The 57,500-nt window shown below is 43.2% G+C and overlaps 2 protein-coding genes across 3 annotated transcripts in view; both read left to right on the forward strand.

The window, feature by feature from the left end:
- cacng3b (calcium channel, voltage-dependent, gamma subunit 3b) overlaps positions 1-16,515 on the forward strand; it is a 26,990-nt gene extending 10,475 nt beyond the window's left edge. Inside the window, exons 2-4 of the mRNA XM_030790368.1 lie at positions 7,556-7,639; positions 11,932-12,072; positions 16,022-16,515. Of these exons, the coding sequence (XP_030646228.1) occupies positions 7,556-7,639; positions 11,932-12,072; positions 16,022-16,515 (719 nt within the window). The remainder of the gene's footprint in view (positions 1-7,555; positions 7,640-11,931; positions 12,073-16,021) is intronic.
- A 25,283-nt stretch (positions 16,516-41,798) lies between these two features.
- On the forward strand, positions 41,799-55,744 carry rbbp6 (retinoblastoma binding protein 6). Of its 2 annotated transcripts, none has more exons than XM_030789869.1 (17): positions 41,799-42,797; positions 43,395-43,494; positions 43,961-43,997; positions 46,645-46,689; positions 48,651-48,739; positions 48,828-48,921; positions 49,088-49,227; positions 49,574-49,746; positions 49,840-49,943; positions 50,067-50,461; positions 50,575-50,650; positions 50,738-50,798; positions 51,015-51,069; positions 51,156-51,527; positions 51,678-51,797; positions 51,888-53,753; positions 54,017-55,744. In XM_030789869.1, exons 1-17 carry the CDS (start codon positions 42,632-42,634, stop codon positions 55,608-55,610), a joined length of 5,487 nt encoding a protein of 1,828 aa, XP_030645729.1. In that variant the 5' UTR covers positions 41,799-42,631; the 3' UTR covers positions 55,611-55,744. The 2 variants fall into 2 exon arrangements, with proteins under 2 accessions (XP_030645729.1, XP_030645730.1); XM_030789870.1 differs by having other exon boundaries at positions 51,702-51,797.
- Positions 55,745-57,500: the final 1,756 nt, after the last annotated feature.

Consider the following 57,500-nt stretch of genomic DNA (forward strand, 5'->3'; position numbering starts at 1 on the left):
ATGGAGCTTAAGCATGCCGGGCAAGAATACTTAACAGCTATTTTGAATGGCAGAGTGGGTTCTGTATTTTAATGCATCCCCAAGAAGTCATTTTCCTTCTGAAGCCTCGGTGGCTTTGAAGCTGTGAAGATGGGTAAAATAAGGATTGATGTGTGGGGGGTGGGTGTGTGTGTGTGTGTGTGTGGGGGGGGGGGGGGCGGGGGGGGCGGGAAGTGGTGGGGGTCTTCTTAGTCATGACATCGGTTTCTTATCGCGTTCCTGTTTTATGGAAACAGAAGAGGAAGTCATTCCTGACAGGAGCGTTTTATGGAAATGCTGTCTTTTTTTGCTCAGCCGCTCCGTTCAGCATAAATTTAGTCTTTACACTTGGACAGTAAGTTTCCTTAAAGCTTAGGATGAATGTGTGTCTAAATTAAAGCTGAGCATGTATTTCTGTGAAGTGTGACTAACAGTGTTTCACTCAGAGGGAGAGAGAGAGAGAGAGAGAGAGAGATAGAGAGTGTGTGTGTGTGTGTGTGTGTGTGTGTGTGTGTGTATCAGAGTGGGCAGCAGAAGTCCTCTCCCAGGAGCCCAGCTTTGCTGCAGTCTTTCAACTGCCTCTGAGGGTCTGCCACAGAGAAGAAGAGATTCTGATGAGGAGAGAAACACAAAAGAGAAAAAGAAAGAGCGAGAGAGAAAGAGAGAGAGTGAGAGAGAGATAGAACGTCTTTTCTTTCTCCTTTCCCTGCCCCCCCCCCCGCCCCCGCCCCCCCCTCGCCCTCTCTCTCATATCCTTTTGTTGGCGATGGCCTTTTCTCTTTGGTGCCTCGTGAATAGACGTGCGTTAAGTCTGCTGACTCCCCTTGCCCGGCCCAGTGGACAGCCAGAGCATGAAGGGGGATCTTCATCTCCTCTTAATCTCCCAGCTCTCCTTCTGACACAGCTGTCACCTTTAAAGACATCTCGCCTGAATGACTCTGCCATCGACTGGAGACAGGCACTGCGTGCTTGGCAGCTCCCTCCTGCCTGGAGGCCAAATCACCTCCTCTTGGCTCAGCTCTCCTCTGGAGGTCAGCTCACCTCCTCTTGGTTCAGCTCTCCTGTGGAGGTCAGCTCACCTCTGCTTGGCTTGGCCCTCCTCTGGAGGAGACTTGAATAAAAGCAGTTCACATGTCCGACACTTCAAGAATGGAAAGTGCTAATGAGTGAAACAGCATCATATGAGGTTATGTTGGCTAGGATGGGGGGGAAGGTTGCCAGGCATTGGAAATTTGGGATTATCTTATGGTTCATTTGACCTCTAAATAGAAGCTTGAATGTAAGATTTTTTTTCCCTCCCTTCCTCTTCTCCTGAAATATTTAAATACCAAAATTCCTGTGTGGTTAGTATGTACAACTTTATCTTCCTTTAACCAGGAGCACTTGTTTTTTCACTGTTCTGCCATCCCATTGTCTGACTTGTTTTTCTGTATGTTGTGCCACATGAGCGGTTCTGTACCATGTTTAAAATAAAAACTTAAATTACAAAAAAAAGCAGTTCACATAATCAGTTTCCTAAACTTTCTTAACCCAACCTTGACTGAAAACGAGTCTGAGATGAGTGTGTGAGGGGCGGTGTGTTCTCTGTGCTCAGGCAGTTTGGCTGGAATCTTAAGCACAGTGGTTTTCTGTCAGTCTGATCCCTCAGGCAGGACCTCAGCCCCAAGGCTACCCCACAGCCATCTGACCTCTGACACAGAAAATCATTCTTAGCCACTCTGGAAAAGAGTGTGGACTAAATGAATACATTTTGCTGGTGATGAATATATTTCACTGGTGAATTCTGCTGTTTTTTTTTTTTTCTTTTCCTTTCTTTTCCTGTCTTTTCTTTTCTTTTCTTTGTCCAAAATTGAGTATAGATGTTTCATTTACCCGTGGTCTCAAACACAGACACAAACGTGGCCAGGAGAGGTCTTGGGTATTGACGACCAATCACATGACTCAGGCTTTGATGAACGCTAAATCCCCTGACCTGCAGGCTACAAAACAAAGCCAAAAAAAACCCAAACCAAAACACAACAAAACACACCAAACAGAAAAATACATCTTAATTGAATTTATATCTAGAAAGACAAGCATCGCATGCAAATTGTAGGAAGCTGTGATCCGATTGCCTAATCAAATCATTGTGAGCCACTGGCCAGCAGAGACAGCGAATGAAGAGCTCTGCAGTGCAGCTTGCCTTCCGGGCTCCTTTTCTCCAGGAGAACTATTGAGATAACAGCATTACTGTTCCTTTTATTTATTCAGGGGCCGTTTGTACGGATAGCAAGCGCAGAGTGGACAGATAAAAGCTAATGAAATACTCTCTCTCCCTCCTAATGCATTCCTGTCCTTCTTGGATGAAGTCCTCTGATATCACTGGTGCTGTAGCTCTGACAAACAGGATCCTGTATGGATGGCGTATGTAAATTGTGGACCTCACTCTAAATCGGAGTGAGTGTCAGCAAATGCACCAGCCGAGGTTTTTCTGATGATGCTTTTAAGCCTGGTGCCATTCATCTAAACTCCACAGACTGCCACTGACCTTGCTCTTACAGACGAGATGCGGTATTGGGGCAGGTGTGCATGGTGTTAGGGGTTAGAGAACCAGAGAGGGAAGGGGAGGGAAATTGACAAGACGTCACAGTTTGTGAGTGGCTGTGCTTTCCAGGCTTGAGATATCATTGTCGTCTGGGTTGTTTCTGCACAGCTTACAGCTTACATTTGATAGTGAGAAGATTATTTGTAAACTGTTGTTTGAAAAATTGAATTAATATCGTGTAAAGCTGATGGTTTTCCCTGGCCTCCTGTCTCACCACACTGAGGGACCTAGGACCTCAGATTCAGTGAAAGATCTAGCACCCCAGATTCACTGAAGGACCTAGAACCCCAGACTCACTGAAGGACCTAGAACCCCAGATTCACTGAAGGACCTAGAACCTCAGATTCACTGAAGGACCTAGAACCCCAGATTCACTGAAGGACCTAGAACCTCAGATTCACTGAAGGACCTAGAACCTCAGATTCAGCCGTGTGACTTGGGCACTTGGTTTGTCCTCTGTTTACCCTCCTCTTTAATGACAGCTATCGCATGTCCCCCCACTGAAATCCAGTGGCTGGCATCCTGTCAATAAACACTCCTCTTGGGTACGCCCTTGTGTTCCAAGACTTTTTTCTTTTTATGCCCAGCTCTTTTGTCCTAATCCTTACTGTGAAAAAACCCCTTAAAGATCAAATCCCCAATTAGATTTTGACTGTGTGTTTAAGATGAACATGAACAGAATCATTTATCTTTGTCAGCAATAAAATCCCTGCAACCCTTTTCTTTTATCTCTTCCTTTCTTCTATATAGGCCTATTTTTTGTGTCTGTGTGTGTGTGTGTGTGTGTGTGTGTGTGTGTCGGGGAGTATGAATGGAGCGGAATGAATGAATGAAAGAATGACTGACTGTGAGGTGTTGAGAACTCACCTGCAGCCATGCTGAGCGTGGCAGAGGGCTGGAGCTGTAGGCAGTCAGGAGGGATTACAGCCCTACCACAGGCAACATGTCTCACTGCCTGCCTCGCGCACACGCACACACACACACACCCACACCCACAGACACTCATATACACACACACACACACACACAGACAGACACTCATATACACACACACACACACGCACACACACACACAGACACACACACACTCATATATACACACACAGACACCCACAGACACTCATACACACACACTCACACACACACACACACACACAAAGCTTGCCTTCCACGTTATGACCTGCACTCCGTAAAGACATACACCCCCATCCATACACTCACACATGTGTACATTCACACATACTCCCAGACACATACAGTAAGTTCACATGCAACACCCACGCACACACACGAACACACACACATGCACTCATGCATTCTCACCTACCCAAACACACACACACACACACACACACAAGCACAAACACACACACATGCACTCATGCTTTTTCACCTACCCAAACACACACACACACACACACACACACAAGCACAAACACACACACATGCACTCATGCTTTCTCACCTACCCAAACACACACACACACACACACACACACACAAGCACAAACACACACACATGCACTCATGCATTCTCACCTATCCAAACACACACACACACACACACACACACACACACACACACACACACTCTAGCATTCTCACCTATTCAAGACACATTACAGTTGTGTATTTTTAGACAGTTCATGAAAGAGAACAGACAGTGAGGTGAATTATACAACAGCCGTGGAGAAGGGGCAGGACCCTGTGCATCGTGTCTTGGCCCAAAGGACGGCGTGATGTCCTGGCTGCTTAGGCTGTAAACTCAGATAAAACTAGACTGTAGTTATTTATCTCATTTTTTTTGCATGAGACTGTGACAACTGCACACATTTTTTTGGTCAGTCATCCAAATGACTCTGATACAGTAGAGAAAAACCCTGTGTGTGAGGATGTGATTGGTTCTCTGCTCTCTGCAGCAGTGTGTTTGAGTGCATGTTTAAACACTGCTGGAGGGGTCCGGTGTGTGGTCATCCTGTTACCTGCCATGGTGATGTACCTACTGACAATTTATCTTTCACTGACAAACACACACCAGACAATAAAGGAGTGCAGAGGGACATGAAACACAGAGGGAAGAAAAATTATAGAGAAAATCAGGGTTACATTTTACAAAAAAAAATGCACATAATAAAAAATTCAAATGAAAAACTAATTAAATATTAAATCAGGTATTCAGACATTTCATACATAAATGTGAATGTCATTCGGGTTTATAAAGGTTTATAATCTTGACATTCTTAAGGTTTTAGGAGACTGCATAGTGGATTTATTGAAATGTAATACACTGTCTAATAAATCTAAACATTCATGTTTAAACATGACCTGTGACATCCTATAAATTCATCAGTCTAATGTCTGAGCTCTGCCAAGCAGATTGAGGGAAGGCACAGAAAACACACCCTACATAATTCTGACAAATCCCCTCAGTTTTACACACCGGGAGTCTTGGTCCAGGATAGAGGTTTCAGCGATGTGAGTTTCTCTGTGTGGTTGTTTAGCCAGGCAGTGCGGCGTGTGCTCGGGGTGTTGTAGCTCAGGGAGAAGATTACTTCCATTTGCCACATATGGGCTCTCGTAATGAGCTCTGGCCATTCCGTCCAAAGACACACAGCGTCGGTGTCAACAGCAGGGTGTTTGGAGCCTGTCGGAGTGCTTATTGAACACAGACATTGGATTAGCTCCTAAAGGTGACCTGCCTTGAGTTTTAAAACACTCTCCTATTAAATCAGCAGCTTCCAGGCCTTCACCACCACTCAGAGCACGTCATGACTGGGTTAGGAAATACCAGTTTGAGTTTTTGTAGCGATTTGTTTTACCCTCTTTGTCTTACGATGCAACACACTTGTGAGAAAATACCTCTATGTCACAGGCTCTTTAAGAACAAATATCAGGCTCACAGTCCACTTTATTAGGAACACTTACCTTGGATATACACTCACTGACCACTCTATGAGGTTTATCTGCCTTATAGCCAAAATAGATCTACACTTACAGACTGCACCCATCTGATGCACAACTTTTCAGCCACCCTCTCCCCCCTTCATCACAGGTCATAGCATGTCATAACCCTGACATGGTTATGACATGGATGTGACATGGTTGTGACATGGTTATGACATGGTTATGACATGGTTGTGACATGGTTATGACATGGTTGTGACATGGTTATGACATGGTTATGACATGGTTATGACATGGTATTGACGTGGTAGTGACATGGTGGTGACATGGTTGTGACATGGTTATGACATGGTTATGACATGGTTATGACATGGTATTGACGTGGTAGTGACATGGTAGTGACATGGTTATGACATGGTATTGACGTGGTAGTGACATGGTGGTGACATGGTTGTGACATGGTTATGACATGGTTATGACATGGTATTGACGTGGTAGTGACATGGTAGTGACATGGTTGTGACATGGTTATGACATGGTTATGACATTGTTATGATGCGGTTGTGACATGGTGGTGACATGGTAGTGACATGGTTATCACATGGTGGTGACATGGTTGTGACATGGTTATGACATGGTAGTGACATGGTTGTGACATGGTTGTGACATGGTTGTGACATGGTTATGACATTGTTATGATGCGGTTGTGACATGGTGGTGACATGGTTATCACATGGTGGTGACATGGTTGTGACATGGTTATGACATGGTAGTGACATGGTTGTGACATGGTAGTGACATGGTTGTGACATGGTAGTCACATGGTTGTGACATGGTTGTGGTTGTCACAGTGGTATGAGTGTGTCAGGCACAGCACAGTGATGGGTTTTTACACAAGACAGAATCACGGTCTGGTTGAGAGTGGTCTGCCACCCAAAAATATCCGGCCAGTGGTCCTGTGATCAGAAACTGACCACTGATGAAAGGCTAGAGGGTGGTTCACACAAACAGTACATGGTCACACCGTATTGTAACTGTACATCAGCACGGTGTGCCTACAAGACCGGTGTTTCTGATGAAGAGGCCGGTGAGTGTTAATTTACTCTTATGTATAATTTTGTTGGTAGTAGGAGTGTAAGGTACTCGATTTCTGTGGCTCTGAGGCACTTAGCTACATTTGTACATGCTGCTAAGCTTTTGACTGATTGTGTTTTCGTTAGCCTGCCAAGTCAAGTGACTGTATCGGTAAGGGAGCCATACATTGGTTATTTTATAGGTTTGGTACCAGAAATTTTAATGTGTGTATGGAGTTACTAAAAATATGTTTATGCCTTGTTTGGTTTTATAGTTTTGTTTGTGCCACTGTTTTGGGTGTGAGTGAGATACTGTGCTCTGTGTTTTGGATTATAAAAGAGTGGGGTTTTTTGTTTTGTTTTGTTTTGTTTTGTTTTTTTCTGACCAATGTGTGGCGACCACAGACATGAATGCTCATGTGGGACAGAGATGTTGTCACGTTTGACTTTTGTTGGCCGCCTGTGTAAACAAGTGAGGCTGTTTCACAAATTCACTGCGTTTAAAGATTGTGCTGTGTGTTGTGTGTATGTATGTGGTGCGAAAAGCTCTTTGGTTAGCCTGTGCTGTGCTGCGCTGTGCCCCGGGGCAAACGCAGTTATTTTCGCTCATTCGTCATCTTGAGAGCACAGCACAGTGAATGCACAGTGCCCAGCAATGCATGAACACATCCACAACATAGAGATCGCGTGTTCTCTGACCTTACAGGCAAACACAGAAAAATAAACATGTGTACTGTATGCTTTTATACAAATGCGAGACAGATACATGTAAAAATGAATGCATGTATAATCGTACATACTCATTATCTCTGCCATTTAAGTACGAGCATTACCAGAGGCATGCATATACAAAAGACCACAAATGGGAAGTTAATACTCTCCATTTTTTCCCTCTTTCTTTCTCTCTCTTTCTATCTCTTTCTCTCTCTCTCTCTTTCTCTCTGTCTGTGTCTTCCTTGGTGTGTGGATGCTGCAGGGACATTTCGAGGTGTCTGTAAGAAGATTGATCACTTTCCAGAAGACGCCGATTATGAACAGGATGCTGCAGAGTACCTTCTGCGTAAGTCTGTGACCCACACACACACTCATACACACACACACACACACACACACATACTCATACACACCATACATACGCACACACCATACATACGCACACTCCATACACACACACACACACACACACACACACACACACACATACTCATACACACCATACATACGCACACACCATACATACGCACACTCCACACACACACACACATACTCATACACACATTACCATACACACCATACATACGCACACACCATACATACGCACACTCCATACACACACACACACACACACACACGCACTCATACACACACACCCTCACACACACACCCTCACACACACATACTCATACACACATTACCATACACACCATACACCCCCCAACCCCCCCCCCCACACACACACACATACTCATACATACCATACATACGCACACACACTTATACACACCATACACACGCACACACACACACACAAACACACACGCACACGCGCACACACACACACTCACATACACCATACACACGCACGCACACACACATACACACACATACACACACTCGTACACACCATACACACACACACACATACTCATACACACCATACATATGCACACACCATACACCCCCAACCCCCCCCCAACCACACACACACACACACACACACATGCACACAAACACACACACTCATACACACCATACATACACACACACACACACACACACACACACACACACACACACACACCCCTCTGTCAGATTTACACACATTGGGCCTTTTGAATACTTATGACGTGCTCAGGGAAAGGAGAAAATTATGATACACTTAGAGAAGGGTCACGCTGGCAGAAAAGATTTGTCTTTTTCGGGTCCAGTAAGCTCTCCTCATTTTAACAATGACCTCCACAGTTTTTAGCATCTCATACATTAGGTCCAGGGTGTGTCGAAGTTGCCGGGTGACTGAAGGCGAACAGGCGAGATGCGTCCAGCGAAGCATATCCCAGAACACCCTCAGTCGTAAATCTCGCTCGGCCTGGAGTGGACGCGCAGTGACGACGATTTAACTGCCCCTCCGTTTCCATGACATCTTCCTCTCCCCACTCAGCTGTGTGTTCACGCTCACACACTTAACTGGTGCTATTTACAATCTCTGTCTCACTCACCGTACCAGGGATATATGTAAGCTGAGGAAAACAATGCAATCTTTTCTGGAACGTTCTCAAGATCTGATCTCGGACACTGCTGTTCAAAAGCAATAACATCGTAATATTAAGCAATTTTTATGTAAAGTTTAATATTTTGGATACGATTGGATGTTATCTAATCAACTGGATATTACTGCATTACCCTGCATCTGAAAGTTGTGTTTCATTGTTTTCATATGAGGCTGGGACACAGCATTAGCCATGTGCTGTCAGCGTTATCTTGCTCCGCTGGCAATCTGCATGCAGGGCGACACACGGCCCTGATTAAAGGAGAGACAGATAAATCACCCGCAGCAATGTCATGTAGACACAGCCACCCAAAACCAAATAAATAAATAAATACAAATTAATAAATAAACCTCCGCCACTAGCCTGCCACAGTGGGAATTAATGGAGATCACCAGCCGTTTTGGGATTCAGCATCGTGTAAACAACACAAACTGCAGTGTGAGGATGCTGCCAGAAAACATTAACAAACCATGCAGTGAGATGACATGTCTGTGCATATGAGTCTGGACCCTGTTCTCTTAAACTGGACAAGCCCAGAGAAATCTTGAAGGTACCCAGTGTGAATGAGAAGAAAGAGACAACAGATTGGCCAAGGTAGTGTATGTATATATATGTATATATATATGTGTGTGTATATATATGTGTGTGTGTGTATGTGTATATATATATATGCACACACACACACACACGCAGATAAACACACACACATATATATACACACACATATATACACACACACACACCTACATATATATATATAAAAATTATAAACATATATATAAACATATGGAGGTATTTATATGTAGTGTATTTATATATACATTTATATATATACACACGCAATATTGACCTGTCAATCATTGTCTAGGCTTCAATAGAACACAAATAATGTGGCAGTGATACACATAAACACTGTCATTTACCACAAATGCCTGGCTTAAGGTGAACTCTCATTTTGACTGAAAATTGTGATGAAATGCTTGAATGCCCTCTTAGACCACAATTTATGTTCAGTCACTGTACAGTCTCCCTCTCTCTCTCTCTCTCTCTCACTCTGTCTCTGTGAGGCTGTTAGCATTCTCTCATATTCTGTTTTCTCTGTCTGAAACTGAAGGCGGTCCCCTCTGTGCTTACTGTGCTCAGTATTTGGGTTTAATCAGGCATTCCTTTCACACACACACACACACACACACACACACACACTCCTCCACCGGCTCAAGCCTTTGTGTGTAAGTGCACAGTGACTGAACCAGATGAAGACTGGGAACCAATCACATCATCAGCTTACATCACGCACGCACTCACTCACGCCCCGCCTCCATCTCCCTGTATGGCTTATTCAAACCACAGCTCCCATCCCTTCCACTACAGCCTTCAACCCCCCCCCCCCCCCCAACCCCCCCCCCCCTACACACACACACACACACACACACACACACTCCATGACTCTCAAACTACAGCCTCAATCTTTATTTCTTTTTTTTATGGACTATTCAATCTCAAACTACAACTTCCTTCTAAACACTGCAGCCTCCACCTGTCTTCACAGACTACTCAAACTGCAACCCCCACCCCTCCACCCCAGCTACAGTTTCCATCCCGTGTACGGGCGACACAATCTACGACACACGCACCCATTTGGCTATGCATCACTATCCCCCTGCCCCTCAAGGCAGGACACTCTAGATATAAATGACCATTGAAATTAGACCTGTCATGAGCCGTAGCTTCATTGCTTGGGTAGCATGCTGATACAACACACACTTTCCTGCCTCTTTAGTAAAAACACTCCGTCTCCTGGTGTAATTAACCGCCGCTCGGCCAGTGAGACATTTCTCAGGGATGGCAGGAAAATTGGATGATGGAAGAGTTTTTCGTCAACCCCCGAGCACCGATACATTAACAGGGTGTGTCAGTGGAGACTGCTGATCTTCCCTGATGAGAGTGATGCACGGAGGAAGGGCAGGAGAGAGAGAGAGAGAGAGAGAGAAACATGAGATAAATGAGAACAAGACAGAGGAAGACTCGGCAAAACAATATGAAAATTACTGCCTTTTTCCGTCACAGGTTTTCGTATGTATACTCTTCAAAAAGCAACGGTAAACGTCAGTCATCATAACTTAAATAACAAATTGGAAGTTTTGTTTAGCAGTTTTAATGAGGAGTAAATGCTACCCTGTAATCTTAATAGTATCCTAACCTGTTAGCCGAGATGATGTCTTTCTTCACTTTGTTGATTAGAACCAAACTGTAAAGGAATCCTATGCGCACAGCACAGCTGCCTCACAGCCAACAGGTTCACTGTGCACAGGGCAACCCTGTGCGTTGAGCATTATTAGGGTGTCAGATAAGACCGTCCGGTACTTCAAGCCCGTAATGTCTCCACAGAGATCATTTTGGCTGTTGAAAGTGAACTGACGACCTGCTCTGGGAACAAAACAGAAAAAACATTATGTCAAACATTACGTTCTTGAAAAACAAACGGGGCCTTGGCAGATGAGAGGGATGGGGCAGTAAACGACAATCCCAACATGACTGGCCACCGTTCGCTTAACGTTCCCTCGTCTTTCAGCTTAGCCATTCCAACCAACCTCCAAGCCTCAGCGTATAGGTCTCTAGAGTGAAGAGGGTCAATGAATCCAGATCGACTCACGCGCAGGGGGAGCAGAGTGTTCCGGCTGAGAACTGGTCTGAGACTAATTGGTAGGACAGTGTGAGGCATTTTGGACAGATGCAGTGTCCTGCAGTGCTCAGACTTGACTTTTACGTGCCAAAACTTAGTGCTCTAAGGAGTGGGCTCTTTCCACACGCAGGGCGGAAGATCTTAACGTTGAGTTGTTAGTGTCAGAGACTGAGTGTATTTCTCTGAAACATTAAGAACAGGGCTCAGTTTGACTACCAGCTGGTCCCACTGCTTCAGATCTAAGGACCAGAATAACTTAAGACGGGGATCGGAGTCAGTCACTGACACAGCAAAGAGACTGCTCAGTTTAAAATGTGGCAAAACATTTTGGTGTACTCAGTATGAACAAGGATTCATGCAAGTCTCTGTGTGTGTGTGTGTGTGTGTGTGTGTGTCCCTCAGGTGCCGTGCGGGCATCCAGTATCTTCCCCATCATGAGTGTGGGACTTCTCTTCATGGGTGGGCTTTGTGTGGCCGCCAGCGAGTTCTACAGGAGTCGTCACAATGTCATTCTCAGCGCTGGAATCTTCTTTGTCTCTGCTGGTGAGACATTTCATCTTTATACATCAAATAGGACTGGGGCTTTTGAACTGTTTTGGGGACTGTTGGTTTTATGTTTTTGTTTGATCGAACATGCTACTCACACATATGAGCTTCAGATTCAGATTACTGAATAATGATGCCTTACTGCAGGACAACAATATAATTAAAAAGCTTTGCTTTTCTCTTAAAATACTACTTCTACTTTGAATTTGACAAGCATAAAAATGAAAGTTACAAAAGCTGGGCCATGGTGCTACACGGCAAATTTGTCAGTGTGAAATCAACTGTGTATATTTTAACATTTCAAAATTAAACATACTGAAATTGATGTTTGTTCCTAAAATTCTACATTCTGAATGCCAGAGTAATCCAGCAACAGTAATCCAGCATTAAGAGACACTCATGGTTCTGGCCCAGTTGGTCTATGTGCTTGCCTTGCCAGAACCTCCAATGCCTATTATTGAATGGTACAGATGCTTCTAACAATGCAATAACAGTTCATGGGCTTTGTTATGAATTTAAGTGGTTGTGAGTTTGCATGTGTGTGTGTGTGTGTGTGTGTGTGTGTGTGTGTGTGTGTGCATGAGAGAGAGAGAGAGAGAGAGAGAGAGAGAAAGAGAATCTGAATTTCAGTAAGTTCTAAGGTTTAATCAAGAGTGTAGCTGAAGGTCTCTGTGCCAGGAGCTAAACAGATGAGAGGGAAGCAGAAGGTCCCTTCAGCCAGAAGCCTCCAGCTCAGGGATCAGGGCAGCTGAGGCACCAGATCAGATAAGCCTGCACGCCAGCTCATCTACACTCACACAGAGAGGGTTCTCTTCTGTTTTAAAGGGAAAGACTTTTAAAAAAGACCCTTGAAAGTGGTTTGGTTTTAGTAAGACTGCTAATTGTTTCCGATTTGACTGAGGTAGTGTAAGGATGGTCCTGATGTGGGTAAAACTGAGTTAAAACTGAGTTCATCTCGGGTGGGAGGACATTTTTCCCGCCGGACCGTGAACACGAGACGCAGACTCTGTTTTAGCTGGTCGAGGAATCAAAGTTGGAATCTCCAGGCAACATGATGGTGTCACTTCACACTAACACCTCATCAACTCTGGCAGCAGCTAACCAAGTTTACATAATCAGAAACGGTTACACCCTGTCAGCAAGCGCTTTGGACAGCCAAGCAATAACTTATCTAATTAGACCCTGCTAACTACAACAGTGTGTCAGATGAGCTAGCCTTAGTGTATCAAGGCTTTAGACAGTTAGTTAGGCAGGTGGATACTGTAGATTTTTGTATTGACAATACAGGAATTTCTAAACCCCCCCCCCCAGGTTCTCATGCTATCAGATCAAAACAATCTCCCAGCTGTCCACACAACTGTGGTATACCAAGTTATATTCACCTTACTAGCGAATTATGTTACGTGGCTTGATTTAAGTGAACTGACTTGTAGAACACATTCCGTTTTTTTTGTTTCTTTGGTTTTTTAAGTTTTTGAACTGAACAAGCATTCGGTAGCGTTTTGTCAGTGGAGTAGTACTAAGGACTTCCCAACTAGTCTGAAAGACCCAACCTTGGAGAGAGGCGCACACTTTGTCAGTGTTACACAATATAATTACCATTAAAATAAAACTATTCCAACGTTACTATTATTACCTGTATTACTACCACAGCTAATTAAACCTTTACGAGCAGCCCAGTCTTCACTGGGTACATTTTAAGACATAAAAACACTTCATCATTCTTCTTTTATGTGACTGCAGAACTCTATGTCTTCCTCCACTGTTTGATACTTCAGTCTCCAGTACATGTGGAACAAAATAGATTTAGAGGTAAAATATCCAAATCTATGTTTTTTACCATCTGACTGGACTATTATTTGTGCTGTATGATGATCAACTGAAAAGAAAAAAAAATTGCCTGAACTTGCAGTTTATTCCTCTTTTGCGAGAGAGTTTCTGTTCTCACTCATTAGCTCACTTAATATGGCCTGTCCTTATCTCGCAGTCGTGGTGGATCATTTGCAAACGAATTGCTCTTCTGAGCGGAGTCTTTGATGTGAAGGTCTGGGTTTCAGTCACCTCTCTGAAAGAGCTGGTACAGTCTGCTTGTAATTTACACTGGCTAGACTGAAGGGATATCAATGTCAAAATGAAAACGTGAAATTTCTTACTGCATTTCTGATCAGTGGACAAAAAAAAAAAAACAACGGGAATAATATTTTGTAAGTTTTAGTGGTCATGCCTGGTCACTTGAGGATGTTACCAAGCCTTGTTTGTATTCAGTGCAAAAAAGTTTTCCATGAGGGTGAGTAAGGACACTGCAAAGGGAACAAGTTAGAATAAGTCAAAATCAAAGAACAAAGGTTGGGGGGGTTTTGGGTTGGTTTTTTTTTTTGGTGTTGTTGTTTTTTTTTTTTACCGTGAGCTGATGACGAGTGAATAGACCCAAATGATCCAACTCCTGAAAAAGACGTGAGACAACCTATGCTAACTCTCTCCTGTCTTTTCACATTATCCATCTGGATGCGTTTTTTTCACATCCTTTGGCCATAGTACATTCTGCCCTCTTGTCTCTTTATTCAGTCTTTTGGCTTTATCTGTCTGCTTTTGTACTGTCTCAACTCACTTACATCACTGGCTACAGTGCTCCTGTTGTGGATGTATGAATTAGCTATCTAGTGATGCATACTCTGATATATCTCTAACAGTCACCCAGCTCTCCATACGTTTGTATTACAAAAAGAATGTAGTGCAAGGCAGCCCAGTGTCCGGTTAGCTTTAAATTGATTTTTTTTTTTTTTTGAGTTATCAGAAGAGAACCTCAGTCTGCTGTATATTAAATCTACTTTCCCTTAAGGGTGAATATTTACAATCCCACTAAACAATTTTCAAGGAGGGGACAAAGGGGGGGGGGTGGTGGTGTAAGTGTAACTCTAGGACAATAACACACATTGCAAATCTGAAAACCTAACACAAGTTAAGTTCATTTCATTTAAATTTCAACAATACTGACCCTGCTTTGCCTTTTTGTTGTTGTTGTTGTTGTTGTTGTTGTTGTTGTTGTTGCTGTTGCTGTTGTTGTTCTTTAAAGCAGTGTGCTACGGTGGTGTTATTCTGCTGTGATCTCACGGCTCAAAACCGTTTTGTGACTCCCTTGAGTCAAGTTGTCTGTAGGATGGCAGGACTCCCCAGACTGGAAAGAGTGCAATCATGGTTACTGTAGCTTTTGTGTTTTGGCTCCTCTGATTGGCTCTACCTTTCGGTCAATCAATACCTGTCACAAACCTTCCCCAGCTGCCATGAGACGTGACCTAGCTTTGTTGTTCTGGCTGTAGTATGAGGTGAATGAATTAGTTGACAGAAGGTTATGAAGCTGTGTCACAGTAATGTTGTCCACGGAGATTAAGTCTGACGGCCTATGTTGAAACAATGCAAACAAACAGCTGCTCTGTTTACTGACCCATTTGTGTAGCGTTCTCATGTAAGTGGCTGACAGAAGGAAAACATCAAACAAACTCTGTGTGTTGGTCAAATGTTTAAATAAGGTCCCATTAGGAAGTGAGAGCACTCAAACTGTGCGTGTATGAAAGCGTCATGCGCTGCAGTTGAATGTGGTTTGCGATGAATTAATTGCCACCGAAGCCCCTGACGACTTTGCAGCCTGGGGCCTGTTCATTGCTCTATACTCACTGCACAAGAACACATCAGGGCTAATGCTCTAAAGGAGAGATTTCATATAGTTTGTTATTTATTCTCAATAGAAAGATGAGTCAGACTGAAGACACTTCTTTAGCTGTGCTTCACTGAGAAGCGGGGAATTCTTGTGTAATGATATGGAATGACATGTCCACAGCTGGATGTTGTGTTGTAACTCCTTCTCTTCTCTCCCTGGCTCTCCTCCCCAACCGCCCCCCCCCCCCACCTCCCCTTCTGTATCCCACCCCCTCCTTCTTGTCCCCCACAGGCCTCAGTAACATCATTGGGATCATCGTGTATATATCGGCTAATTCGGGTGACCCTGGCCAGAGTGACTCTAAGAAGAGCTATTCTTACGGCTGGAGCTTCTACTTCGGCGCCTTGTCGTTCATCATGGCCGAGATGGTCGGCGTGTTGGCCGTGCACATGTTCATCGAGAAGCACCGTAAGCAGCGCGCCAAGTCCCGCACCGAGCTGATCAAGAAGTCGGCCTTCAGCCGCATCCCCAGCTACCGTTACCGCTTCCGCCGACGCTCCAGCTGCCGCTCCAGCGAGCCGGCCTCCCGCGACGCGTCGCCAATGGGCAAAGCCGGCTACACCGGCCCCGCGGCCGCCGACATCTCTATGTACACGCTGTCCCGGGACCCCAGCAAGGCGGCCATGGGAGCGCTCCTCAACTCAGAGAGAGAGTTCCTACAGGCCCACAACTCCAACACTAAGGACTTCAAAGACGCTGCCAACAGGAGGACCACGCCGGTGTGAAGTGTTACAGAAAGAGAGAAAGAGAAAAGAGAGATGTGGATGAATAGACTAAGCAGTTGTAGCCATGTGTGTGTGTGAATTTGATCATAGAAGAAGCACCCAGGCTGGGATTTCATACCAGGGACTTGGGCTTGGTCCTGACCACAGCAGGTCAAGTACTCGTGGGGCGGCCCTGCTGGGCTGCCGGCCTCTTTCTATAACAGTATATTTAAATCTAGTTGGTAATTGTTAGATCATTGGTGCTTCCTTTTACCTTTCATTTTTTTTCAGTCACTGTTGCTGTTTCTTTTCACATAGAGTCTGACCTTACACACAACCCCTCCCCCCAAAGGGCTGGTGGGAGAGGACAAAACGGAAGCTGAAATTAAGCCGACATACGCTGTAGCCCAGTAAAAACGAATGGACTTTTCACCAGGCCCAGTGAAGGGGGGGGGCGAAAGGGTTTGGGGGGGCGGGGGGGGGGGGGGGGATAGTTGAGTACTTTTCCACTGACAGACTCTTTGGCTGTCCCACGCCTATGCCTTATAGACAGCAGAGTTAGCCCGAGGCTGCTGAGTGCCTGATCACTCTCATTGAGATTGTACATAGCAGTGCCGGCTTCTCTTTGGCTGGAAGGCTTCGACTCCCATCCAACGTCAGTGTCATCTGCCTCCTGTCTCACCCCTGGGCCACTCATTTCCACCTGCTGTGCCCAGAGCGGCAGACTCCACCACCAGCCCCCGCCTTCTTATCACCACCTGTACCACTGACACGCACACACATTACACACAACACACACACACACACACACACACCACACACACTACCCATCATTGGGCTGTGCATGCCATTTTTGCCACCTATTGTTTTTCTGTTGTTTGCTTTGTTTTGTTTTTACCCCCCCCCCCCCTCCACATTTCCCACTTGACAATTGTTTAAGTTATTGTTTTTTTTTTTCCATTTTCAACAAATTTGGAAATGCTTGTGATTAAATGCAGTCTTTAAATGCATTCGTATCAAGAGAGGACAGAGATTCACAGTTTTCCTGTCATTTATATCTCAGTGTCTTATGTGTAGTTTGTTTGGGATCCCTTAGTTGAAACCGATAAAAAATTATTATACTGATTATTACGGATATTATTCTTATTATTCTTAAAATACTATTCTTAGGAAGTAGCAACAAAGGTAAGCTTCTTACATGGGCAAATTTGTTCAAGACTTTGCCTCACAAGACAGATGGTCTGTCACCCAGAGCAAAGAGGATCTTTGAGTGAAAGTTCTATACACTGTGACTAGCACTAAACCAAGCTCGACATTAACAATATATTCCAATCATATTAATCGTAATCAATTAGTTATGTGTCCTTTATGAGAGACACATTTAAAAGCTAGAAAAGGGAGAAAATGACAAGAGAAAAGGAGAAAGAGCAATATATTGCTTCTGTTTGTTCACAAATGTTGTATGGAATAGGCTTTTTTAAAAAGACTTTTTTTCTTGTTTGTTTTTTCCTCAGTGAGAACAACAATACACAATATAATATTTTATGAAAATACACAGCTTTGAAAAAAAAAAAAAAAAAGAAAAACAGAAAATACACTTGTAAAAAAATAAAGATATTTTAAAATTCCTGCTGTTTAATTCATGTTAATCAGTGCTGTAGTGATAAGCGTTATTGGCTTTCGCTCTTTCGACATAACGGAGAACTGTAGTGACATTCATCGCTTTTAGTTCCCAGATTAATATCTTATCTTCAAGGGCTTTTGATTTTTAAACTCCACAAGCATAAAAGGGCTTTGAACTACCTGTAGTACAACTGATGGAGAAGAAAAGAGTGAGAGAAAGAGAGAGAGAGAAAGAGAGAGAGAGAGAGAGAGAGAGAGAGAGAGAGAGAGAGCATAAAAAATATTGCCCAAGGAAACATTTCAATTGCAAAATTATTCTAGACCTGTTCATTTTCATAAATGCAAAAGACCATTCAAAGCCAGATGGGACTCCCTCGAGACCATACTAAAGGTACTTTCTTTTGCCTTCGCGCAGCACACTGATCCCTAAGCCTGATCCCTATTAAAGGGAAGGGTAACTGAATCAAAAGCCTGATCCCTATTAAAGGGAAGGGTAACTGAAATATGAAATTGTCTCATTTCACACACACACTTCCCCTGAGCCACCGCCTTCCTACCCAGGACTCAGTGTTTACATGTCATACATCATCTCCTTATATTACCATGCATGTTGTTAATCTTTATTTGTTTACCTTAGCTGTCAAATTCATACGAATCAATCTCTCACATGCTGCTGCGGTTGTGTACTCAACGCGCTGTTGAGTCTCTCCATTCATTATTACCAGAAAGAATCGCCATTCACATCACTGTTCATCACTGACATATTCTCTCCGAAAAGGTTGTTCTAAATGTCCAGTGGATGAGGTGTTTTCATTTATTTGTGTTGTGGAGTTGTATTGTTCTGGGTCTCTTTTTTTTGTTGTTGTTGTTGTTGTTGTTGGGGTTTTTTTTTTTGGTTTTTTTTTTTTGAAGGAATTACATTTTTAAAAAGAGCCTCCCAGAAGGGTGAGGGCTACATTGGAGCGTAGAGCCAGGGGAACCAAACCAAACCCGCAGAGGATCGTAGTGATATCATAAAGCAAATACTGGGAGCCAGAAAAACGAAATGAAAGAAAAAAAAGACAAACAATTCTTTTCATTAAACGCAGTGGAAGCCTGGGCTCCAGGCACAGTGATTATTTCTGTCAGACATACAGAACGTCCTCTCTTGCCGCTGTCTGGTTCCTCGTGTTCCTAAAGCAGTGTTCTCTCTCCTCATTCTCACTCAGAGCACCCCGTGCCTGTCTCTCCTGCCTCTCCAGTGCCCATAGCAGAGGAGGGCCACTCAGCCACCCCCTCTTCTCCCAACACACTCACGCCTCTGCTCCTGCTTTACTTGGACTGTTACTATTTACAAATGAGACAAAAAAAAAAAAAAAAAAGGAAAAAAAAGAAAAGAAAATATCATCCACCCATTCACAGGCCTTAGCTTTAGGGTCAGGCCCGTCAGCAACATAGTGTATGTGACCTCTTTCCAAAAACTAAACTAAACAAAAAACAAAAAGAGCAGCAAGACTCAAGGCTTGATTCATGCTGTAGAGAAAAAGCACACCTTTTCAAATAGTTGAAAACAGTTACGGTTATAGCCAGACAAAAGTATTTAAAAACCTTAGAAATAAAAAACAAGTTTCAAAAGTGCCAACAGTGTGTGATTGAGTCTGTGTTTTTTTATGAAAGGGTACGTGTTGAATTGTTTATGGGTTCGGGGAAATGTGTCGTTGCTGCGTTAATATCTCACCGAAATCACGACTTCTTCTTTTTTTTTTTAAAGAGAATAAACTGCTAAGAGGTAACTGCCCGTTTCAGTTAGGAGACTAATTGTACAGTCAAGTGAAAAATGCACTATTTGAAAGTCGAGGCAGGCTCGTGGCAGAGAAACGCCAACACAGTCCGTGCTGCTGTCTCTGTAGAACTTCATCACAGATAGAGTCAGAGTTCATGGCCCGTTTGGTTTTGTAAAATACAGCAGAGACAAATGACTACAGTGGCTTGTGGCCTTTGTTCAACGAGACAAAGTCCATTCACATTCTGCTGATGGTCTCTGGAAGGGCCGCAGAAAACCTACCCAACAGTCTTTGAATTCTTGGCAGCATTCATTGGAAACAAAGCATGAGTTATCATCTCAATCTAAAGCCATAAACTGAATTCCCATAATCTGACCTGCTCTTATTTTTTAAAACCAGTTAAAGATACCTTAACTTGACACTGGCCCACAGCACTCTGTCCAGCACAAACTCACAAACAGCACAATGACTGCAGTCCGTACTAAATCAACTTTACACCACCACAAGGCACTAAAGTGTCCGCCATCCATCTTATTCTACATATTGCAGGTTAGGACTCCTAAGTGTTTGACCATTAAACACGCGAGGTGCTGACATATCTCACGCTATCAGGTAGCCAAAACAATTGGTCTTGTCAGGACATGGGACATTCCATTCTAGAATACAAATCCATTCTAGAACACAGCACTAACAACTCTAAATCAACCAATCCCATCATCATTTCTCTGGCTACAGTAATCATTAAACATGGTTTTGTGAAAAAGCTATTCACCACAGGTGAGTTAAGCACACAGCCTTCTTCCCTCTAAAAGTGCCCTCAGAACTGCTGGAGGGACAGAAACTCAAGCAGCCTAAACACTTTATCTTCACAAGTAGAAGGCTTTGCACAGGTAAGACATCCGTCTAATTTACTGTGTGTAATAAGATCTGACAAGAGGAATGAGTGAGACCTATCTGAGCAGTTCACCCCTCCTCCTACCCCCCAACCCACCACCCCACCTCCCGCCCAAAACCTTCTGCAAAGGCCAGGAATTTAGTATGCCAGAGAGAGCACCGCTTACCAGCAGCTTGAGCTATAAAATCAATATAAACTCTGTCTCTAATGCCAGAGCCCCCGTCTCTGCCTCTTCATCTTCAATAGGGCACCGGCGCTTGACTTGGAGACATGAAAGCGGCCAGTCTGGAGGCTCAGTACACGGAGAGTGAGAAGACAGAGCATACGTGGTGCCTCCAGACCGGCCGGGCCTCTGGACGTCAAGCCACCTGCCCGAATAATGAGATGGAAGAGCCTCTCTCTGTGCTGTGAGAGTGCGTGACTGCACACCCGCCTGAATGCAGATGTGTGGTCCTGACTTTGTGTCACTAACAGAGACATTACCTGCGGCTGGTTTCTCTGGGGGGGGGGATGGGCCAGGTACCTGTGTGGGCCAAGCGCTAATCCCCTAAGGGGTCCTACACAAGACTGGCAGTGCCTGAGTTATCGACCGAACGTCTTTTTAGGGGATCAGGGGGGTGTGAGTCAGAGTCAGGGCACAAGATCAGTTGATCGTGTGGAGACTGCAAAGAGAAGACACTGCCATTCCTCCTGGGCAGATGGCAGCAGGCTCTAACCTAGCAACAGTCAGATAACAATCAAACACAGGTTATGTTTTCAGCAAGTGTCACACCACTACTCTCTCTGGTTCCCACAGCCCACCAGTACCCTCTGTTTCACAATGTTCCAAAACAGCTCCTGTTTTTGGTTGGGGGGGTGGGGCAAAAAAAAAAAAAAAACAGTCACATTATTTTGCTCCACGAGGGTACCCGTTAAGCAGCAGCGTGAGTGATGGATGCAAATTAAAACAAGAGGATTTATGAAAACCTCATCTCTGAGCCCAAAAAGGATGAACAGAGGGGATTTCTCTCTTTCTCTCTCTCTCTCTCTCTTTCCTTGGATGTGAGCCCTATGAAAAGGCTTTGATGATTCACTCTGTGAGCTTCCTACAGGAGCTAGTGGAGGCTGCAGATTGCTTCCACTCTGTGCCTGGGTTTCTGGAGACAGACAGGCCATATTCACTGCAACGGCTTTTTAATCTGTCGATTTCAGCCGGTCAACCACTGTTGCCATTTTAGGCTGGTCCAGGCAGCGGATGGCTTTGGATCAGGGATTGTTTTGGCGCTTGGATGATTTGAGGAACACTATGTGAAGAAATTCATTCAATGATTTTGATGTTTTCATGATCACATTCATTAAGTGTCATTTTAGCCATCAGGTTAAACGAGCGTATAAAATCTCGAACAAGCATATGAGGTCCTCCAAAACTGAACACCCCCACCCTCCCCCCTCCACCCCAAATAAGTTATTATGACGTTTAATTGCCCGTCCAAAATTCAGCACAGTGGAAGTCTTTTATCGCAACAAATTAGTGTACCTTTTATCGTTCAGCAGAGACAATACAGGCCTCAACCAGGCTTGCCAGATTTTTATCTGATCTGCTGTGTCAACATTTTTTTTTAAATTACTCTCTTCCCTCAGATAAAAGCATCTTATCTCTTTCAGCGCCCAGATATATTAGAGAGAGGGGATAGAGCCACGCCTGCAGCTCAGACCCTCCGCAAATATTTCATGCAGGCCAGTGGCGCGGGGCGAGCAGTCGGCCCGGTCGTGCCCCTCCATCACAGTCTAATGCTCTGCATTAAAAGCCCGTGAACTCCGCAGAGTGGCAGTGAGGGGCTCTAATCGTGACAAAGGTCAGTGTCCATATGGAGTCAGTCAGTGGGTTGACAGAGTATTACTGGAAATAAGAAGGCAGCACTACTACCTCAGAGACTGCAATGAGGGGAAAACTAGTAAGTGCCAAAATAAGGGAAACACTTGAGTAAATGAGAGACTAAACGTGAACTAACAGCAGGTGCTTCTGCACAGTAATAATTCACGTGGTAGAAGAGCAATTCACATCCCATTGTACTTAAGGTCATGTATAAAAATGCAGGGCTGGCCCACTCTCCCATTATTTTGGTTTGGTTCGCTAGAGGGAAGAGGTTTGAAGGACTTTGAGAGGGGGAGTGACTACAGACGTTTAGCAGAGACTTGATCAGTGATGATTAGTGATGTTTCATGAGGAACAAGGCTGTGGTGAAGTTAGCATGGAAGTCTGAGGCAAAGACATCATCCATTAGCGTGGAATGTGGTCGAAAGCACATACTCCTACACGCTGGTTTTCATACACTGATTTGAGATGCAAGGTAAATCAGAATAGCAAATCTCAGTGCAATAATCCAGGGGTTGAGTAGGCAGATTCCATCAAGAGCAGTCCAATAAAAACAGCATAGAGGGGGATACTATGGTTGGGTTACAGAGCATAAACCCCTCATTACAACTAAAAATGAAGGTTTGTGAGTGCAAAGAACACAGGCTGTGGTCCGCTGAGCGATGGAAAGTGAATTCTGATAAGTTTTGACTTTCTACTGATAAGTCATCCTCCATTCTGTTCTCAGCATGCGGACAAATCCATGTAAGGCTCTTGTTATGAGCCTGGGTGCTTGTTTCCAACACTTGTTAAGAGGCCTATAGACATGAGAGTTTTGTTTCTGGCAGGTCTGTCCTGGTGTGAGCTGCACTTTCCTGGCATTGAATAAATCCACTCAGCCCCTCAGAAGACAAGGTAAATGCAATAAACTCAAAGCCAACTTCATGGATGACCTTACCCCTCCACTGAGGCATACCTATCCTAATGGGAGTGGTGTCTTCCAGAATGAAAAATGCACCCCTGTACAGCGCTGGAGTGCTCTCTGATTGGTCTGACGACCATGAAAACAATGTAAACAACATGACGCTTGGTCATGTGATCTTAACCCAGCATCTAAGATACGGTTTTCCACCAGTATCAACAAAACACTAAATGTTGGAGGTTCTTCTGGAAGAACGGAGTTATATCTGAGTTCCACGCACTTGTACAAATGAGGCCAAGGTGCACTGATTTTTCTGGAGACTCAGGGTCTGATGATCTCTTGAGATGCTATATGTTAATGTTTCCTTTATTTTGGCAGCTATTTCTACGGCATCGGTGAGATCAAATCATATCGGCTTGTTACTACCATAATGAGATTGTTTGATCTGAGCTCTTCCTGTCACCTGGCCTGTTTTCTTACAGATCCTCAACTACCCTGACCACTCTTCTCCTTTTGTTGAGAAACGCTGTGGTGTCTTTCTTTTACTTTTTTTTTTTTTAATTTGCCTTTTCAAGACTTTTTATTTATTTATTCATTTTCCTCTGTGACAGGCATGCGGGGGGGGGGGGGGGGGGGGGGGGGGGGAACAGCTGAACATGGATTCATTTTAAATTGGCCTCTTCCAGTACGAGAGAAACATTCAGAACAGCTATTCATAACCAGCAGAATCGTTTCATTCACACTCGGCTTGAATTGCTACGGGAGGGAGATAAAGAGCTGAGGAAACAGCAGAGTCAATTGGTATAAACAGATAATGACGGAGCCACGGGCTCGAGAGCTGCTTAACATACAGGCAGGGAGAAGCAGTGTGGTGTGTTCACTGACAGCACACTTTACAGGAAATAATACAGAAATAACAGAGAAGATGCACTGCTCAGATTAATCACCCACACGAAGGCAACAATTGTACCATCAAATTTATGGTGCAGAGAACTGGGAGAAAAAAAAACAAAAAAAACCCCACAGTCTTAGCAATCGGAGAAAAAAAATGGCACGGCACACAGCCTCATTCATTTGCCTTTGCATAGGCCGGTGTGCAGACATAGGCAGTAAGATGTCTGCGTGCACGAGACCTGTAATCCAATAGCATTCAAGGGAAAACAAAGCTAATTGCTAAAGACAGCTAAGCGCATCGCTGATCAGAGAGCATGAATATTTATTGGTGCTGACGTCAATGACAGAACAACCAAAACACCAGGACAGATCAGTAAGTAGATGACTGGACCGCGCCACGCTTCTCTCTCGCAGATGATTTGACAAATCAGGTGAAAGGCATCTCTCTAGCAGGTTGTTTGACCAATCAGGCATGATGCTTTTCTCTAGCAGGTCATCTGACCAATCAGGCCCTGTTGACAGGCTTCATGTGGTATATAGTAATGTCTCACAATCTGTTCCATTTGTATGTAACCTTTTGAATGCGTGCAGTTTACCAGGGCCTTTTCTCTTGCTGTCTTTCTTATTCCCTCATTGCTCAAAACAGCTGCTAGTGCATGTCCGGTCTCCAGGATGTCACGCTCAGACAGGCCTTCTCCATCGAGCACAACAAATCACCAGTGCTAGAACCCCGTCAGCATGCGGTGCTTGCCAAAATTTCTCAGTTGCTCTTAACCATTTCACATGCGTGCCCTTTGTCTAACTTCTTATTTTAATATTCCAGGTCTTGCCGGGGGGTTGAAAAGACTAAATGTGAAATGTCTGAGGATACTGAAGGAAGGTTTTGACAAACCCTGTGCTGTGAAGTTGCACTCTGATCATGGCTGAGTCAAGAGAGGCAGGGAGACGGCTACCCCTGCTTCCCAGCTCTGGCTTCAGACACGTGTTTAACGGCAGTTAATTCAAACCGTAAGCGTTTAATCAGGGTGAAATTGTTCTTCCTCTTTAACGGTCCCCCATTAAAGATAAAAGTGATTGAGGTGTGGCGGCTCAGGGTCTGAATAACACGAGTAGCCGGTACAGAGGAGCAAAGAGACGCCCATTAAATCTCTATCTCTTTGCCTGTTTGAGCACTGAGAGAGCTGGACACACATCCTCACTCATTAACGCTCACAAAGAACAAGCACGTAATCGCTCACCGTCGCTTAACTGAGACATGTAAACAACACGCAGCGATGATGCTGACTGTCAGGACCTGTGTATGTCATATTTTACATCTGCTCACAGTTTTTCAAATGAATTTTTCCTCTTATTTGTGAGAAGTAACAGAGGAGTATCAGGTTGGGAAGGTGGAGTTACTATACATAAATGGTATATGAGCTTGTTTGGCATCATTACTTTTGAGAGTCTGAAGAAATCCGAGTAACAAGTGCCACACAACTGCAATGATGAAAGATGAATGGACGGTGCCACGGGTTAATTTTGGTAGAAATTGCCAGATTATGTACTGGAATTCTAAATTTTAGGGTTTGTCTTGAGGATGGGCGCTCTATATTCTTAGGTGTGTCTTGGTTGAAGGCTTCTTTATAGACAGCTGGTATGACTATGAGGACAAACAGAAGCTCATGGATGTGAATTCGGCCCAAGCCAATCCAGACATCTGTCTTTCCTAGATCTGACCTCAGACTAATGTCAACTCCTCAGAAGTTCAGTGGCAGAATGATATCAATGAGGAAAGCAGACATGAGCATCTGGATAAGGAAAACAAGTCTCTAAGAGGGCGGGACCCCGGAGCCCGGTGGCCGCCCACTGATCTGAGGCAATCTGCCTGCATGCTGTGACAGATGACAGCCACACCTGGTCTCCTCACCCCACCGCGGCGTGCACTCGATCCTTTCACTCCTCATTAAAGTACAAGGGCGCGTATACCTACATGTGGCTCACATAGGTGTTCATACATGTGTGTGCATGTGTTTGCTGTAAGAAGGGGCTGCTGCTTATGGCTGCCAGTCTGGGTGTCAGTCAACTCTCATTACACGTACAGAGTTCCCCTCTGTAATCAGCACTGCCACTCAACATGACTTACCGCCTGCACAAACAAGCGCAGGTCTCTCCTGGAGGAGAGAGGGAAAAAAACACAGCGATGGAACATCTGGTTGGCTCACTGTGAAACACCAGGGAGACGCCTGCTCCCTTTGATATCCCAATTAGCATCTTTTCAGAGACCAAGCTCTCTTTAACTTTCTTAAACTCAAGAAAAATCATAGAAAAAGTTGCTAAAAATATTTGGCCATTTAATTTTCATCTGACATGCTGTACTAACAAAATTATGTGAAAGCTCTACAAAGCAAAATGATGGAACACTGTAGAATCAATCATTTAAAAACACATTGAACCAACACGAATGAAATTAAGTCAGTTTTTCAGGTTTAACTTTTAAACATACGTAGAGCAGTCTGCAGTGTGCGATGGAGCACCGTGTGATGCGTGTGCTGACCAAATTCCAGCCCGCCGTCAGAAAAGAGAAAACGGATGTAGACAAACGGTGTTAGCCCGGGTCACAGTGAAGGAAATGTCTCCCTCCATCTTACCGTTTCTCAAAATGCCCTCTTTTCTTATTACTCTGGCGTGTTACCTCATGCACACTGGTCATCAGCGTGGCACGACTGTGAGCGTGGCAGTAGTCCCGGTGGAGTTCTGAGCGGACAGGCATGATTCACAGTGTGAGTTAATGCCAGCCGTCACCACTAATATCACATGTCTATGCATCGGGGCAGTATTTTATCTTGCCGTACTACCGTACACCACAAAAGCTCTGCTCAGACTGTAGACATCATGGCTTCCCCCTGTCATCTGTCTCTGTAGCGTATTAATCGTAATTGGATTGAACTTCCTGAAATTTGGCGTAGTTTCCAGGAAACAACCTCTTTTTTTCAGTGACAATCTGTTTTGAATAATTGTCAAAGAAAAGTACCTAAAAAGAGAAATGTATCATTCGGAGTGTACAGTTACTGTACTGGAGACAAACTGAATGGTGACGCAGTACTCCCATTCACTAATGTGCATTATACAGGCAGGGCCCCGGGTTCTTTTCAAACCTTGAAGTCCCTTCTCTGTTACTCTCAATTTTGATGATCTTGGGCTTACTTAATGTATCTGCACATGTAATATTAAGCAGTGTTGTAGCACTTGAGATAAGACTTGGGACCGGTCTCAAGACCACTTTTTGAAGGTCTCTGTCTCTTCTTGGAATCGACCACATTTTAACTCGGTCGTGTCTCGGTCTCAGGCATAGAGGACTCGGGATCTTATTTCAAGACCATAGCTGTGGCAGTGTTTATTTCGTCAATGAAAACTGTGATGGAAAACGCTCGTCAACGAATTTTTCTCCACGATTAAAATGAGACAACTAAATAAAATGCACCTTCGAAAATAAAAACTGTGACGAAATATATTACCATTTTCATTGCCAAATAATAAAGAGATGATCATGTCGGAAACAGACAAATGGACAAGCAATTTTGCTAGCTTGCACCTCTATTTTTTCATCCAATTATGGGCATGCACTCAATTTGCAAGATATGCACAGCAATGTAATGCATGCTTATGATTGGTCGATACATACTGGTAGCGCTGCCAAGCCAATATCCCCCCTCCTCTGGAAATTGAACTTGGCAACTGAAGTCATGGCTTCTCTCGGAAGAACAAAAAAGACAGATTTGTGGACACATTTTAGCTATAGAACAACTGAAAATAAAATGCACTGAAAACAACGAGGGTGCAAAATCAGTAGGAAAAATACCACAAACCTCATTTGACTGAAATTTGACTAAAATTTGTAGAGTTTTCATTGACTAAAACTAATAATGATCAAATGACTAAAATATGACAAAAACAAATATGTACTTTAGTCAAAAGACTAAATCGAAAACTAAATCACCTGCTAAAATTAACGCTGAACTGTGGGGATATCAACCGTGGTGAAGTTAGCTTGAAATTTGACATTTGCCTAACATTCACCACATAGCTAGAACTTTATCTCATTAAAAGTTATATGGACTACCTACACATTATGTTATCCTGCCTTGTATTAGGTTGTGAAATTATAAATAGTGTTCGAACATGACATGAAATGCAAATGAACAACAATTTAAGGCACGTTGTTGCATCCTACCGTTTATTCCAGCGTTCGTCTTACACGGAAACGGCGTTTCAAAATAAAAGTACCTCGAAAGTTCATGCATACTCACTCTGTCACTCATTATCTAAGCCGCTTATCCTGATTAGGGTCGCGGGGGGAAACACCCTGGACAGGTCGCCAGTCCATCGCAGAGTTCATGCATACTGAAGAGTAATTTCTGTGCTGCAAACAGAGTATCGGTGAAGTATAAGGCCAGGCACGGTCAACAAATTTAGAATATTTATATTTTATGTTCAGTTTCTCTTTAAACAATGGTAAAGGATTACTCATAATTGATCTTCTGAATAATATCAATAACTTTTGAAAGCACATTTTGGGACCTTTCTGTTCAAAGGCTCAACCTAGTCCTAGTGACCAACCAGGAATCTAGACATTTTATTTCAACTTAGAGTTCAATAACTTAGTAGTATCAATGAAATGACCATAAAAGTATGATTGTGAAATTTCTCATAAAATTGTGAAATCGGAATATACATCTAAAATTAGTCTGGGTCAACAAGGGTCAGGCCTGGTCTTAGTGACTAAAAGATGCAGACATTTCGTTTCATCTTAAATATCAATAACACCCTGGAATTGATTAAATAAACACATCAATACAGTTTTGAAACTTCACAGAAATTTGTGAAAACAGATTATGTGTCAAAAAAAGCACTTTTTGGGGTCAGTTTCAAAGGTCAGGCCTAGTCCTTGTGACCAACCAAAGGATGTAGACATTTCATTTCATCTTATATGTCACTAACACCCTAGTAATGATCAAATAAACAGATAAATACAGTTGTGAACGCGGTTAGAAATTTGTGAAATCTAAAAACATTTTAAAAAAGCACTTGCACAAAAAATTGTTTTGTGTTAGCTGGATGATAAAACATGGAAAAGGAGGGTTGAATAAAGATGGTTAAGTTGATTTCAGCTCTTAGTGTTTGTTTGCGTGTGGGTTTTTTTAATGGGAATTTGGATCTTTCAGATCAATTTGAGAAGTGCTTGTGGTTTGACTGTTCCACATTTTATCGTAGGTGCATCACGCAGTGCGGGACTAGCACTGGTCTGGTCCTGGTCTTAACTCAGTCTCGTCCTGTCTTGGTCTTGGTCATGACTTGGTCTCAGTTTAGGTGGTGTTGACTACAACACTGGTGAGCACAATTTTCTTATTTTTCACCCTCAAAAGTAAAAAAAAAAAAAGACACTTTAGATTTAAAACTGCGTTAGGTACGAATGTTTACTATTATATTTTTGTGCTGAGTAGAGGAGACATTAAGTGTCTTTTGATACTTTAGCTGCAGTCCTATGTTGAGCTAACCTTGAGATTTAGTCAACATTAGCACACATGTAAGTTTGGGGCAAGCTGTGTCAATGACTTTGGGGCAAGTTGTCAGACGTGACAACTTGCCCCAGTATAAATAGGCACATATAACATGCTGAAAAAACACTGTGATATTGTGATATTCTGAAGGAAGGAAGGAAAGAAGGAGTTGAAGGAAGGATGGAAGGAATAGAATAATAGAACAGATAAACTAATCCCCAGAGAGAGAAACTTTGGAAGGAAGAAAGAGAGAAAGGAATGAGGTTAGAACTTATGAAAGAATGACAGAACAGGGCAGAACACCACCTGATATAATATTAAAGGCAGTGAGGCAGGTGAACTTACAAAAGAAATCAATCAGGGGTACAGCGAGGGATTTTGGCATAAATTACCATACTCTGACTCTGTATTGTCAAAAGTTCTCCACAGAAGAAGTAGAGAGTCACACAGCCATCCCAACAACAGTAGTTGGCTATAGAAAGCCAAGGCAGGTTTTTTCACCTGATTTAGAGATGCAGCTTGTTCAGTATATTGCCAGGGCAGCTGATATTTATTTTGTGAGGTCAGAAGACTTGCCTACCAGTGTCCTGTGGCTCACCAGCTGAAGTTCGTTCCAATATGGGCAGATAAAGAAAATGCCAGCTCAGAGTGGTTCACAGCCTTCTTAAAGTGGCACCCAATGCTGTCTCTGAGAAAGCCAGAGGCAACTAGCCTTGCCAAGGCAAGTGGCTTTAACAGGGAAAATGTTAATGCTTTCTTGGACAATAGAGCAGAAGTGCTACAGTGACTTCAGTTTGGACCAGGAGACATATGGAATGTTGATGAAACTAGGGTGACCACTGTACATAAACCTGACAAAGGCATGGCCAGATGCGCATTCAAACAGACAGGGTCACTGACCTCCGCTGAAAGGGGAAACCTCATCACACTGGCCTGTGCTATCTCAGCCACAGGGAATAGTATACAACCATATTTTATATTCCCCCGTGTCCACTTTAAAGAGCACTTCCTGATCAATGGACCACCTGGCAGCAAAGGAGGGGCAAATCCCTCTGGGTGGATGACAGATGTGCACTTTGCTGACTTCATGATACATTTTGTGGAGCATATGAAGTGCTCAAAGGAGAAGCCCTGTTTGCTCCTTCTGGACAACCACCAGTCTCATCGGCCCATCGATAGCCTCAATTATGCCATAGAAAATGGTATAATTATGCCGTCATTCCCTCCCCATTGCCCTGATCACCTTCAACCCTTGGACAGGTCTGTCTATGGGCCACTGAAGAGGCACATCAACACCGCATGTGATGCCTGGATGAGGTACAATCCTGGGAAAACAATGTCAATTTATGACATTCCTGGAATTGTGGCAGTTGCCTATCCTCTGGCTGCGACCTCCTTGAACATTGAGGCTGGCTTTAGGGTGGCTGGAATACAACCTTACAACAGGGATGTATTTTTGGGAACTGAGTTTGCACCATCCTATGTTATGGATGGCCCCATTCAAAATCCAGCCGTGCCAGACCTCAGCACCAGCCCAGCCATGCCAGGCCTCAGCACCAATGCAGCCATGCCAAACCCCAGCTCCAATCAAGCCATGCCAGGCACCAGCCCAACCCTTACTGCCACAAGCTCAGATGCAGACCTGCCCAGTTCCTATGCTAGTTTCAGCTCACCCCTTCCCAGCAATGTCAGTGCTGACAGAAATTTACCAACTCCAGAGGACATCTGGCCCTATCCAAAAGTTGGCCCCCAAAATACAATTTGCAAACGAAAAAAAAAAAAATGGCACAAAACAGCAATTCTGACTGACACACCAGTGAAGCAAGCACTAGAAATGGAAAAGAATAAGGCCCAATTTCACAAAAACTTGTTTCAGAAGAAAGGGAATAAAAAAAAAAAAACTGGACCTGTAAAGAAAAAGAAGGCAGCTAAAAAACAAAAAATCCGAGACGAGTCCCCATCAGATGAAGAGGAGTGCTTCTGGCTCGTCTGTGTGGAGTCGTTCTCAAACAGGTGCAACGGATGGGCCCACGATGCTTTCACCTCAGGCCAGGCAATTTATATGCGCCAGAACTGTGACTCTGAAGATGAGTCTGATTAGTCAGATACGATGTTGTTTGTTGTTATCTATGGATGACTGTTTGTTGTTTTGAGTTCTTTGATGACTTTGAATTTGGTTTTGAATTTAAAATTTAAAAAAATCAATATTTACAATTAAGTAGTTGTGTTTTTATTGGTAATCCAGTGTGACAACTTATCCGACATAGAGTGACAGCTTACCTGCTGATGGGGCAAGTTGTCACAAGTGTGCACACTGTATTTAACTGTCTACAACTCTGTACTGAAATAAGATATGAAGATGTAATGAATACAAAATATGTACCCAAGGCTTCTCTCTTTCATTTGGTATGACATCTATACCATTGTGATGTCACATCGCTACTCATTGACCTCCACTGGCTACCCATGGCCACCCGAATCAAATTCAAGTCACTAACGCTTGCTCACAGACTGACTTCTGCGTCCGCACCCACCTACCTAAACTCTCTAATATAGGCTTACTGTACGTTCACACTGAGAGCAGCAAGAGCAGCAGGACTTGCTTTGGTCGCCCTGCCAACAACGCTATCGAACACTGCGGACACTCTGACGTTGATGAAATAGGTGGATACAAGTTTGTTCCAAATGCTTGGTCTTACAAACTTTTTAAAGGGGCTGAAAGGCAAACAAACACGTCAACTAGACTGACCACAAGAGTATAAGTTAACTCATGAAATCGTTTAAATGTGAAGCTGAGAAACTGATCTCTCAAGGAAAGAAATCAACAATTATAATGACATGTTTGGTAACAAAATAAACTAATTAAAAGCCATTTGTGTGGTGTAACTTTTGTAGTGATGCTAGTGCTAACATGCTGACAATGCTAAGTCAAATTTCAACATTTGATGATCAAACTCCTCCGTTGTGCTGGGAACTATAATTACATGTTTGGTGGGAAGAAAAGTTTAGATGATTGTATTCTCTAGAATTCTCTGGGGAGCACTTCTAAATTCCGACTGGTTGCCGCCGAACCGCATCATAGCTTATTACCGTTAAGTTAACTGAACTTCAACTGTATTTTGACGCCCAAACCCGCCTTGCCACAACGCTCCTCGCCATGCCGCTCTTCGCCGCTTAAAGACACTGGCTCACAGAGAAAATGAATGACTTCACGTTAACGCTCTCGCCGCCCTCAAGGCGCTATTATACTCGATGCAAGGGTCGCACTGTGCGCGAGCTGCGACGTCAAAACAGCGGCATAACCGTTTACACTCACGCTTGGGGTGCGCTTGACTGGCTACAGTCATCTCCTAAACGATAGATGTCGCTGCTGAGAAAAATACAAGCTACGCCACTGAAATAGCATTAAGAAGAGGTAAAAGAACGCAAAAGAAGGTTGTTCACAGAAATACCTGATAAAATCGCAACAAACCCCTTGTTGATGCAACTTAAACCTGAGAGTACCCTCTATCCTTACAACTAACACCTCTTACCCGCTAACACGCCATACTCACACCTAAGGTGCACTCCTACTCCCCTGCCTCTATCTTGAAGGAAATTCTCACTTATTACTTCTTGCTCGCACTTAGCGCCAACTCTCAGGTCCTGGAGGTTAAATTGTTTTTTCCATTTGTAAGTCGCTTTGGATAAAGCGTCAGCTAATGTAATGTAATGTAATATATTGGGCCTAGTCAGTGTAAGAAAGAGTGAAAAGTGTGACATCATACCCCACACTCCCCAACCTATTAATGTTCAGTGCTCCTTCTTGTCTTTGCTCTTCCTTTTACAATCATAAGCGTCTGTTCTCGAATGAGATGGATATGGTGTTGTTTGGAGTTGTTGTTGTTGGTGTTGTTGGAGTTGTTTTTTCCAATCCAGCGGTGTTAGCGAATCTTTACCAGGTCTGGTTAACGGTTTTCATTTCAATATCAGAAACGATTAAATTCGAGTTATAAGCATATGTGCATCTCTAAAGGTAACTGAAAGATCGTTGACCTCATCAGTAAACCGAAACCAACTTGCTAATCAAGTAGCTTAATACACTTGTGAAAACACTCAACTCAATATGTGGATTCTTCAAGCTGTTTACAACACTAAACAACTTACAAACCTTCCCCTCGATTATCACTTAAGTAATTATTTACAAACTTACACATTAGCGTACACAAACAATTAAACTAGTTACGTCTGGAACACAAAAAAATGTCCTCGGACGCTCCTTCAACCCTCTCTCATAGGGACTCGCACGCGCTGTGGCTCGTGAACATCAGCCGGCCACGCAGGAGAACAGTAAACTAGTGCAGCAAGAGGACTTGTCTAAATGTATGTTTTTATGTTGATTTGACGTCAGGTTCGATTTTTTTTCTCTCACATGATGGTTCATGTAAAAATATTGGTAAGAAGAGCTGTTCCCAGTTCAGCATGAAAAGAAAATTTGTACCAGAAGAACAGGGCAGGTAAGCAGCTGAGTGAAGACAAAATTGATGGGCCAACATGCAAAAGCTGCCAGTAGCACCTGTGGAAGGGAACTGATCAAAATGACAGTTGACTCTACAACACTGCACACCATAAATACCAAACAGCAATGCATCGTGAACCTACCAACACGCTGCGTGACTTCCACTGAGTTTCATCTTAGAGACCTCCATAAACAGCTGCATTTGATCTGTGCCTGAATTCAGGAAACTCTGCAGTTGCTTCCATCAGCTATTGCTCGGGGTAGAGAAAGCACCAAAAATAGGTATTTTACTTAAAATGCCGGTTCTCACACAAAGAATGACAAAAGTAGGGAGCCAGAGTTCTCAGTGAACATATGACTTGAACTGAAATCTTACAGTATCAGGTTTTGAATGTACTTCAGTGCCATAAGTAAGCTTACATAATTTCCAATGTGATATTTTGCTCTAAAATATTGAAATAAATCAAAGACATTTTAAATAGTATGCAATTAAAATACAAAAACTACTGATGACAAAAGACAGCTTATCCAAATCAATAACTTTCATGTGGATTTTTAAGCGTATGACCATAGATATGATATAGAATATCCCATGGGTAGTTTATTTACTTATTTATCATTTGCGTACGTGTGTTGCAAATGGCCAAAGAGACCGTAATCTATGGGCTGAGCAACAAACTTTAATTCAGCCAAATCTTTCTAAAATAGGTCAAACACTAACAAGCATGGTACTGGAGATAAGACTAACATAATCCAAATAAGAGGCAATGGCCGGTCAAAACACGGGGCCAATCGCTCGTCGAGAAACAGGCACTGATCAGAACGCAAGAATCGCTAAATCACAGAACGTTAGAAGTGGTTTGGAACTCACGATAACGCAAGTCCTCGCAAAGTGATACGGGAAACCCGGGGCCATTTTTTCATGGATACGTCTTCAAGAATTAACATGAAATTGTAAAAAGGTCCAATAGACCCGTAGGTAATAGACGGGCGAGGTCGATTGTTTACAGGTAGAACTGATAGGAGACAGAGTTGTGACAACGTGCGTGAATGCGCATTACCTGGCCCACGTTAGCTCGCTTAGCTAGCTAGGTAAATATACTTAAGGATATACGGTAGAAATAATTAAGTTAAAGCTATAGTACGAACTGATGGTCACTGATGATGTCATTTTACCATGTGAGCTAACAATTATTTTGAATCATGTACTGTAAAAAGAAAAAAGGAACTGACCAGACTTAGCACGTTAGTTTTTGCTGCCCAGACTTAGCACGTTAGTTTTTGTCCTTTTCACATTTTAAAAATGCAAATTCATGATCTGCATAGTCACTGACAGTTACAGCAAAGTAAATAAATGTAACTTTGCGTGTGTTTTAGGTTGTTTAAAAACAAAAAATATTTCTTTATTTTGTTTTAATAATAAAAAAATTATACCCAGTATTTGGCTAAATAAGCAAATCTTTTAATTAATTAATTTTTATAATGCGTGCGGTACTGAAAAATTCTGAGGTAGCCAGAGGATTATAAATTATAATCATCTCAGATGTCACAGGGGTTGAAATGAAATGAATGAATGAATTAAATATGATTCATTTACATTTTTCACATGTTGTATCTGATAACATGAGATCTGTCTAGCAAAAAAAGACTTTGCAGATTCACTGGACAGATTTTCTGTTGAAATCTCCACACACAGAGTATTTGAATTCATAAAAAGATAAATGAGAGACTTGAAAAAAGCAGTGATATGATGAAGACTCCCTGAGGAGGGGAGAGGGGCGTTTCTGGGACACAGAAGAAGGCCGCGGGGGGTTTTACCCAGGTGTTCACCGAAGGGGCTTGGCTGGGCCTCAGCTGCCAGTTCTCTGTGCCAAGTGGGTGAGGGAGGCACAGTCAGCGACCCGTAAAAGAGCCCGTTCTCCTTCTCCCGTCTCCTCCTCTCTCTCCTCCGTTCTCCCTCTCCCATCTCCTCCTCTCTCCTCAGTGTGGCACATCCACAGAGCTTCATACACATCCATCAGATATTAAACCATGCAGACACTGAATGGAGCCATGATTGGGAGTGTGCGTATTGTGGAAAGAAAAAAAGGATTGCGAGTGTGTGTGTGTGTGTGTTTGGATATACACATATGAGTGTGTATGTATGTGTCCGTGTGTGTGTGTGTGTGTGTGTGTGTGTATGTGTTATGTGTGTGTGCACATGTTTGTGTGTGTGTGTGTGTGTTTGCATTTCTTTTGCTCATCATCACGGGTGCTGTGCCTGAGTGTTGTGGATCACAGCTCGATCTGCTGCTTAGTGGGAGACTGCCTCCCCACACACAAAAGACTGTGATTTTGCTCCTTTTTCTCCTCACTGCTGGAGTGTTAGAGCATCCTTCCTCCCCAAAGAGCACCTCTCCAAATATGCAATGATAGCACCGATTTTAATTACCTCCCATGACTACTGAATTTGGGCCCGGCCTGACACACGGCGGGGTGGTTCTTTTTTGGATTTATCTCTGGAAACACCTGCACTCCTCTCCCTCTCTCTCTCTGTCTGTCTCTCTGTCTCTCCCTCTCTGTCACTGTCTCTCTCTCTCCCTCTCTCTCTCTCCCTCTCTCTCTCTCTCCCTCTCTCTCTGACAGCTGCTTTTGGCTATCTTCTCTGAGCAATATCTACTGATTAGTGAATATGAAATATGAGACGAAGAGGAGAAAAAAACAGAGATAAATAAAGTGCTCAAGCATAATTACAGTCATCAAGTGCCAATGTGTTATGTAATATGTTTCTTTTTTGTCCTGTGTCTATGCGTGCTCACACCTGCAAGAATTCATCAGCTGGCACTGGTCTGGTTCCCCCGGCATCAGCCGGCACTGGTCTGGGTCCTCCTGGGACCACTGTGTCTCAGAGGTGGAATTTGCAGAGACCCCTGAAGGCAGCTTTGGGGTAAAACACCCCTTGTGCTGTCAAGCTCCGCCGTTCCTTTTTCAAAGCTAGAATAAGGCAAAAGGAAATATTATGCTGGCAGAAATAGTGGAGCTGAAAGATCATAAGTGTTTGCTTGGGCGTTATCACGTGATTTATTTGGCATTATGTTGATGCTCTTCCATGCCAGCCCTTGCTTTTTTTGTTCTAAGCAGCTGAAATTACTGAGGCAGGAAGAGAGGGCTCAATAAGGTAACCCAGTGTCACAGGACATGTTTAGAATATCCCCCTGGGCATTCATTAAGGTACCGCATGAATAGCAATGATGGTTTGCCGATTTGCTCACTGACCATTCGTGTAGTCCACGTCTCCTGTTGTTTAACATTTAACGATATTCCTGTTGTTTTATTCTAGCATTTTTACTGTTAGAAGAAAACTCATTTTTTTTAAAGTTCTTTTTTTCAAACCCCACATTGAAGTGCTGGATGTTAAGCCTAACACAAAGGCGATATATTTGTGTATTCATAAGCCTATTAGCTTTTATGTCTGACCTTCACTCGTTGTAAAGTGAGCAATATTTACAGAGCTTTGCTAGCTGTGACGAGCACAAAGAAAGGCCTTGGAATGTAAAACAGACAGTGCTGAAGGAGAAAAGGGTGGGTGTTGATGGAGGTGGAATTCGTTGTGCCAGCGAAGAAAGTGGGCATTGGGTACATTCTCTGTGTGGTTGTTAAGTAAGGAAGTCTGTGTCTCCCTGGCTCTGTTAGAGAAGGATACTGCGGATTCTGGCAAGATACTGCGACAGAATGGCAAGAGTTCAAGAAAAGAGCCGAAGGGTGTGATGGCCTGTGTTATACCGGTGGGCAGCCTGTAGGATACTTTGCAGGGAAGAATAGTATGAGAGAGCCCAGATGGGTCAGTTCTGTAATGTATCAGTGCACTGAATAGGCAGGAGGATGACCTCAGGGGTCACCAGCTGGCTTTCATGTCTGAGAGGAGCCATCCATGGAAAACCGTCCCTCTACTCTATTCACTTCAACCCTCCCTACACATCATATGACACTCATTACTGTGTGTCAGACTAAAACCTTGTGACCACTAGACACAGAGGTTGTTCAACACATAAAGGACTCAGCAGGTAGAAAGAGAGAGTGTGTGTGACAGAGAGAGAGAGAGGAGAGAGAGAGAAAATGGAACAAACAAGATTGGGGGAATTTTTTTTTTTTGGTGAAAAATCTAAGAAACAAAAAATTCAAGTATTTGATCAAAAAATGCCAAAGTTATCAACAAACTCTGAGGTAGCCAGATGGTTATAATGATCCCAGATGTCACAGGGGTTGAAGTTGAATTAATTAATAATATGATTAATTTTCATATTTCACATGTTCTGTCTGATAACATGAGGTGTGTCTGGAAAACAGACCTTGGAGACTCTCTGGAAAGATTAGATTTTCTGGTCTCCACATAAAATATATCTTAAGAGATGAGAATCTAAATGAGAGACCTTCTTCAAACATTGGATTAAATTCATGTAAGAGTACCAGATTAAATCAGGTAACCACTGGATACAGATGTTGTTCAACACATAAAGGACCCAGCAGGTAGAGAAGGAAAGAGAGAGAGAGACAAAGAAAGAGAGGGGGGAGGAATGACTTGACATTCCACTTTGAACAGTCCTTCAGCAGCAGTAATAGAGTAACAGAGTAGCATTAACCTCTCCAGCCCTGTTTGAGATTGCGGCAAAGAGAACTTTAATGAGGTATAGCTCACAGCGGGGCCCCTAATAATCTCTCAGTACACATGTGTTTGTGAGGTCTACACTGCAAAAGGTGCTCAGCTGTAATTACAGCGTTCCTCTACCTGCAGTGGAAGTGCTCAAGAATTGCCTTAATTCAGATCACTTGATGGAGTAGGACAAGCACACACACACACACAAATACAACATATGCATAGATGCACACACCCTCAATACAACACACACACACACACACACACACACACAAACCAAGAGTTCTGCCAGATTTCCTCTCCAAATGCTCTTTGATGAGCCAGTCACACACATTTGTAATATATCAGATCATGATAAGGACACATGAGGGGGAAAAAATCCATTCTCTTTCATCCTTTATATCTTTCTTTTGCCTTCCAAATACAAAAGAGGCCTGAGCTGCTAAAAGACAGGGCAAATCCCTACTCAGAGCAGCCGTACAGAGAGGGGAGGGAGAGAACCGTACAGTCAGGCTCTGTATAACCCTTTCTGTGGCACCTATCTGATTCATCAACATGCCACAAAGCCACTGCAGTACAAAAATGCCTCTGTTAATGTATATATTCATGAACCTACCAGACTACAAAGTCTTTGACTTAAAGTAAAAGAAATATGAAGATCTTGAGAAAAATCTTCATGTGGAACTCTTTCTTAGTCTTCTTGATTTCCACCAGGTGACATCCACATGTGAGGCCTGGGTTTACAGCGCACAGACGAATCCTAATAAAGTGATTGTGAAGTGTCATTCATTTTTCGAATATAAAAACATAAGGCAGAGGCACAGGCACAGAGACAGTCAAATACTACATTATTCCTTTATGGCCATATTGGACAGTTTCACACTACGTTTAACAGTTCTTAATAGCAAATATGTAAGTGCGTATGTAAAATTGGATACATATTTTCAAATGATTGCCTTGTCGTTCCTTGGTCGAAATCAACTTGAGCATATTCTACAAACTTACAAGAGATGGGCCAACAACCGTAGATAAGGCAGAGTGAAAAAAAAATGGTTGGCAGTGTTCAAAATGAACTGTTGAATATGAAAGATACGCTCAGAACTCAAATAAAACTGATTATTTTCTCATTCTCCATTCTTATAATTCTTATTTTCTCAGATGCCAATGAAAATTACATGCTTCATTGTTTCAGATGATAACGCATTGATCACAAAAAAATATTCACCAGATGAATGAAACTTCGCTTTGTTAAGAAAAACAGTGACTTGCAGTGAACGAACTTAATAGAGATAGCTGTGTTTGAATATTTTAGCTAGAGAGAAAACCGCATGAAACACTCTAACAATAGGGGATTACTGTACCTTAGCAAATATGTGTTGCATTGTAGTGCTGAAATAGAGTTGATGGGATGTTCTAGCAGAACGAGAATGAAAGTCCACACTGAACTTTGGTGAGCAGTAAAAAAGATCTTATTATGTAGGATTTTTTTCCCCAGTTGTTTTTCCAATTGTTTTCAAACTTGATACACACAGCTCTCGAAACTATCTCCTGTGTTCTCTAAAAACACTGACACGTGAACCGTACCATCATATTGTAAACTGCACATATCCTTGGAAGTATCATATACCTATGCAGAAAACACATAGTCCTCAAGATCAGACAAGTTAGTCTGATCAGTACAAATTGCATCCTTCTGAATTTACATGACACACTGCATTGAAAAACAATAAACGAATGTTTTTGGTTTTGATCTGTTTTTTGATTGTTTATTCACTGAAAATTATTGTAAGCCACTGAATGTACAAAGCAAAAGTTGTGAATGCATAGAGTGTGTACAGGTAGCTTCTTCCTATTGTTAGTGTCCCTCTGAGAATGAACATTACAATTCTGGTACCGTGACTTGTAACGTTCATTCAGTTCCTGCTTAAAAGACAAAAAATGTTTAACTGTTAAGCAATTTGTTTTGCAATAAGAATTTGACCTTTTTGAACTCTTGACAAAGAGTTGAGATGATTTTGGACAAGTGCCTGTTGCACCTGTATTTTGAGCATTGACAACATAGATGCAAGAGATTTCATCATGAAAATTATGCTCAAAGTGTGGGTCGAAGATTGACGAAACAAGGCCAATCGCATACCCAACGTTGTATGCTGTAGTTCTGAGCAGTCTGGTAAATTTGATTTTCTCTCTATAGATGGATTCAATAAAAACATACATCTCTTGAGAAAGGCTGGCACCTGCTGGTGTTGAACTGAAACATCTTTTAGTTTAAACCTTTTCAGAGCGCCGCTTTATTTTCTCTCGAAACACAATACCTGGAGAGAGAGAGAGAGAGAGAGAGAGAAAGAGAGCTCGCAGCTTTGTGTAGCGATCACATGCTGAGAGAGAGTTATTGTATCATATAGTATACAATATGGAAATTCTCGTGGTTATCGAGATTTGAAATTTTATGAAGCTCGCTATTATTTTACCGACGACCACAAAGTCATCGGTATATGCAAAGATATTAATAGGGACAATAGAGTTTTAGGTGCTCTCGCAACAACGACGAGTAAACTGCGCAAGCGCGGCGTTGCGCAACGTTTTGTTCCTGGTTTGCTTAACACCGTAGACCTATGATACGACGTGACGTACCCCGTGGAGCTAAGCCCCTGCGTTTGTTGTTGGAAACCCCATAGAAATTTAGTGGATAATGCAGTAACTGCTGATCGTTGTTAAATAGACGGAGCTACAGGTATTCTGTTGTATGATCAGGAACACAGGATACTATTTACTCAAGATTTGATTACGGAATCCTTCTTTATTGAGATACTGTGTACTTGTCGTCGACTATTTCATTTGTTTGAGTTGGATTTCATGAGCTAGGCTTATGTTTTGTTTTTGGAAGCCATTTTAGGCCGTGCTTTTCCTGCATCATGGCATCGCGCAGCCAGTTGCTAGCTAGGCTGTTGTCAGCTAACTAGCAACTTCAAGTGTTTTTCGTTTTTATTTCGATGTCATCTGACACATAGTTTATCGGTGGAATCGTGGACTGGACTTTGACGATACTGTGTGAAGTGTATACATCGAATTGGATGGACTCTATTTCTTTACTTGGCCTGGAACCAGAGGACGAGCTAAGCCATACGGCCCTTGGACATTGCCAGAACGAGCAATCTCGGCGAAGAGATTGTCTGGACATTTAATCACACTTCTGCATTATCACGTGGAAAACAATCTTTTGCAGTAGTATTGACTGTGACGTACTGAAACAGAACTGACAGCCACTGTTTGTTCAGAGTCGTAGTTCTTTGCTTGTGGACTACCGAGCAGGAGACTGCGTACTTGTGTGGTTAGCTAGGTGCTGTAGTTAGCTAACGGCTACCATTGAGTAAAATCAGGTTTAACATGGAACTTAAGGGAGTTCCCGGCTGAATATTGGTAGCCACTTGCTTTGTTGGTTTCACAAAGGGAAAGGTTTTCACCAACACAGCGAATTGTATGTGTAATTGATTGTGTTATTTTTGTTATATCCAGAGGAATTGTTTTAGTTAAAATGTCTTGTGTGCATTATAAATTTTCCTCTAAACTCAACTATGATACGGTCACTTTTGATGGCCTTCATATCACGTTGAGTGACTTGAAGCGACAAATCATGGGTCGTGAGAAGTTGAAGGCCTCGGACTGCGATTTACAGATCACAAACGCACAAACAAAAGAGGGTAAGTGATGAAATTGGTCATTGTCATTAAATTTAGTTTCATTTTAAGGTAATACAAAGGGCGCTTACAATGAGCATTCTGTTTTACATATGTATTTTAAGTATTGCAAAAGGCTGTGGCCTAGTTTAGCCGTTGCTGACCAGCTCGATTGGCTTGTCAACAGATGTCTGTGTTGTAGTCCTATACTCTCTGAAATGTCGGTCAGAAAATCATAGCTTGAGAGATACTTCCCTTGAATGGGCATGTGCGTATTTCCATTAAGTTTTTATTATCTTTGTATGTTAGCTTGACTAGAAAGGCCGTTGGATGCAATCCTAATTTGCTAATACCCGAAGAAAAGTTGTAATAGCATTTATTAAATTAGATGTGTACTATGGACCATTCGAACTTTATTAACAAAATGAAAATCGTGTGTTGTGAAGTACATACTGTCCTTTATTAGTAGTTATTCGGTAGGCACTCTACATTAGAAAATGTTAGCATGTCGTCTGAAAGGATTCCATTTTGTACACTCACGTTGGGCCCCTAATTGAACGGTGTTGTGTTCACGTGGAGAGGGAGAAAGATGGTAACTATTGTGATTTGCTGGTCTTTCAGAATACACGGATGATGGAGCCCTCATTCCGAAAAATTCATCGGTAATCATAAGACGAATTCCAATTGGTGGGGTAAAGTCAGCTGGCAAAACGTTTGTCATGTAAGTGTCATTTCCTGTACAGTTCGGTCTTTGCAGTATCACTCCTTCCTCACTCCGTGTTTCAGAATACTGTTTCCTTTAAATCCTCACGAAGTCACAAGGAGGAGATCTCGTGCCACTTAAAGCTGAGAGCACAGCGCTCCACAGAAATAAGAATTGATACAACACATAATTTAATGAGTAAGGGCTTTAAAACATCTCCCACGGTTAAATTCCGTCATATTTACTGCTATTGGTTGCTAATAACCTGGTCCATTCTTAAATGTTTTGTAAACCAATGAACATTTAGAGCATGCATGTACATACGTATCAGGATGTGCATTTAAGGTTTCCTTCCTAATGACAGAAACACGTAACTGAGACGTGGGGGCAATATGACAAGTCTATAACCTGCGTAATTGACAGGCAGTGCAGAGTGTTTATGTACCGAAGTTAACTTATCTCCATTTTTACCTCTGATTTGCAGTGATCGCTCTGAACCTACAAGTGGATCTACTAAAGCAGTATGTAAAAAACGCTCATTTCATTTCTCACTTACGAAACACTGTCTTACACTTGAGATTTCTCATACTCTTGAATTATTTCAGACAATATTTTCTTACCCATCAAACAACTGCCTTTGACATAGTGTTACTGGGTTGGTCATTGAGTAGTAGTGGATGTAATTTTGTTTTGATAGTTTTATTTAATTTCCATTTTTGCACATGATCTGAAATGTGTGAAGTGGTGTTGTGCATGACATTGCACTGTGTTTCACATTGAAAAGTCAGGTTTAAATATATTATTGCACTGTTTTTCATATTGAAAACTCGGGTCTAAATATACTATTGCACTATGTTTCACATTGAAAAGTCAGGTCTAAGTATTCTGTTGTACAGAATGATATGTGATTGATTGAATGCTGAACATAACTACATGTCCAGCATGTTTTGTCCTCAAAGTACCATATGTGTAAATGATGTCTCTTTTTTGTTTTTAAATAAAAAAGTGGTAATGTTTTTAATTTCACTCTCACACAGTTTCAGTGTCTGACTGTCCATGTGTACAGAATCTGCAACGGTTTAATAAGGCAAAAGTAATTAACTGGATTAAGTGTGTGTATTTGTGTGTGTGTATTTGTGTGTGTGTGTGTGTGAGACAGAAAGAAGGAAAGAGTGTGCGTGTGTGCACGCGCTTGCGTTCATGTACATCATTGTTTGTATTACATATGATGCCATGGAGATGCATTTGACTTAGTTAAAAAGGGAGTTTGGGTGGTATTTATTTTTAGTTCCATCAATTAAATTGTAGTATTTTATTTGACTTTACTAAAGTAGCAGGTTAGATCAGTCTGTATTATCACATTTGGGAAAACGGCCGTTTTTGAAAGCGGTAAGCACTGGTCATTATCCATGAGTTAAATCAGCTGTTTCAGTACTGTCGTTTCTATGTGTCAAATTTGCCTTTAAAAAAAATTCTAGTTTACTCTGAAATTTCCTTTAGTATCACATTACTGAATGCATTCTGTATAATTGTTTTTTTATCTAGAATTAGTTGTCCGTTGAAAATTAAGTTTCTAATTTCTATGGACCAGGATGTTGACTTTTGAACGACAGTTTAAGGAAGTCATTCATATTGGCTCACTCATTATAATTAGCTACTCTTTTTGTAAAACTCCACCATGTTCATTATCATAACTCACATTTGTTTCTCACAGCAAAGACAATTTTAGTATCAGTATATATCAGAGCAGAAAGTGTGTTCCTTTGACCAAGCAGTTTAGTGACCAAATGTACTCTGTCGTCAGTATTTCATAACGAAAGCGCACTGAGCCAAATTACTGAATGGTGAGTTTGTAATTGCTAATATAATTAATGACTTTTGTTTGTGACTGACAATGTGGACTGACCGAAGAGGCCTCTCTTTTTTTACATTTTTTTTATTTTTTGGTTTTTTATCAAATTCCCCAGTGTCCTGTCTCACTGTAATGTTTAATATGTTTTATTACCTAAAGAAGCGTGTAAAGCCACACGCCTTCACAATAACATGGGAACATAGCATGACACATCCTGTACAATGATAGTCTCCTATGAAATCGTCACATTTTGGGGAATAATTTGTGCTTGGATATGTTTCTGCTTTAAGATACTTTGTGAAATTGAATATGGATGAGAATAAATGAATAAATACTAGACAACCATTGAACCATTATGGGCACAGCTAATTTTGGACTACTAGTGTGTAAAAGAAATCCATTACCTTTGGAACCAAAGTAGTGAAAGAATGAAGTGTGCTCTCATCATGTTTTAATCATGTAATTATTTTCAGACTTGGTTTAAACTGAATTGAAGTTGTGTTGGCAATTGAGCCCGTTACTGTCTCTATGCTGGTAAAGCACAAACGTCAAAACTAACTGTTTAGAACAGGTTCTCTCGAACCTCTGTGTTTGTGTTGAGGAGCATGATCTATTGCTCTTGAATACTTTAATTGTATTATTATTATTTATTATATTTTGGTGATGATTCGTCATAGTGACATTAGTATTCATTTTTAAAGATGGGGTTGTTTTTTGTGTTTCTATTTATTTGATGGTGTGGGGTTGGGTTGACTTTTAATAACGGTCAATATGCAGTACACTGTATGTCGATTAACGCACTCTTAATCAATAAAATGCCTGTGTTAAAATGTGTGACACCTTGTGCAAGCCCTCGTGTCTTCACTTCTGAGAGAGTCATTTGTCTGAATGTGCTCTCTCTGACGAGGATGGTGCTCACTGGGCACTCTGTGCTGCCGTGCCATGTGCGGGGGTTATGAGTTAGGAAACCCAGGAAACTTGGTATATGCCTTAGTGTTCCTGCATAAGAGCTTACTTCCGATTGTGTTACTTCCAGTGCTCCCAGCAGAGAGAGATCGTAAAGACCGCCTGACCTTAATTCTGTCTTTTTTTTTTTCTTTTTTTTTCTTTTTTTTTTTTTTTTTTTACAATAGTTAGGAGAAATATATATTATTTTAAGACAAGACTTATGCCACGTTGTTCCCCTTTAGGTTTTTGAATGTAAGTGAATGTAACTGAGTGTCCTAATGGGTCCCCTGACTGTCAGCGGGAGGAGGAGGAGCGGTATGCACTGTTAAAAAGAGTAAACCTTGTTCTGTCTAATTTTTCACAAACAGATTGATGATTCTGCTGCCTCCATTTCACTGGCCCAGCTCTCCAAGGTATACATCCCCTCTGTGCATTATTATTATTGTGTTTTGCCTTACAATCTGTCATTGTACTTTTATCTGGATATGTCCAACCAACCTTATCACACACATTTACCACACTGCTGTTCAATGTTAGTTATCAGGTGTTTGTCACATTATGTGTTTAAGTTTCTTGGTTGGATATATCCAGTGTTAAATATCAGTTGCTAAATGTCGTGCGCATAGAAATGAATGTCAAAAATTTGTGCAAAGATATGAATCCTTTTGTGAACACACATTGGGTACTGATGGTTATGGTTTGTTTATAGCCATGTTGTGTCTAAACAGTCAGTTGTTGTGTACTATACTGTTCATAAATCACTAACATTTCAAAGAGTGTTGATGATCATTGTCGTAGTGCTGAACAAATGACAAACATTTGATAAACCAGACGAATCAGCAACAGTCCTCAATGTGCTTTATGTATTAATAGATGGCTGGACAGAGACAATTATCTGTCGAGTATACCCTTGGTGTACTGACTGTTGCTGATGCGTGTCATCAGTTGAGTTTACATGTACTGATTGTGTGTGAGCTGTGTGTATGTGTGATCCTGTAAAGAGGGGGGGTCAGTGTCTTTGTCGGTGTGGAGGGGAGTACCCTAAAAAGCCTTTCTCAGTCATGTATTTTACCGCTTCAAGATTTTTTTTTTTTTTTTTTCCGCCTTTGGAGAAAGAAGCTCGCGCAATATCCATCCATCCACTCTGTTTGCTCATCTAAGTTTTTTCTTCGATGAAGACAAACCACTTTGATAAGTGACCGTGGACATTTTTTCCCCCCCCACAACGAACGGCGCCTTGTTTGTGCTTCTTGTTTTGTCTCTCTCTTTTTTTTTTTTTCTTCTTTCCCGCCTTGATTTAAATCCTCCTTATGGACTTTGCTTGCCTGCAGCAGTGTTTACTGCATGAATGGTGAAGCTGGAGCTATTCCTTCATTCCACATTCAATGCTACCGTGTTATCAAAGCTTTCATTTCCACCATGGACTACAGTGAAGGCATATGCCATGACAAGATTTTTGCTCTACCTTCATTTATATTATCATTTTGCAATACAGTGTTAATCTGTGTAGTTTTGTTACCTGTAAAATGGTTTACATGAAAGTCATCCGTTTATGCCTTGTCTCAAAGTTCTGTGGTATTGTAGGCTCTGCCTGTTTTACAAGACATGCAATCACTGTTTCGGGAAAATCTCCATTATGGCGTTTTTATTTAAAGAGTATTTTTGTAACCCAAACTCTTTTTCTTTTTTTTTTTTTTGTAATTGGTTTTGGTAAATAAACAGTTTTAACAGTTCGCTGTTTTATGTGTGAAAGTCTGGAACCTTGAAATAAAACCAGAAACGCGGCATCTCTTAGACCCTGGGCAATACTGAGTGGACAAAATATATAACTTCACAGAACCATCATCAAATCTAACGTATCTCTGATTTACTGTTCAAGTGAAACATGTATGTAACACTCTGATCATGCCTCTGCTCATTCATCTGTTAGTATTTTTTGTTTGTTTTTTTTGTTTTTGTTTTGTTTGTCTCTCCGCCTTCTTTTCTTCCCCTTTTCTTCTGTGTGGTGTGTGTCCTGCTGTGTCCTCTTTGATCAGTTGCAGAGGGAATTTAGCATTTGATTTGGGTTTTGTTTCGTATTGGAATATGCAGAGAAATGTGGGTGGCAGGAAGTGGTTTTGATGCTGAAATTCCGTAAATGTAATCCACCAGTATGAACAGGGCCTAACAGACAACTACAGGCTAATTGTTCAGTCAAAGGCTTAAGGTACTCCCTGTCCATCTGCTCTCCAAATTTTTTGGCGAGGAGAATTTACGGCGATGTAGGCAACCCACTTCTCTTTACAGGACGAGACCTCTGTGGTCTGGGAGCTCTGATCGAAACTGTAGATGTTGACCTAATTTGTGTATGAAAACCTTATTGCTTGTTAAACAGACAGCCAATCTCGCTGAAGCGAATGCATCAGAGGAAGACAAAATTAAAGCTATGATGTCTCAGTCAAATCACGACTATGATCCAATCCAGTAAGTAACGCTTTCTGACGCCCATAGAGAGTAGCGTGACCTTTTGTTGCCCCCTTTGCTGAAATTAATGTGAGTTTTGTTTGAGCAGTTACACAAAGAAACTTGGACCTCCTCCGCCAAACTATACGTGCTTTCGCTGTGGGAAAACTGGCCACTACATCAGAAACTGTCCAACGAATGGGGTAAATGGGCTTTCATTTTCATTGTGTCTGTGTCTTTCTCTCTATCTCTGTAGCTCAGTTTTATCTCCGTCGTCAATTACACAGTTATCAGTTGACTGTGTTGTAATTAATTCCTGTTCAGAACGTAAAGGAAATGTGACCTTTAATCGCTCTGATGTGCTAGCAGGACAAAAGTTTTGAGGCGCCCCAGCGGATAAAGAAGAGCACAGGGATACCCCGCAGCTTCATGGTGGAGGTGGATGACCCCAGTATAAAGGGAGCCATGCTGACCAACACCGGAACATTCGCCATTCCCACCATAGACGCGTAAGCACAACCTCGCCTCGCCTCGCCTCTCTGGCATGTAGTTTCTCACAGCGCAGTGCTTGAATGCTAAACTTAACCCTTCAGAGACTCTTCAAGGAAAAAGGTCTTTACCCGTATCACAAATCACAGACAAGCAAGAACAATCTTGACAAATCACAGTTGCCCGCATAGGACCACCCTCACCAAAGCAGCAAAAGTTATTTGTGTCGTTATCATCATTAATCACAGAGCGATAGGTGTCACTCATTTTTGTCTTGCGTTCAAACCTGTGTTAGTGCGATGTTGTGAGAGTTGTCATACCTTTGACAGCGTTTACTTTCTTTTTTTTGGACTGTTTACGATACAGGGAAGCCTACAAGATTGGCAAAAAGGAGAAGCCTCCGTTCCTTCCTCAGGAGAAGTCGTCATCCTCAGAAGAAGAGGACCCTGTGCCCGATGAGTTGTTATGCCTGATCTGTAAAGACCTGATGACTGATGCTGTGGTCATTCCCTGCTGTGGAAACAGTTATTGCGACGACTGTGAGTGTGTTTCCCAGGCCTGTAATCCCACTCAAGTGACAAACCCAGAGATGGGCCTGATAAGATCCTTTTTCTCTTTTTTTCCCCGTGAAGGTATCCGAACGGCCCTATTGGAGTCAGAGGACCACGTCTGTCCCACATGTAACCAGTCAGAAGTTTCACCCGACGCTTTGATAGCCAACAAATTTTTGCGCCAGGTAAGGTTTTTGCTGCTTAATGTTCTGTCGTTTCCCCCTTTTATTTGTCTAATATTGCTTGAGCATTTGTATTTGTCACAAGCGACGTTTTTTTTTTCACCGACTTTCTTCCTTGTTTTCCAGGCTGTAAATAATTTTAAGAACGAGACGGGGTACATGAAGCGACTGCGGAAAGCGGCGGCACAACCCGTCATTCCGACCCAGCCCCGCATACAGCGACCTGTCCAGTCTCTCAAACCCCACACCTCTCATCAGCAGGACCCGCTGAGGGCCAACGCTCAGCGTCCTCCAGCTGCCAACACGCCACCGCAGAATGCACCTGCCACAACCTTACCTCCAGCTGTCACTCAGCAGCCCTCCAACACGCCTCCCTCTGCCAGCAGTTCCTCTGTGCCCAGCAGCAGCAGTGTACCCGCCGGATCCGGCTACAGCCCGTCTGTGTCCTCCCCCCCGCATGCTGGCAGTCAGGAGGATCCATCCATTGCTAAATCACACTCTCCTCTCTCTCAATCTGTCAGGTAGAGTCTGAGGAGTTGACGTGATCTCATATGTTGTGCAGTGTGGTTTTAGGTGTCATTGCACCGTAAATGAGAAGCAGTCGTTTGACTCTTTTTTTTCTATAATCCTTTAGACAACCAGAGAATGTTGTGCCAGCGCCGTCTGTTGTCGTTTCATCAGAACTACCTCTACCAACACCTATTCCAAAAGTAAGTCACTCCATACCGGTTTGCATTGAACAGGAGGCAGTGCAGAGTTCATTTATTTAGCTCATTAATTCTTTTTTTTTTTTGTAGGGATACCACGTTCCAGTGATTGGACCGCCGCCATCCCTCTCACACCCAGTTCACAGACCAGGTAAGAGCTCCCTCAGAGTCACTGGTGGGAAACGTGACCACCTAGAAATGCTGCATTGATACTATAGTTGTAACAAGTAGTTGTAACTTAGAATTTTTTCCAGATAGGGCTTTTTTTTGGACCTGTTAGCGTTGTTAATTGTTTGTCTGTTAGGGAATTTTGTAATGTTTTTCAGATCCCTCGGGCTTATTTTAATCTGTCTCTTTGATCTAACAGGACAACCAAGATCCGCTGCCCCAAGGCCAACAGCAGGAAGGCCCACATGGGATCCGTAAGTATTGTGTGCACTTTTTACCACAAGTTCTCAGTCTGTTAACCATAAAGATAGACTCATCAGACCTTTTTTTTTGTCCCCAGGCCCTCTGGTAGAGGCAAGACCCACACTGAACGGCCTCCAAGGTCACAGGCCCCACCTGTGCAGCCTCCTCCACCGGTGGCCCCTCCGGTGTATGTTCCTCCTACTGTTTTTGCCCCCCCACCGCACCCGATTCCCCAGCCACCCGGCGTGGTTCCACCACAGTACCCGATGCAGTACCCCCCAGGGCAGCAACCTGCCCCTGCTTACACCGTGCCCCCTCCGGGCTATCCTCCTGCCCCTACGAATGTTGCTCCTCCGTGGGTGCCACCTGGTACTCAGCCCCCCTTGGCTAACTCTATTCCCCCTTTGGCACCAGCTCCTTTCCTCTCAAAAGAGGAGTTCTACAGGCAGCAACGCAGGCTGAAGGAAGAGTGAGTGGGCATTTTGTATTTCCTCTTGTTTTAATATTGTTTTTAAGATCTTAACATTATGAATGAGTGCTGTCTAACTGTACTGTATGTGGATATGTTTTGCTGTATTTAACTGTCAAGTTTTATCTCCTTCCTGTTTTTGATAAATAGTTCGCACTGTCGATTCGTTACCAGGGAGAAGTCTAAACTCGAGGAATTCGCCAATGACTTCGCCAAAGAGTTACTGGAGTACAGGAAGATGCAGAAGGAGAGAAGGAGGTCCTACTCAAGGTTAATATTGTGAATTGTTTAGAACTAAGCATGGTTGTCTGATGCAGTCAGGTTCGGAGCGGTTCTGATCACTCTCTTTTCTTTTTGCAGATCGAGATCTCCATACAGAGGAGGCTCGTCCTACAGTGGCTCGTCCTCTTACTATTCCAAATCACGTTCCCGGTCACGTTCCCGCTCCTACTCGAGATCTCTGAGCCGTTCTCGCAGCAGGTCACGTTCTCTCTCGCGTTCACGTTCCCGGTCTCGCTCTTACACCCCGTCTCCATACTCCCGTCGCAGAGGCAGAGGACGAAGCAGCAGCTACCGGTCCAGGTCACGTTCCCATGGTTACCGCCGATCCCGTTCCCACTCTCCGGCCCATAGGGGGCGGGACGGAGGGATGGGCAGCAGCTCTTATCACTCCCGGTCCAGATCACCGGATTACAGGAACCCCACCAAGAAGATGCCTCACAGTGGCCAGCTAGAGACAGACCGCAAGTACATGAACAGATATCGAGATCCTCCCGTTTACGAAGCCAAGACCTACTACGGCCATACCTTTGACCAGAGCGACCCCTATGAGAGAGAACGGTACAGGGAGTGGGAGAGAGAGTACAGAGAATGGTATGAAAAATACGGCAAGAGCTACAACAGCGCTCCGGGCGGCCAGCTCCGTGGACGTGGACCGCTGCTCGGTCGAGATCCATACACCCCTGAACGCTTCCCGTCTCCCAGAGGCAGGGACAACTCCCCTTACGCAAGGGGACGTCGAGAGGACTACCCTCCGCCTGCTCAAGGTCACGGGGTTCCTCCAAGAGGTCGCAACACGCCCATGACATATCAGGAGAAGTGCGCTGAGAAGTACGGCCACCTGCACGTGAACCACTCCGTGCCAGGCAGAGGGATCGGCAAAGAGCCTCCAAAAACCACCAAAGACAGGGAGACCAGTGGGAGCGCCGGAATGGACGCAAAGTGCCTGAAGCATAAAAAACACAGAAAGAAGAGGAAGGGAGAAGATGGTGACGTTTTCAGTCATTCCGACTCCATGGACGACACCAGGAAGGACGATCGTAAAGGGGATTCTGTGCTGATGAGCTGTAGCCGCGATGATGCCACACCGGTCAGGGATGAGCCCATGGACAGCACTGCTGTTCCCTACAAAAGCGCCTCAGACAAGGAGAAGAAGGAGAAGACCAAAAGCAAAATAGAGAAAGTGAAACGCAAGCCAGAGAGTGCTGTTCCGAAAAAGGAACCCCTAGGGAAGACCCAGAAGTTGTCCAGGGAGTCGGATAACGAAAATAAAACTGCGTCTGCAGACCCAGCCATTAAGAGGGTTAAAGAGGACACAACGCACAAGACGGATCCGGGTAAAATGCATTCCTCTGAGAAACTCATGCTTCCCCGCAAGTTGATGCAGCGGCAAGTGAAACCTGCTCAAGAGCTCAAGCCCAGCAAAGATGAGCCAAAGATCAAGAGGGAGCCTGTGAAAGAGCCCACGAAGTCTGACAAAGCCCCTGCCAAAGACCTAAAGCCCAAGAAAGAGGTTGAGAAGACCATCAAAACTGAGGAAAGAGGTTCCAGCAAAGCTGCTGAGCCCAAGTCAGACAAAAGGAAACGTAAAGATGAGAAGGCGCCCGTGAAAGCTCTGGACAGTCCTCCAGCAAAGACCCCGAAAGTAGACTTGGCTGAGGCACCCAAAGAATCGCTGAAGCCCAAGGTGAAACAAGAGATTGAGAAACCTGCAGAGAGGGAAAAACCTGCTATTCCAGCACTTATGGACATAAAGCCCGAGCCCCTGAGGAAGATCAAGATCAATCGAGAAATTGGCAAGAGAATCGTCAGTACTGATAGACCAGGCTCCGCTGAGGACCCTGCTCAAGCCGCCGGGAAGAACAGACCTGACAAGGCGAAAGGCAAGCCTCGGAGAAGGGTACCGGCACAGGATGAATCGGACTCTATGTTGGTTGATTATACCAGGTGAGTTGCTCATTTGAAATGGAGGTTGGCCCTATTTTGGATAGAATAATTTAACCTCTCTTTTTCAGTTTGGTTTTGAGAGTTGATGTGGATTAATTTTAACCCGCCTAGGGTCAGTAGTCCGGTTTACCCACATAACCCGAATGCCGTGAAATGGGAAGGGTTGAGCTGAGTTTAGTTTTGAGTTAACTTGGGCTATGGTGTGGCTTTTCAGTTTTCGGTTTATTTGAGTCTTGAGTTGACTTGACCTGTGTGTTTGACAGTACCAGCTCCACGGGTGGAAGTCCCATCAAAAGGCAAAAAGTCGACTCGAAGAAGATAAGGGTGAAAACCTTGGAGGAGTACACCAACGACAGCTCCACTCCTGCCGAGGACGAAATTGTCATGATCCAGGTGCCTCGCTCCAAGTGGGAGAAGGAGGACTACGAATCGGAGGACGACGACTCCAAGGCTTTACCTCCCTCTGGAAATCGCAACCACGCTGCTGCTGCCACTCCTCCGACGGCGGAGAACGCTGCTGTGAAATCAAAAGACAAGGAGTCTCCACGTGCGGACAAAACCCTCTCGTCTCTTAAAGACGCCGGCACAGACGTCAAGGGCGGAAAGGATCCCGCACCGAGTGACAAAGAGAAGAAGGAAGGTGACAGGGACCTGGAGAGAGACGTTGAGAGGCAACGAGAGAGGGAGAGAGAAAAGGAGAAAGATCGGGAAAGAGAGAGGGGCAAAGAGCGTGAACGGGTCGCTGCGGACCGAGACTCCTCAGACAGGAGGAGGCCCGCTCCCTCCAGTCAAGACAGAGATAGGACACAGGAGAGGAGCAGTGACCACGGCAGTGAGAGGAGTTCTTCCTCCTCCCAGTCGTCGTCCAGAGACCGACCCACTGAAAGGAGCGATGTGGGTTCCAGAAAACCATCCGACAGAGAGCATAGCACAACTTCCTCTGATAGGAAGCCCGAGCACAGAAGCGGTGGCAGGGATCATTCGGATCTGAGACAGAGAGATGAGAAAGCCAGAGATCCCGTATGGAGGAGGGACTCCCCTCCGCCGCCCTCAAAGGCCAGGGACAAGGATATGCACCCTGACCCATCCAAGAGGACGTCAGCGCTGCCACAGGAGTCACACTGGCCTGATCACAGCCCCTCCAGAGATAAGAAACCAACATCCCATAATGCTCCAGAACCGAATAAAACGGCAGAGGAGCACAGACGGGATAGGTCGTCGAGTAGAGAACGCCTGAGCCTTAGGCACTCGGATATGCGAGATGTGCGAACCACTAAAGACGCTAGAGAGGTTGGTGGGCACAGGACTCCCCACAGGGCAGCGTCCCCAGATACCAGGACTGACGGTGAGAGGGGAACCCCCCGCGGGGGGGATAGAGATCACCCCAAAATCAAGCCCCCGTCCGTACGTTCCATGCGCCTGTCTTCCGACCTCGCCCGGGAGACCGACGAGGCGGCGTTCGTCCCGGACTACAGCGAGAGCGACAGCGACGCGTCCGACGGCGGGCAGAAAGCGGAGCCGAGAGGGCGTGACCGGGACAGCAGCGGCAGCCCCAGCCGCAGCCAGAGCCGCAGCCCCTCGGGCAGCCACGCCCGCAGCAGCAGCGCCAGCTCCACGGGCAGCCAGGACAGCAAGAAGAGAAAGAGAGACAAGAAAGAGAAAAAGGAGAAGAAAAAGCATAAAAAACACAAGAAACACAAAAAGCATAAGAAGCATACCAGCAACGAGTCTGATTCGGAGATGAAAGGACAGAAACACAAGCATAAAAAGAAAAAGTCCAAAAAAAGCAAGGATAAAGAAAAGGACGAGAAGGAAAAGGAGGAGAAGGAAGACCAAAAGCCTAAAGCATCCATATGAAAAATTGATGAAAACTACACTTTTTTTTTCTTTTTTTCTTTTTTTTAAATTAATGTTGAGCCTTTGATTTAATTGACTTCAGTTTGTGTTTTGTATTGTAATCCACAGAGGGTCAAAATAATATTGTGAATATTGCTGCAAGAGTTTTAGTTCTCTTTCAGACTGTTGTGCCGCTGGTCTTTCTCTTCTCTTCTTTTTTTTTTTTTTTTTTTCCCTTTCTTTCTCTCTCTCTCTTTCTCAGATGATAATTGCAAAGTAATGTTTTTCCATCCCCTGATTTCTCTTCTTAGTCTTTTTTTTCTTTTTCTCCAACATTGTGTTTCTTGCATTAAAATCAGTGGAGGAAGCACTTTAGAGATGAACTGAACGAATGTGACTGTGGTATGCAGAGGAGATAGACACCCAGGTGTACCTCATTTATGTCTCAAGTCTGGGGGGGTGGGAGGGGGAGGGGGTGGAGAGAGAATCATATCATTGTAATTATGACAATATTGGTTTGATATTGTTATTTCGCTCAACTGGATAGTGTTATACTGGTGTGAGGGCACATAATGGTTGGGGTGTTTTGTTTTTTTGCACTGTGAATAGATTTCCTCTACTTAAAGATTTATTTGACGTCACCTCTGCATCTTTAATTTAAATTACCAGCTTACAACATAGAGAGGAAATTACTTTTCTCTGTTTTTGAAGACAATAAATTTTTTTTCCAGCAAAGTACTTACTGGTCTCATGTGGTGTGTTTTCATATGTCTGTGTGTCACCTTGTCATGGTTTTAGAAAATATTAGAACAGAGACTTAAATATCGTACTAAATTACTGATACTGCTGAGATAGTAGTATGAACCCTCTGGATGTAGGTTTGCCTGGAGCCCGGACTCATACACCCTATGCAAGGACGGGCCCATTGAATGATCCTAATGAACAGGCGTGTGGCATGGGATGCATAATCAGCATATGTAAAGTTAATAACCTTAAAACTGAACTAAAACAGACCTGGAGACCCATACGTTTATCAAAAATGAACTGTTTCCAAAAATATAATACACCTCCTGACATAATGTCTGTATTGGGTAAAGCCGTTCAACTATCCTTATGCAAGTTCAGTTGTACGTTTTTGGGGTTTTCCTTAAAGCAGACTCCCTGTCCTGAACTGAACTGGTAAACCTGCCGCGGTTGAGCCTTTAACAGCGTGTTAGGTTGAGCATGCTGGTTTTAGAGAGAGAGTTGAAAGACAACACAGAGAGTGAAGCGACTCTGTGAAGCTGTGGGACGTCAGTAGTCATGCTGATTTTAAATTATTACTGAGTCCAGCCGAAGTTTTTTGTTTTGTTTTGCACAGTAAAGTGCGAATGACCTATGTCCATTCTAATAACAACAGGCATTACTTTTACTGGGTAATAAGTTTACATGTATTTACACTAGGGGTATGTATACAGCATATGTGTGTGTGTATATATGTATGTATGTATATATATGTGTGTGTGTACATATATGTATATATGTGTATATATATGTATGTATGTATATATATACACACACACACACACATATATGCAGATATAAATCATGAGGATATAGCAATTCATATGAAGTCTTGTGATTACATCTTTGCATATAATACTGACTAGGCCCAACTGTTTTGTCTCCTCAAGTATATTACACGATAAACAATATAAAGTAACTAATTTTTTCATTTAATGGCTGTTCCACGCTGTGCCACAATAATGATTGAAGAATAACAATAATAGTCCACAAATGAACAAGCAAATCAAGTCTTGTGGCTTTTTCAGGTAATTTGTGTTTACTGATGGGAGAATGCTAACGGCATTTCTTATGTAGAAATGCATACACTGGATCATGGGCTCCCCTACTGGTCTTTGAACATGGAGT

The sequence above is a fragment of the Chanos chanos genome, chromosome 13 (assembly GCF_902362185.1).
Source record: "Chanos chanos chromosome 13, fChaCha1.1, whole genome shotgun sequence".
NCBI classification, from domain to species: domain Eukaryota; kingdom Metazoa; phylum Chordata; class Actinopteri; order Gonorynchiformes; family Chanidae; genus Chanos; species Chanos chanos.

What these genes read in the sequence shown, in the direction of transcription:
- rbbp6 (XM_030789869.1), top strand. Translation starts at nt 42,632, where the DNA reads ATGTCTTGTGTGCATTATAAATTTTCCTCTAAACTCAACTATGATACG. An exon ending in GAAACTGTCCAACGAATGGG is followed by an intron (nt 48,922 to 49,087) that starts GTAAATGGGCTT and finishes ATGTGCTAGCAG; the next exon opens with GACAAAAGTTTTGAGGCGCC. An exon ending in AAACAGTTATTGCGACGACT is followed by an intron (nt 49,747 to 49,839) that starts GTGAGTGTGTTT and finishes TTCCCCGTGAAG; the next exon opens with GTATCCGAACGGCCCTATTG.